Source organism: Chenopodium album, chromosome 24, assembly GCF_948465745.1.
Source record: "Chenopodium album chromosome 24, dcCheAlbu1.1, whole genome shotgun sequence".
Lineage (NCBI taxonomy): Eukaryota > Viridiplantae > Streptophyta > Magnoliopsida > Caryophyllales > Amaranthaceae > Chenopodium > Chenopodium album.
This window is the reverse complement of record NC_137857.1, coordinates 15,878,839-15,950,927: the sequence shown is the minus strand read 5'-3', so window position 1 is coordinate 15,950,927 and position 72,089 is coordinate 15,878,839. Positions and strand designations below refer to the sequence as shown.

The window sequence follows — 72,089 nt, the reverse complement described above, 5'->3', positions numbered from 1 at the left end:
TGAAGACATTACCAATATAACAAGGGATAGAAAAACTACCAGGATCCTTTAATTTAGGGGGAGATTTATTTTGTAACAATGCACTACACTCCTCAGTAAAAGCTACAGTTTCTACTTCATTAAAGGCCCTCTTCCTAGTCAAAATATCTTTCATAAATTTAGTATATGCAGGAACCTGTGTAATAAGTTCAATAAAAGGAACCGTTACCTGCAAATTTTTAACAACCTCCAGAAACTTACCAAACTGCTTGTCCAATTTAGTCTTTAGTTGGCGATTAGGGAATGGTAATTTGATAACTGGTGGTGCTTCCCTACTCTTCCCCTTGGGTGCATCCTTCCCTGAGGTTGTACCCTGCAATGAATCATCAGAAATATTAGTGTCAGGAATTTTACCCTGCAGCCCTGCAGGGGTAATTGGTACAACGGAATCAGGATTAGCAATGTTAGTTAAATCAGGTTCATCCTCTTTGGGCATTTGGGGCCCATCGTAGTGTGAACCACTCCTTAGGGTGATTGCATTAGCATGATCCGTAGGTTGAATTCCCTGCGCTGGTAAAGCTCCCTTGTAACACCCTAGAAATTCCTTTCCTTTAAAATACACTTTACTCTTTTTTAAAATACGATTTAGGAATATCTAAGACATTACCGCCACCGTGAAAACAGCTAAGGCAATTATCAAAGACACACATCGGAAGACTCAACTCAAAACCATTCAAAAACGAGTCAACTTAAAAGTCAACCAAACGAAAGTAAAGATTAAAACCAAAGTCAAACGAAGTCAAATAAAATCAACCTACAACTTGGAACCATTGAAGGCCCTTATCAAAACCAATTAAATTACGAAAAACCTTTGCGTTTGTCTCATAAGCACAACATAATATAATATAATATTTGAATGCAATAAACCACATCTCAACTAATAGAAACTAGCATGATTCGCTCTTCACTCATGCCCCGTCATGAATATGTTTCAACACCTGAAAAGATTATCTCCACTTGCCCCCACTACTCTCCATTAAAATGGATCATCGTAGGGCCAAGATAAAGACATAGCCAGACACAAACAACACACACAATCCGCAAAGCTGAGTACATAAGCGTATTTAAACACACTAACATGCAACTCCTAGCATCACACATACTTACCTCATTGCACCTGTTTACAAGCACACACAACAAACAACAAGACTCTTTAAGTGGACACTAAATAATTTATTTAGCGTTGATTACGCATCGAACGGGTTTCCAACTAAACCAAACCTGCCTCAATAAATTGAGGACTACTGACACGGGAGCTAACCGTGCCAGCATCACCTATGCCACACATTGGTGGCGGAATTCCAGTGCATAATAATAATAATAAAAGGGAATATACAGCGTCCTGTACTCCATTAGAAGTTATGGTTAAATATAAAACCCCATAACTCCCCCCCCATTGTTCATACTCAAGGTATATACGTTCCAAGAGTTTTGGTGCGTAATCTCTTTCACTTTACGTTATTTACAGATTATTAAACTTGGTGATGACTCCCAAAGCATAATAACTCAATCAACAACAATTATTCAATCAAACAAACATACCAATTTAATTCTTGAATAATTAGTGACCACATATAATTTAATGTTGAACCCTTTTTAAAACTACCTCAGTGTCAAAGACACCTTAAACGCATAAAGCGCCAACAATCCTATCCCTCGGTGTTAAAAACACCTTAAGTGCACAAAGGCACCGACATACAATTTATTCCTTGTGTTCATAGACACTTGCATAGCTCCTTCCTCATGCTTAAAGCATCAATAAAAATTATATGAACCATAATAAAATTCCTTTTCAATAATCCAAACATAACCAAACAATTAGTTTGACTAAACATGCTCTCTATCATGCCATAAATAAATATGTAGTCCATATAATCATGCCAAAATATAATTTTCCAATCCATAGATCATCACAAATAATTCATGCTTCACAATTCAATCACCAACACCAAAATTCACAATTCAATACATGAACCTTAGCATGAAACTACTTGTAATTGATTGAAATTAAGCCTAGCATGATTCTACATCATCAAATATGCTAAGTACGCGAACGTACCTCAATTAAGCCCATAAAGTGGCCGAAAATACTACAACAATTCCCGAATTGAGTCTCCTACAATAAGGGACAATAATACTAAATTAATTACTCTTGTATACACAATTTCCAGCAACTTAAACTCACTTTAAACTATTTAGAATAATCTGAAAATTATTTAAAAACCCCTAATAAAACTCCTTTTTAATAGGTTATCACACCCTTTTATTAAAATCACAATTATACTACTTTAAATAAAATTCCAACATTTTAAACTAATCAAAAACCACTTCAAAACCTCATCAAAATACATCTTCATACTTAAATTATCCATAGAAAAATTAAATTATCTCTTACCTTTTAAACTCAAGGATAAAATTTTAAAAAAACTTCGTTAAAAATCAAAAACTGCCCGAAAATCATACTTAGAGGCTGAATTTGGCCACAAAAAGGTGGTGATCACTACCAAGAGTAGTGAGTCTTTTTTAAAACGTTGTTTCCACATGGAAAACACTAATTTTTTGTCAAAATCGGATGAGTTTAGAACCTGATCGGGATTAAAACGGGATTAATATTAACGAACAGGAATCTATAAATTAAAACATGAATTTATGTGTTCAAAATAATCTAGAATTAAGTTAAACTAATTAGTAGTTATAATCACCAAAATTTCCAAAATATCATTACTATAAAAGCCCTAAATTAATTGTTCATAAAACCCTAAAAATCAAGTCTTTAATAATTTTAAAACCCTAACTCATAATACCTTGTAAAATCTGAAATTAAACCTGTTTAATCATTAAAACACAATTATAAAACATATTAATCATATACTAATAATTAAAATCAAAATCCCAAAATATACTACTTAAAAATAAATCAAAACAAGAGGAGAGAGAGAAGTGGAGAACCACCGTGGGTGGTGGCCGGCCAGCTGGGCGGCGGCTGGGTGGCGGCGGCGATGGCAGCTGGTGGTTAGGAATAGTAGCCACTTGGAGTTCATGAAATCCCACGTGAAAGAACAAGCAAAAGAAAGGGGAAAAATAAGAAAATAAAGAAGAGAAGGAAAAAGGAAAAAGAATAAGAAAAGAAAAATAAGAGGAGAAATAATTACCTTGACCAATTGACTTTTTGTGTGGGAAATTTTGGGGATTGAAAGAGTATTTATAGAGTAGAGTAGGTTAGTGTTTAGGCAAATCTCAACAAGGACATATGAGAATCTGCTAGGTTTGAGGGGTAATAACAATCATACTACCAATGGCATATAAAGTAACAATAAAGCAATAATAAAGCGATAGATAAGCAATAAAACAACAATAAATAGACAGAATGAACTCTATTATGAAAAGATTAAGTTTAGAGATACAATACTGAATAAGGACTAGCCTCCTTCTTCAGTAGGGACGAAGCTCCGTAGATAAATGCAGAGTAATTCTATTATATTTTGAGTATATGTGCGTACATGAGTGCTAAAAATGTCTAATTACACTTATTTATACCTAGGGATCTCTAGGGTTTACAAATATCTTCAGAATATATTCAAAATGAAGAAGATCTTCTTGATTTATCTTCTTCCCTGTTCTGTAGGTGTATCTTTGGCAAGTATCCTCTTGATTGATACGTATGATGATGCTTTCCTTGTTTACTCCAATCAAGCCGTTTTGCCTATTTTTGCTGAACCATTGATCTTGGACTGATGCCCTAAATGTTATGGGTCGTATTACAATACGGGCCCAACAATTGCCCCTAATTTTTATTTCCAAGTATTTGGAAGTGAAAATTACCTAAAGAAAATTCTAGAAAATATTTTGAAATTCAGAAATTGTTCCAACGGTTAGCAAAATAGAAAGTGGTGGCGGTTTTAAGGCAACTTCCTCGATAACTGTGAAGGGCGGTTTTATTTCCGTCTTTGGTATTTATTGGGTGTGCAGGCTGTTGTCTAATCACTTCAATTGCTTTGCCCCTAATTTCAATTTCATCAGGTATTTTCTCTCTCCTCTCTGTTTGCTCTGTTTTACTTTGTACTTTTTCTCTTGTTTTTGCGATGGATGATCTTGTGAGAGTGGTGTTTGCTGGGGTGGATGAGGGTGTGAAAAAGCCAAACTTGGTGGCGCAGAACGTCTTTCCTGTCAAAGATACCTATCCTTCCACTGTTACGAAGGAGGAAGTCCAGAATATTGCTGCACTTGCACGTTTTCCTGATGGGGTTGTGGTGAAAATTCCATCAGCCAGGGAGAGGGCTGACTGGATTGCCCCTAGTTGGGTGTGTTTCTTTGAGTACCCTTTTGTAATTGGGCATACGTTTCCTTTTTCTGCTCTTGTTCGTCAATTTCTTTCTAGAGTTAGGGTTTCGCCTTGTCAATTATTGCCCCAAACTTGGAGGGTATTGAGAATTCTGGATTTGCTGAGTGTGAAATTGGGTATAGAACTTGATGTGAGGGATTTGTGTTACCCTTACACTATCAGGACCAGTGGTAAAGGTCGGGTTGGTCTTCGCCTGAAGGATGGTGTTGGTCCTTTGGTGACTGATTTGGAGAAGGCGTTTGACAAGAAGTGGTATCACAAGTTCTTCTTTGTGAGGATTGATTCGTTGGGTGATGATTGTGATTTTTTTATTGACACTGTTGAGGCTGAAGGTATTTTGTTTTCTTATTCTTTTATGTTCTTCTTTCCTTCTTTGTTGATTTGGGGTTATTTGCCTGTTGGTTGCAGTGAGTAAATTGAAGCAACGCTCTCAGTCTCCATCTTTGATAGACAAGTTGTACGAGTTGAGTGCAGACGAGAGGTCTTTCATCAAATTGACGCAGCCTGAAGCAGTTATTCAAATTAAGTCCTTGGACGAATCTGATTCTGAACAGAAACTTGCTCCAACCATGTCTCAAGGTTTGTTTTCTTTCTCCCTTGTGAGTTTCGATGTTTTGTTGCACTTATGCTTTTGTGAATGCGTGGTTGGTTTGCTTGTTTAGTCTGTGTGTTTTTATTTTTGAATTGGCTGTTTCTTTGTTGAACATATTTGCGTGTACTTGTTAGTCTTAGTTGTTTGTTATTAGCGTCCTTGCTGCATATATTTGCTGTGATCCTTGTTGTATACATTTGTTGCGTTCCTAGTTGTACAAGTTTTTGAACCAACTGTATTCCTTGTAGATACATCAAGGTCACTAAGGTCTCATGATCTTCTTAGCTCATCCTCCATCTTGGGCCGTCTTAAGTCTCGTTCGTCCCCCCAGACTTCTGAGGCTGTTCCCATCAAGGTGGTTGCTCCTAGGGGTGCTGCACCTCCGCCTCCGCCTCGTGCTGGTCTTAAGAGGAAGTTGGAGATGCCCATTGATGTTGACGCTGCTGAGTTTTCCTTTGATTCTCTTGCTCCACATGTGGATACCTTGTTGTTTCCTTCCTTCAAGGATCGCCAGTCTTCAATGACTTTTGCTGATCTTTCACAAGAAGCGGCTGTACAGTCCTTCCAGGTATAGTGTACTCCAAAAAATTTTGCATAAAATCGACCTTATTGGAATATGCTTCTTACACTTCATCTTTGCTGTGCAGAGCCTCCAGTCCTGCCTTGGTGTTTTAGGCAAGGTGTCAGAATTTTCTCGGGTGTATGAGGCTATGAAGAAGGAGCGTGATGCTCTGTCTGACAAGTACAAGGCTGCTACTGAGGCTTTGAAGTCTGAACGGGCTAAGCATCGGGACTGCATTTCTGAGCGGGACGGGCTGAAGAGTACCCTGAAGGAAGCTGCTAATGAGGCCATTGATGCTGCTACGTACTATTATGGGAAGGCACGTCTTGAGATGATGGAGGAGTTCCAGCAAGGAAAGCATGAGGCTTGGGATTACGATGGTGACAAGGCTTCTTTTGAGAAGGCGTTTCTTGAAGGGACTGCTGCTCCTGGTTCCCTACTGCTGAGCTTTGCTGATGAGGAAGTGAATTCTCCTCACAATGAAGAAGTTAAGGATGCCCCAGAGGTGATGAAACCTGTAGCTGAAGAAGTAGTCCCTGCTGACAACACGGGAGAGAATTAGTTTAGCTGGTGCTGTGTCACCTTTCTTTTTAATCAAAAATGTACAACTTTGGATGCTGTTTCTGTTTACTGCCTTAGTGCAGTCTGGATAATTTGTTTTTATTTTGTGCTACGCTTCTGTAGCTGGATGTTTTGTTTAATTTTGTTGCAATGCAACTAAGTATTTCTATCTTTCTTGCTGTGTGATTGTCGTTTCTGTATAGTGTGCTGTGAATGCAGTTGTATCACGAATGTATTACAGTTGTATTACAGTTGTATTACAGTTGTATAGTAATGATGTTACTTACGTGTGTTTGTAAGTTTTGTGAGGGTAGTAGGTCTGTTCTTTTCAGGAATGCCTTGTCTTTGTTCTGTAGTGAAGGGACTTGATGTATTCTTGTTCAGTAATGTCAGTCGTGTTCCTTGCAAAACAGAAAAAGGTGAGGGGTGGCCGTGGGTTTCCCCAACGGCCCTCCGATGCCAAAGTCAGTACTCGTAATGATCATAAAGTAAATTGACAAAAGATAAAGATAGATGAGTACCTTTCGTGCTGATTCTGGCTGTTGGAGATTTTTGTGTTTTTCTGTTTTCTGATTTTTTTGTATTTTTGCTTGTTTTCCTGTTTTTTTGTGTTTTCTTTTTTGTAACTTGAAAGACAAAATAGAAATAACAATTGCGTACCTTTCTTCAGAAATGATATAATTTTAAATGTGCTGCGTTCCAGCTTCGCTGCACTTCTTTCCCTTCTGCGTTCCTGAGTCTGTATGCTCCATTACCTACTACCTTGGTGATTTCATAGGGTCCTTCCTAGTTGGGTGCTAGCTTTCCTGCATTGACTTCCTTGGTGTTTTCGTATACCTTTCTGAGGACCCAGTCTCCTAGCTTGAAGGCTTTAACTCTAACGTTCTTGTTGAAGGATCTTGCTACTTTCTATTGGTATGCTGCCATTCTCATTTGTGCATCTTTCCTTAGTTCCTCCACTGTGTCTAAATTGTGAATTAGTTCTGCTTGATTTCTTTCTTCTGTCATCAACTCGTACCTTGCTGTAGGCACTTCTACCTCTGTTGGAATTACTGCTTCACATCCGTACACCAGTGAGAAAGGGGTATGACCTGTAGCGCCTTTAGGAGTTGTTCTATCTGCCCACAATATGTTGGGTAGTTCGTCTGCCCATTTTCCTTTGGCTCCCTCTAGCCTTTTCTTCATGTTGCCTATAAGGACTTTGTTACTTGATTCCGCTTGTCCGTTTGCTTGTGGGTATCTTGGTGTAGATGTGATAAGGGAGATGTTCCATTCCTTAGAGAACTTGGTGGTTTTGTTGCTGATGAATTGAGACCCGTTGTCTGTAATGATCTCTGCTGGTACTCCGAATCTGCTTAGAATGTTCCTCTTTATAAATGAAATGATGTGCTTATCCTTGATCTCCTTGTACGCTTCCGCTTCAATCCATTTGGAAAAGTAGTCTGTCATTGCTAAGAAGTACACTCTCTGTCCTGATGACGGTGGTAGTTTTACTATGTCCATTCCCCACTTCATAAATGGCTACGGTGTCAATGTTGGGTGTAACTCCTCTGATGGCTTGTGCGTCAAGGGCGCATGGTTTTGGCATGCTAAGCATTTCTTGGCGAACTCAACTGCATCCTTTCTCATACTGGGCCAGTAGTATCCCATTCTGAGTGCCCTGTTGGCTAAATTTCTTCCTCCGGAGTGATTTCCGCATTCTCCACTGTGTAAAGATTTTAAGACTTGTTGAGCTTCTTTTCTTTCCAGGCATCTTAAGAAAGGTCCTGCTGCAGATTTCTTGAAGAGTACACTGCTGATTAGGCAGTACTTGGAGGCTTTCTGAGCGAATGCTTGAGCTGTTACTTTCCCTGTTGGTTTCGTGTTGCCTAGGAGGTATTCTTTCAGGGGTGTTATCCAACTGTTGTCTTCCTCTTCTGTAGGGCCTGTTTGAATTTCGTAGACACTCATAGTTGATTCCTTCTCTATGGCTGGTGAAAGTACATGTACAAGTGGGATTGCCCCAAATTCTTCTGGATTGATGTTTGACCCCAAATTTGCCAATGCATCTGCTTCGGTGTTTAGGTTCCGGGGTACTTGTTCTATCTTGAAATCCTTGAATTCCTTGATGAGCTTCTTTGTGACTTCTAGGTAAGCAATCATCCTGGTGTCTTTTGCTGCATACTGTCCGTTGATTTGATTTACCATGAGTAGATAATCAGAAATTACTTCCAGGTGTTGTATCTTCATATCTCTTGCAACGGTTAATCCTGTAATGAGTGCTTCATATTCGGCTTCATTATTGGTAGCCTTGAAGTTGCACCTTATTGCCTGTGCTATCTTGTCTCCTTGGGGTGATGTCAGTACTACTCCTAAGCCCACTCCTCGTATGTTTGCTGCACCATCTGTATGGAGTGTCCATTTTTGTGCAGCTTTTGGTTCCTGTAGGGCTAGTACTTCCTTTTGTGCTTCTTCTTCAAGTGTAGGGCTAAAGTCTGCCACGAAGTCTGCTAAAGGTTGAGATTTGACTGCCGTCCTGGGTTCGTACTGTATGTCGTACCTGCTTAGATGTAGGGCCCATTTCTCCATCCTTCCTGACATTTCTGGTTTTCTCATGATGGCTCTGATGGGGTAGTTGGTCCGTACTTGTATGGGATGACTCTCGAAGTATGGACGTAGCTTTACTGAAGCAGTGAACAAGGCTAAAATGATTTTCTCCAACGAAGCGTATCTAGTTTCCGCACTGAGCAGGGTCTTGCTGACGTAGTAGATTGGAAATTGTTCCTTTTCTTCTTCTCTTGTGAGGACTGTGCTGATCGTCCCTTCAGACACTGCAAGGTACAGCTGGAGTGGTTCTCCTTCTTTGGGTTTGGAGAGAATCAAAGGGTTGGCTAGGTATTCTTTCAGCTTCTGGAATGCTTCATCATGTTCTTGTTCCCATTTAAACTCCTTGTTTTTTTCAGTACCTCGTAGAAGGCTCTGTTCTTTTCTGAAGACTTTGAGATGAACCTGTTCAATGCCGCGATTTTCCCTGTTAAGCTTTGTACATCCTTCTTGGATTTTGGTCGTTCTAGATCTAAGATAGCTTTGACCTGTTCCGGACTGGCTTCTATTCCTCTTTGCGTAACCATGTATCCCAAGAATTTTCCTGACTGTACTCCAAACGTGCACTTTGTAGGGTTCAGCTTCATGCCGTATTGCTTTAGGATGACGAATGCTTCTTTGAGGTCTCTGACGTGATCTTCTGCCTTCTTGGATTTAACTACCATGTCGTCTATGTAGACTTCCATCGTGTTCCCAATTTGTTTTTCAAACATCTTGTTTACCAACCTTTGGTACGTTGCTCCTGCGTTCTTCAATCCGAAAGGCATCACCTTGTAGCAGTATATTCCTTGACTGGTAATGAAGGTTGTCTTCTCTTGGTCATCCTTATGCATGAGGATCTGGTTGTAACCACTGTAGGCGTCCATAAAGGATAACAGTTCGTGTCCTGCTGTGGCGTCTACCATGGCATCAATATGAGGTAAAGGGAATGGGTCTTTCGGGCAAGCCTTGTTGATGTCTGTGAAATATATGCAGATCCGCCATTTCCCATTCTTCTTTCTTACTACCACCACGTTGGCAAGCCACTCTGGGTACTTTACTTCTCTGATTTTTCCTGTCTTCAGTAGGTTTTGAATTTCTTCGTTGATGATCTTGTTCCTTTCTGGCGCGAATTTTCTTTTTTTTTGCTTCACTGGTGTATGCATTGGGTCTACGTTTAGCTTGTGAGTGATAACCTCTGGGGGAATGCCTTTCATGTCCTCGTGGGTCCAAGCAAACACATCTTTCTCTTCTTCTAGAAAGTCGTAAATTTGTTGTTTGAGTTTCGCTTTCAGTTCTGATCCTATTCTGACTTTCTGATCTGGATGTAGGGGGTTCAGCTGGACTTCAGTAGCTTCTTGCTCTTTTGATATACTCAACTTCTCTTGGCCCAGCTGATCCTCTGATTGCTATGCTGAACTCTTTTCTGCAGATGTTGCTTTCAGTGCTATCTTGTAGCATTCTTTGGCTTCCCTAGGATCTCCTCTGATTTCTTGAATTCCCCATCTAGTAGGAAACTTGATGACCTGATGGTACGTAGAAGGGATGGCTTTCATTTCGTGTATCCAGGGTCTTCCCAAAATCATATTGTATGAGGATAGGGTGTCGATTACTAAGAATTTGACTTGCAGGTTGATCCCTTTTGCATATGTTTCCAATGTAATCTCTCCACTTGTCTTCTTGGTTTCCCCACTGAATCCCACTAGCATTGTTGACTTGTTAACGATATTCTTCTCATCTATGTTCATGTGCTTCAGGGTATCCAGCATGATGATATTTGCAGAACTTCCATTGTCAACTAGGATTCGCTTAATCATGAAATTTCCAACTGGGAGTGAGATTACTAGGCCGTCATGATGACCTTCTACTGCGTCGCTTTCTTCAAACATGATAGGGATGTCTATCTTTGATTTCTCCCTCTTGTCTGGTTGCTCTTTGTTACTTTCCTTTGCGTGCCGCTTCGCTGCTGAATATGTTAGGCCGCATACTTCTGATCCTCCTGATATGAAACAGATGGTTTTGACAATTGGAGGTGGGGGTGGAGGACCTCCTTGCTTGGACTCTCTATCCTTCCCTGAAGCTTTAGATCTATCTGACAGGAGTTCTTTGAGGTAGCCCTTCTTTAATAGGTATGCAACTTCCTTTCTGAGCGCGACACATTCGTCAGTAGTGTGACCAATATCTGAATGGAAATCACACCATATGGATGGATCCTTTTTCTCCCCAGGCCTATCACTCCTTCTAGGCCACTGAACAGTATCTCCCATCTTGTTCAAGGTTCTTATTACTCCTGCAGGATTGACATTGAAGTAATACTCGTGCAACTTTGGTGGGAGCTTAGGATCTTCTCTCCAATCAGAAAACTCTCCTTCGACAGCGTTGACTGATCCTTCATCAAAGCGGGAGCGTTGATACGGCTTGAATCGATGATCTCCCCTGGGGAAGTTGTTGTTCCTTCTTGACGGACGATCTTCATCCTTTCTGAGCTCTGGAGTCTTTCTTGCATATGCATCTTCTTCGAATCTAACTTGAGCCATTGCCTTAGCTTGTACATCTTCAAAGGTTGTGCACGGATATTTGGTCAATTCCTTGTAGAGCTCACTGTGATCTAGCAATCCTCTTCTGAACGCTTCAATGGTTGTAGGAGCATCGCACTTGTGTATTCCAATCTTTTCCCTGTTGAACCTATTAAGGTAATCTCTCAAGGATTCACCGTGTCTTTGCACAATACGGTACAAATCCGATGACTGCTTTTCTATTTTCCTGCTGCTGGCGAATTGGATCTTGAATAGGTTTACCATTCCTGCAAAAGATCGAATTGTCCCATTATCTAAATTAATGAACCAAGTTAGGGCTGGACCTGATAATGTGGCTCCAAAGCCTTTGCACATGATGTCCTCCCTGATGTCTCTAGGGATTGAACTGGTCATCATCTTCTGCTTGTAAAGGGACACATGCTCATCAGGGTCTGTTGTTCCATCGTACATGGCCATGCTAGGTGTGCTGAACCTCTTTGGCACTTCTACCATGGTGATCTCTTCTGAGAAAGGAGACTCTATATAGCCATCTGATGTTTCTTCCTCCATGGGCTTTGGCATTCCAGGGATCTTGGCGATCTTGGCTTCGATTGCTTTAAGGTACTCTTTGACTACCCTCTCTATCTTTCCTTCCTCAGATCCTTCTTGACTATTCTGCTTTGGGGTTCCTGCATTCAGACAGTCCAGATCTAGGGTTGTTTCCCTAGAGTTAGATCCTTTTTCCCCGTTAGGGGTATGAAAGACACCTGACATGTCAAGCTGCATGGCTATACTTTCAGTGTTTTTCCTGGTATTAATGGTTTTGGAAGCGACTGATTGTATTTGGCTACGGAGGGCTTCATTTTGCTTGGTGAGGCTGGTAAGCTTGGCTTCAGTTTGGACTTTTTGGGCCAACAGTGTTTCAATTTGGCTTTTTTGTTGGTCTAAGGTTTGACGGAATGCGTTCATTCCCTCATTGATTTCGGCTATGGTAAAGGGTACTTGGTGCCCAGACATGGTGTCTGTATTGATTTTTGGTGAATTGGTAGGTTAATTGATTATCAGCCCCACGGTGGGCGCCAAATTGTTTAGGCAAATCTCAACAAGGACATATGAGAATCTGCTAGGTTTGAGGGGTAATAACAATCATACTACCAATGGCATATAAAGTAACAATAAAGCAATAATAAAGCGATAGATAAGCAATAAAACAACAATAAATAGACAGAATGAACTCTATTATGAAAAGAGTAAGTTTAGAGATACAATACTGAATAAGGACTAGCCTCCTTCTTCAGTAGGGACGAAGCTCCGTAGATAAATGCAGAGTAATTCTATTATATTTTGAGTATATGTGCGTACATGAGTGCTAAAAATGTCTAATTACACTTATTTATACCTAGGGATCTCTAGGGTTTACAAATATCTTCAGAATATATTCAAAATGAAGAAGATCTTCTTGATTTATCTTCTTCCCTGTTCTGTAGGTGTATCTTTGGCAAGTATCCTCTTGATTGATACGTATGATGATGCTTTCCTTGTTTACTCCAATCAAGCCGTTTTGCCTATTTTTGCTGAACCATTGATCTTGGACTGATGCCCTAAATGTTATGGGTCGTATTACAATACGGGCCCAACAGTTAGGGTAAGTTTTGGGCCCCATGAAATAGTAATGTGATGAAAGAATTATTAGCCCAATTATGAAAATAGGATAGATGGGCTTGTTATGAAATTGGCTATATTGGAGTAAGCTAGGTATTGACCCAAAGATTAAACTTTATTACTTAATTTAAATCTGATAATTAAAATAGTTTTACCCAAAATATATTTTATAAATAAATAAATAAAATATAAAATACGTTAAAAATACGGGGTATTACATCCCTGCTGGCGAGATTGAAGGGTAGAGGACAATTGGGCTATTTGGGTGTCCATGACTTTATTATAGGCTATAATAGAGTCAATCTGTTGGTCTCTATTCTCCATATGTTTTTGCATACTGGTCAGCATTGCCCTAATTTCTGATAAAGCAGGGTCAGAAGATGTAGTAGGGGCTTGTGATAGGGGTTTCTGGTTAGCATGAGGGTGATAATATTTCTGCTGTGGAGGGGGTGCTTGTTGTGGTTGTTGTGGAGGTGGAGGATTTTGAACATTGGTGCTACGGTAGGATAGGTAGGGATGGTTCCGGTAGCCAAGATTGTAGGAATTGGAGTATGGGTTATTTTGCTTGTAGGTTTGAAAAGCATTAACTTGCTCCATTGAACTCCTGCAATCTTGTTCATAATGACCTACACTTCCACAATTTTCACAGAAAGCATCATTAGCATTATTAGAAACAGCAGAAACATTAGCAACAGAATTAGGATTGTTAGTAGTAAGGTTACCTAGTTTCTGGCAAATAGAAGTAAGTTGGGCTTGCAATAGAGTTACCGAATCAACATGATGCTTGCCCTTGTTAGCATAACCTCTAGCATTCCCATATTGGGAATTATGGATTGCCATATCTTCAATAACCTGACCTGCATCATCAACATTTAAATTCATAAATCTACCGCTAGCTGCGGAATCTAAAATTGTCCTAGATGCATTTCCTAAACCATTGTAAAAAGCTTGAATCAACTGCCACTTTGCCAAATTGTGGTGGGGACACTCCCTCTGCAGATCCTTGAATCTTTCCCAAGCTTCATATAATGCTTCATCTGTCTCTTGGGCAAAATTCTGGATGGCGCTTCTCAATAAAGCTGTTTTCTCTGCAGGGTAATATTTATTATAAAAATTCAAAGCAAGAGTCTCCCAGTTAGTAATACCAAGTGCAGCTCTATTCAAACCGTTAAACCATAATTTAGCTTTTCCACATAAAGAAAAGGGAAAACGAACCTCCCTGATTTGATCCTGCGTTACCCCATTCTGCCTATTAGTATTGCAGTATTGACAGAAATCTGCAATGTGAAGATTAGGATCTTCACCCTTAGCTCCACTGAATTGCTTTCTTTCTATCATCGTTATAAACTGGGGCTTGATCTCGAACTGGACTCCCTCGAGATCCGGTGTAGGAGAAAGATGTGGAAAATCCGTCAGGGATGGTTGCGAATAATCGCTAAGCTTGCGAGGTGGAGGTGGTGGTGGTGTACCCATCTCTAGTTCTGAATCAGAAGAATGCTCCGAATCACTAGAAGTAGGTAATGGATTTCTAGGAATATTATTACTCCCAGAACCTGCTAGGATCTGCATATAAAAATTCTTCTGTCTATGAAACGAGCGTTCGATCTCAGGATCGAATGGAATGTAACCTGATCTGGAACACCTAGGCATAAACAAAGAACTAAAAAGACAAATATTAGAACTACCTCAAAGAACTTATGTCCTTTGAGGCAAAAGGGAAAAATAATCTAAACTACAAAAACAATTAGAAATAAAAATAAAACCGTTTCCCCGGCAACGGCGCCAAATTTTGACAGGCTAAAGTCGTATCACCTAATCAAAAATAGTTACCTAAGTCCACTAGCTTATGCAGATAGGGAAGTAGGGTCGAATCCACAGGGAAACAAGTCTTTCTACTCCTAATTAATTAATATAGTCTAAATTATTAGAGTAACCAATATTTGTTGTGATTATAAACTATACTACGAAGATTATGAGTAAAGAGAATAATTAAGGAAGAAATCAAATATTAAAAGGCCTAGGGCATAGGTTCACTAATAAACAATATTCCAGGGCAAACACAATAATCAATCATCAATGCATTAATTAATCAGATCATAAAGGGCTTTCGCTACGTATTACAATCACAGAATTAATTTACCGGTATTAAATCTCATCTCTCGAATCTCGACCTAACCATTTATAAATTAATCTGCCTATTGAAACTAAGCCTAAACATCAATTCTCATCTCTCGAATCTCGAATCAATATTGCTAAACTCATACAATTAAACCTGGCCAAATCTAATTGCATAGCATTTAAACAATCAATAGGAAATCAATTAAGCATTAATAATCAACAATCATAAAATTACCCCTTCATATTATTTATTAGATCCCCATAAACCCTAGAAGGAAAACTACTCAGACATAATTAAAACTAAGCAAAACATAATAATTAAACAAGACATGAAGAAATTGAATGAATAAAATACTGAGATTAATTAAGAGAGAAATCGTACCAAGACGGCGGAATTACAACTGAGTTAAGGAACAAGAGAGAATAAAAGTCTAGAGAGAGAAAGTTTAAGTAGAGAGAAGGAGAGAATAAAAAACTAGAGTAAGAGAATAATGAAGAAGTAAGTCATCTTGCCTAATAAAATTACATTAATACTAAGCAAGAATCATTCGCTAAAACAAATTAATCGGAACTAAGATTCCCTAAAAGCCACACGCGCCCGGTCGGGCAAGAGGCCGCCCGACCGGGCCCGCCTTTTTCTTCACTCTGATGGCTTCTCGCGCCCGTCCGGGCGCGTCTCCGGGCACACTGTTGTTTCGCCCCGCCCGGCCGGGCACGCCTTCGGGCGGGGCTCCTGGTCCGGGCACAATGCTTGGGCCACCAAACGAACCTCGATTGGGCCTCTTATCCTTGGCCCAATCCGAGTTCCCTCCTTGGATCTTCATAACCGAGCCCTTAATCACCGATTGGTACCTCCGATCGGTCTTGGGCTATCGAACGTGGTCGCGGTCTTCCAATACTTGTAGATGCTCCTCGAAAAACCCTGGAAAATGCTCCAAGTACGCAAATTCCTACAAAACTGAAGCAAAACTACCAAAGCACTGGAAAACACAAATTAGTAATAAAAGTGGCTCGTAGGAGCCAAAAACACTACTAATTACGACCAAAGGCGGGGATAAATATATATATATAATGAACACATCAGTGGCAAAAACCACTCCTCAAAATCCCGCCTATTTTCTCAACATTTTCCCCACCGGTTTATTAAAACCGGTGGCCTTGGGGCGATGCCAATCTTCTTTTTTCACCTAGTGAAAGGTTGGCAAGATAAATTTTTCTTTATGTTTGTTCCTGATTACTTTCCTATCAGGAGAATATTTTTTCGCCCTCACCCCCAATTTGGTACTATTCCCGAGAGAGATCTAGGTAAACAAGAACTTAGGTCTGTCAGTTATTTTGATATAATAGAATCTGATGACGGAAATGGTAGAACCCGTCTTACTCCAAAGGTGTAGGTGTCAAATGTGGGTCATATTCTCGGCAACGCTCCCTTGTCTTATGTCGGTCTTTGCTGGAATGACAGTTATGGTATTAACTCATCTTTTTTTTTTTTTTTTTTTGGTATGTGCATAGGATTTTTGGTCGATGATTCATGTTTTTCTACTTCTCTATGTTTCAGTTATTGACAAGTTAGACAACAAGTAGCTTTGGCTGTCGCCTGACAGTAAAAGGGTTATAAGGCGTTGCCCTAAAGCCCCCAAGCCTAGCTACACAACCCTTGCTTATTACTACAGTCACGCTTCCCCCATTAACCCCAAAAGAAAAGTTGAAGCAATGGCTGATGAGAATGCCAAGAAGAGGAAGCAGACATCAGTCGCTAATCGGCGTGGAGGTTCCATCAATACCAACAATGTAAGACAAGCCGATGAACGGGATTCAAAGAAAACTCGGGGTGCTGAGAACAAGGAGAAACCTCAGTCTCCAAAACATACTGATGTCCAAGACAAAACGGTTGTTCCTTCAATCGTATCAAGCCTTTTACCCGAAGGAGTGATAATCTAGGATATCACTCATATATCGGAGTCTCATTCTCCACCTCGGACCAATGCGGCCAGGCAACCTGAAACTGAGGCTAGGACCATTGCTGCCGGTGGTTCCGATGTCAGCGCCCCTGGCCTTATATATATATATATATCGGTCCAATCAATGGATTGAACGCACAGATGGGAGGATTCCTGATGAAGTTGCTAAGAGGTTCTCTGTCCCTGAAGGCCATTCAAGGGACCGATGGCAACCTGAGCTTGATGTATGCTGCAATGAGTCATTGTTCACCGACGATCCTATGCAAGGAGGGAATATCAACTATCGGCTCTTGCGCAATCTGGCGCCTCCCATGTACAGGCCTGCTGGAGTTGTTGGCCCTCTTGCTGCTCAACACATACACGATTTGATGAAGGTAATAATTTTTATATTGTATGCTTTTATGCCGTTTTCTTATTATTTGTATTAGATTACTATTTTATTATTATATATTTTTATTTTTTTTAATATCAAATTCACAAAGATAGATGAAATAGGGGTCTTAATCAAAGCCAACACCAAGTAAAGCTAGGATTAAGGTGTAACCACAAAGATTACAAGAGATGCAATCACAAAGAAAGCAAGATAATCACAAAGATTATGGTAGAGAGAGAAAGTCTCTTGATTACAAAGTTCAACAAAAATTAATATGCAAAAACGTCTTAAAACAACTTAAATAGTTCGCACAAACTGACAGAAAAACGGGAAAAGGTTCGGCCCAACTCTGGGTAAGTTCGGTCGAACTTGTGGGTAGGTTCGGTCGAACTTTTGGAGTTTGGCCACTCCTGCGAAGATGCAACAATCAGGTCTGAAACTTCCTGGAAGGTTCGGGCGAACCACAGTGTAGGTTCGGCCGAACTCCCCTGCTCCTGGACAGCTCAACTTCAAACGTTCATAACTTCTTCGTTTCTCGCTTAAATTTGGCATGTGACCAGTCGTTGGAAAGCTCTTGAACTCTACCTTCACCTCCAACTTGAATCACCTAAAAATTCCTTGTAACAAAGGAGATATGGCTGAATGAAGTAGTTGCATCATATATTGATAAGCTTCTTGTCTTCAAGTGTGATGATGGTTAGCCCCGAAAGGTGACCTCCATGGAGCTTGGCCCTACTTCGTGCCATGACACGTGGCATGTCTTCCACTTCTTCCATTAAGTTCCATGCACCCGTGTCAGACCATGTGTGGTGGTGGTGGTGGCCGGCCGTGCTAAAGGGGAAGGGGAAGAGGAAGAGGAAAAAAAAAATTAAGGAGAAAAGGGGGAGAAGTTTACCTTGGGTTTTCTCCACTCTGGGCAAAGTGGATTTGCCTCATAAGTGGGATATTTATACCCCTTCTCTACTAACCCTTTTTCCCTAAACTTTCCTCTTTTAGTTTTTCCTAATCCCTTCCCAAATAAAACTTGTTAAAATTAAACTTTGTTAAACTAAAACCCCAACCTTTATAAATAAAATAATTAAATAAACTTTCTTTTTATAACAATATTAATTAAAATACCATAATTAAAATATTACAATTAATTAAATGCTTTGTAAAATACATACTTTAAATAAAATACGCATAAAAATACGGGGTATTACATCCATGATCTTCAATCCCTTCGCCTTCAGCTCTCTAATTCGTTTGTTGTCGCTCCTCGTCCATTGCATTGGTGGCCCGCTCAAAACGATACTCCCAAATGGAGTAATCGTCTTTGGGAAACAGAGCCTCTCAAGTCATCTTCCTCCAGGTGACGTAGTCGGCCTCATTTTCCTCAATCAACTGCCGCTTCTCCTCTTTGACTCGGGTTCCGTACTTGACTCTGAGCTGCTCCTCCTGGTTGGAAAGTTTTTTCTGTAGATTCTCATTCTGGCGGCGAAGACTATCTGTGTCCCTACCTACATCTTGCAACTTGCCAAGCTCAGTCTGGGTCGTCTTAAGCTTGCCCTCAAGCTCAGTCACCCTCTTCTAGGCCGCCTCCAAATCTATTTTGACTTGCAAATTTGCCGTCGCCTGCGAGTACAGGATATCTTGAGTCAGTGCCTCAGTTTTATTTATATCAAACAACACTTGGTTAAGATTGGAAGCGACCCTTTGGTTGGCAGCCCTTACCTCCTTTTACTTATCATTGAATGGCTTTTTAAGCCCATTCACCCTCAACGTGGCCTACATCCGGCCAAAGAAAGGTTGTTAGTATGCAGACGGCTAGTAAGACTTGAAATTTTTTCTAAAACTTTGAAACAAGTTACCTCAGCAAGCAGCGCCAGTATGGCGTCGAAGCTAAGAGTGTCGACTACCCTAATGAATCCTGTTGCTTAGTAGAGACATCCCTAAGCATGTTCTTGGCCAGTTGCTCGACATCCGTCTGAGCAGCATCTGCACATTTAATACTGGGTGAGCGGTTGACATAGACTCGGCCAATAGGCCGGTTGTCTTCAGAACGGTTGGGCGATTGGGTATAAGTATCAACCCTACAATGGTAAGGTAGTGGGTTAAAGGCGCTGATACTTGAAATTTGAACCACAAAGTCCTGGTGGCATTTGTCCTTCGGCCTGCTAGTAAGACCGCCTTGGTCAAATGAGCCACCATCAGCGGCATATTACTTATTACCCTTGGAGGCTTTGGATTCCTCCACCGGCTTTAGAGCAGCCATGGCAGCTGGTGACTTATCGCCAGTAGAGGAGTGAGAGTCGGACTTGCTTGCAGGTTGTTCTGCGTAGTTGGCTTCTTCTGCCTAGAGGGTGTCAGTTCTTCCCTGACAAATGGTCGTTTGGGAGTCCTCTCACTCAAGGCAGGGAGCACAGGCGGCTTGACCGATCCTTCCTTGGAAAATTGTAAAAGACATAGTATAGAACGGTATAATCCGCTTATATTGGAAGGGCAAGTGCATTGGAACTTATATGAACAAGATGATCCTTTTTAAAGATATGACAATTTTGCCCGATTATCTGGCGGTAGGCGGCAGCTGAGTTGCTGGGTTTTTTGCTTGGTGAGAGTTGAGAAATTGCTTCTTCTACAAAAAAGGCCGAACATATGATTAGCACAATCAAACAATAAACATGCTTTAAATATACTTATCTGGCTAGCTACCTTTTCCTTTCTCTAAACTAAGGCCACAAGCGGGCATGAAGAAGGGATCCCTAAGCCATTTGAACCTAAGGATATAACTGTTGGGGACAATTTCTCTCTCAGTCCCTCCTTAACTGTCTTGACTTCAACTTTGAAAAGCCTAAGCGTCAACACTTGATATCAGCCTTCATCAGGTACAGACGGGAGAATTGCTTTATGGCCTAAGAGATACTAATCTCTGTTCCAAGAATTGAATTTCTTATTGCGGATGGTATCCGGATAGGAGATGACGTAGAACTTGTTTCTCCAATCTTTCCACTTAGACTCTTTTCCAAGAGTCATCATAAATCCTTTATTACTGGTCAGGGTGTACCAACCGGGACTGGCTGACTTTGGAGCTTTACTTAAATAATGCATTGAGGCAAACGCCTCAAAGCCTGGTTCTACTCCTTGATTCCTACAAGTGGCTACATACCTAAGTATGTTCACCCTGTAGGAGTTTATAAGTACTACGTAGCGGAAATAAACATGAATCATATTCATACAATACCTAATCGAAGGTTCTTTGCATAGCACATAAAGAACACATAATTATACCTTTTAATCGTGATTTCACGTGCGATCGAGCAAGAACAATGGGAGATAAAGAACCTCAAGCGTGATTTCTCTACTTAGTCCACGGGCACAGATTAAGACCTCCACTAATGCTAGTTAGTTGCAATTGAAACCTTCAATTGATCTTCTACGGAGAAGAGCAACATATTAACCAAGAACCACCACGAACCACAACACGCGCCACCAAGGGTGGCCGGCCGTGAGTGCAAAGGGGGGAGGAGAGAGACCCGTGAGTTTGTGAGAGGATTAGGGTTTTGGGGTTGGTTGCCTTGATGTCAAAATCTACTATAAGTTGATTATGACTGCTTATATCCAACCCTAGGCATGGATCTTATTTATAGATCTTATCTCTAAATAAGAGCCTATGTCAAAAGCCCAAAACCTAATTCCAATCTAACTGTGCTAGCCCAATCCAATTCATGATTAGTTAATTGCTCATGAGGCCCATTAATGGGCCTCTTAGTTGCTTAACCCAATACCCTTGTTGTGTGACCTCATAGGATCCATTCTAGAGGGCTTTGGACTATTTGACTAGTCCAAAGATCATCTCTCATAGTATAGCAACAGAGGATGACGCCCCAAAAGAACGAACTTAATTATTATCTCCATAATAGTGATCCTTGATATATCTAGTAATTGCACTTATCGAAGACATAACTCCTTCAATCTCCCACTAGTCCAAAGATCATCTCTCATAGTCTAGCAACAGAGGATGACGCCCCAAAAGAACGAACTTATTATCTCCATAATAGTGATCCTTGATATATCTAGTAATTGCACTTATCGAAGACATAACTCCTTCAATCTCCCACTTGTCTGAGACAAGTGCGCAATATTCAAATTCCTTAAGTCAATGTGTGTCGATTTGATAATATGATTGCATTTTATGTCGTGATCATATTAATCTACAAATCATTTCTTGAAATTTGAGTTAGAATTACAAAACAAATGATTACTATGTAATCCATTTGAGCACGGCCATGCATTTTCTGAATTCTCCCTCCTCAAGGGGCCAAGACACATTCGTAATTAAATAGGTAGACTCTATCCAATCTTGTGGCAACCAAAGCTCCCACTCAACTTCTGAAATAACCAGGAAACACCCTTTATAATCTCCAGTTACGGGAAGACGTTTGAATGTACCACATTTATAACATCCATTGAATGAGATCAATGTTCCACTCATGTCAAAGGAATCCACTAATACATCCGGAAGCTCTATATACTTGAACTTCAAAGTAGGTCTGTAGTTCGATCATGCATCATTCATGCATATCTATGTGATTGACCGAGCATCACTACGCTCCTATAGCACATGAAACTGCACTATCCAATCAATCTTACATGCTAGTCTATTAAATGAAATCATTTTTGTCCAGTTTAATGATTCCGAACTAGGAACTTAAATAATGTATGAATTTAGTTCACCTGTGGGGTTTCATTCAAAAGGTCATTAACCTAGTGAGCCCATCAATTTATAATTATTTTGGACATTTTATTTAATCTTGAAACCACGATTAAACAAGATTGAAACTTTGTTTCAAATGATAAACATAATTCTGCAAGCTAATGTATTACTTATGTAATATGCTTTCTCAAAACATACACAACTAAAATTACATAACTTGCTCCAATCCAAGAACCTTAGTATGACTCTCATACCTTGGTCATGGAAGGGGTTTAGTAAGTAGAGTTCATGAGACATTCTCATAAACATGAATTTTTCATTTTCTAAATCTTATAATCATTTTCATCTCCATACACTAAGAATTTTCCTTCTCCCTTTCGCAAGGAACTTTGGAATTTCAAATTTGTATTCCAACGTCACATTGGATTTCGATTGAAATCTATCATCACTTGTTCTTTAAAACACGTGAATCAAATAGACGAGTATAGTCCATGGTATGCATGATGCATCCTTTGCGAATTACATAAGGATCATCACTTAAAGTCTTAATTTCATCAACCTTTCTCAAGGTATTGAATCATTAAGCAACGTGCCATGTTGTATGGGATTGAAAACTCCTTTCAATACAATGTTGAACCTTATAAGAATCTTATCAATATAAGCTTCTTAACCAAAACTCAAACATCCTTCGAGACCTATCTATATAGATCTCGAATCCCAAATGTACTCATCATCCTCTTCAAGGTTTTTCATACAAAATGCATTACCCACCGCTTGACTCTTCAAGAAATGAATAATTGCTCTTTATACTAGACCAAGTAGACTTCATAGCTCCCACTAAACATTTTGTACATACAAGACCTTTTCTTCATTTTACAAGAACATCAAACGATTTGATTAACTTACAAAATTAAGAACATTTACTCTCTGATGCTAACTTCAATCCATTATGGATCTTTTATGCATCCCTAGGATTATTGGATCTCCAAACTTTTGATTGTATCATATACAAATCTTATTTCATGAACAATTTCAAGAAAGCGTTTTGAAATCCATCTACCAAATTTCATAAGGTAAAAATCAGTAAAGTATCTTTAATAGATCTTTGCAACATGACTAATGTAAAGGTTTCATCGTAATCATAGTCATACTATGAATTAGTTGAATCCTTTAAGAAGTCTTTGCTTTAGTTAGAAAACATTTTTCTTTCTTGTCTGCTTTGCTTACAATGGGTTTCACCCAATTTAGGCAAATTATTCAAGTGTCATACATTTGCTTACAGACTTAGAATCTATTTCAGATTTCCTGGTTTTAAACCACTTGGAGTTGTAACTTGTCAAATCATCCTTATTACTTTCATAATCATCATGTTCCAAAATGAATATTTTAGAACTCTTAGTCAATATGAAATCATATTTCTTTGGCTAAGTTTTACATATGCTAGTCATCATTGTGGGTTTTTATGCAACAATTGAAACTCACACAACAACTTTGTTTAGTTTTCAATGAGAAACGACAATAGAGGATGTGCACTTGGAATGTACTATCTTCGACACATGGTTATTAATCCCATTACACATGATGAGATCACGTGTTGTCATTTGTAACATGAGGTGAATCATGCTCATATTGTTGCTTTTATTCGATAACTTCTCAAATTTCTTCGAGATTTTCGAAATCACTTTTCTTGAACTCTTTCAAGGCTCTCGAACTTTTCGAGATTCTTGTACTCCCACTTGCCTTTTGAGGAGGCATATTTAGCATAGGGTGAACCAACTATGGTTTTGAACCATGTTTGTTTGTTGCTGTTCTCGAACTCTTTTGAGATTTACACTACTCCCACTTGACCTTTTGAAACAATTTCTATAAGGATACCTACTTGAGCAACAAACATTTTGTGCTAAGTATGGTTTGTGTAGTAGTACCCCGTGCTCTATATAGGAATCGAACGTGCATCAAACGATTTAATACATCTTTTATTCCTTACTTTGTAGAAAGACTTAATAAGAACTTTTCTTATCCATATTACATATGAAGCCTTTGCTACATTTTGATCTGACCTATGTAGTTTTTGTTTAGTTTTGCAGCTTATCTTAAAAGTATAACCTTGAACAATGGTTGGAAGATAGGTAATTAACATCCATTATCAAAATATATCTCATATAGGTTGATAGCTCCCTTCATAAACACTTCTTAAGGATTTCTTTCGGAGTTTGTTGTAAAACGATTTCACAACTCTTGGACATTTATCAAGGTCTTGGCTTAAATTCTCATTATTACGATCATATCGCAATATTTCGAATGTGTTGCCAAGTACATGTCTTGACTAAAATTTTTACAATTACAATCTTATTGTAGTGTAATCATTATCTTGTCAAGTTGATACTGAACTTCATACTGAACATTTTGAACTTTTCAAAATATTCACCCTTATGCTTCAACTAAGCACAAGTAGTGATCGTATCACAAATGAAGTTTCGTTGTCCGTCTCTAGCCTTTGAATCTTTGGTTTTCTTACATCGATATGTATTCGACCTTGAGTTCGCATCATCATTTCTCTAAATGGTGAGTTGGTGACTTTGTTAAAGTTTCAAATTAGAATGATAATTACATATATCAATAGATTCATAATCAAATGATATTGAAAGTCCATCCCTTTGGATCTTTCGCATGCAATGTTCATTTTCATTCGAATTAATTGACATTTTTTAGAGACAATTTATATATATAGAAATGGTTTAATTATTTCTATCATATAGAATTTTAAACCTATTTAGCAATTCAAAACACATTATGACTCAATCAAGCATAGAATAACATTTATTCCACGTTTTTGAATCTTCGATGTTTAGTCATTACTAACATTGAATAGTATTTCGTTAATGGCAAGAATAAATAACATTTATTTAATTCTAGCCAATAATAAGGTAAGGTGAAATATAGGTTCTACTTGTAAAGTTGCAAATTTTGCTTCCAAACTTGTAGATTCTACTTGTGAAGTAGCAATATTTGCTTCTAAACTTGTAGATTTATTTCTCCTTTAGCCATAACTTCTTCCTTTAGTTCAACCAGATTGTGCAATGAGTGATCTAAACAAGACATCATATGTCCAAGAAGTAGCAATATGCTAAATCAATTTCTATAATATAATTCTTAAATTGGAACATTTCCATTCTTCTACCTTCCAACTATATGAGGTAGTATCTAATCAATTGGAATTGGTCCATTTAATTTGAAACATTTGTTGTTCATAACAACTTTTAGCATGTAAGTAGTTCTAGGTTTGAGAAGTAGCAACTTGTTTGCATTTCTTGGCCTATAACATCTTAATGCAATCCTCATATATTCCTAAACCTTTCCCATTTGAGCCACTTAGAACACTTCTCTTAGGTTCAAAATGATACTTTGCTTAACTTGTTTAAGCACTTTTCAAAATTTTGCTAAGTCTATTCAATCATTTTTCAAATTTGAGTTTAATCAAATATTAAACTCTATATAAAAATAGTGTCTTTGATCAACTTTTGATCATAGATATTTCCAATCACTTTCTTATATTCAATCATATTGAAGATAAGAGATTTTATTGAACTTTTATACTTGTCTTTTGAACTTTTATACTTGTCTTTTAGAGGGTTTATACCTTTCATCTCATTATATCCCTTGAAATACTTTTCAAAATGAAGATGTGTTGGTATTTTACTCAAACATTTTGAATAAAACCAACCTTAGACATGTGACATGAGTTTCTAAAACTTGCTTTTTAGAACCATCTTAGCAAAAATTGGAATATAGGTTTATGGATTATCTTTTAACCTTTTTGAGAACGTTTCTCAACTTTATTTTCAATCGAGGAGATTATATATAATAATAAAATTAGAACGACATGTTACTTATAAGTAAACGCAAAATTCAATTATGTTTAATAAAATTTAAAGTACCATAAGCGAATTAAATTGGTAACTTTAAAACACTCTATTCAATTTAAGTGATCCCAACTTGAATTAAGTGATTCCAAGATCCTTTATTTGTGCAATAATTGACCGGACTGAGGCCCTGCCATCAACCATTACATTTTCAAGGTGAGTAAACTCTTTAATGATTACAACTCTTGTAACTCTTGGTTGAATAATTAACCATCACATGTTTAATTATTACCCTTAGCTTCAAGGTTCTAAACGCTTTAGGTAACCTTGTTGAATATAACCAATTAAAAGTGTAGAATGGGTCCTACCCCCACTTCCCTAAGATATATTATGACACTCTGCTGAGGGCCGACCTATCATAAACGATCGAAGGTTTCGTCGGGTTTTTAATTGGAAAAGCTGCATCAATATTACTGGGATCTAGATTTATTATGTTGTGATTAAATAGTGAACTCTAGCGCATCATCATAAAACATCAATAAAATCTAACATGCATAAAATACTGAATGCATAAATAAGACATAGCATGGCCCCTAATCCTAAGAAAACTAATAAAGTAAATGCTCCCACTTGAATCATCATGGATCGCATCTACCTTGCTCCTTTGGGCCTTCACTTCATGGGCTTCTTGGATTAACTGCAACCTGTAATTTTACTCTATTCTATCTACTACTTAAATAAAATAAAATAAAATTACAAAATACTTTATCGGTTCGTAAACCGTACTAAGATTACAAAAATACATCACGATGCGCAGATCGTATTTAGCAATCTACTGGGTCATACTAGTCATTATATAGCAATAAACAACATCATATATTATAAAATTGCCACATAATAAATCACTCATCATGCTTTCCTAAACTATAACATCGAATGATCATAATTAAGGAAACATGGCATCTAAATATCTCATATTTTAACTAATGTAATTAGATAATATCGTATATTATTCGTGATCATCAATAAAATATAATATATTCTAAATTAGTCATGAGATAGAATCAAATCTTATTTTAATCTTAAAAGATAAATCATATTTATCCTCAAAGATCATCCTTACAAAGTTAGGAAATTCTATCCTAATTACTAGCCAATCACAAAATTTAAAATCAATTATATCCAAAAATAATTATGGGATAATCACATTATTTAAATCAATTATTATCCTTTTGGAATATGCTCAGAATATCCTAACAAATCTTATACAAAATTAACCACTTTAATTATTGATAATTATCAAAATAACAACTTAATATATGGATAATATCAAACTTAACAACTTCTGAAAGATTTGATTTTATCCCGTAATAAACAATATTTATCCAAAATAAAACTGATTTTATCCCAAAATAATTTTGTAATTATCTTGCAATATTTTTAAAAAAACTGGTTTTTTTTTTTTTTTTGAAAAACTTGCGCCAGCCACCGTGGTGTGGCCAGCCGAAGCTAGCAACGGTGGCCGTACACCGTGAGGTTTACGCTGCTATAGGCAGTGACGCACAACAGCAGCAGTGCCGCGCAACTGTTGCACTGTGCTGCTGTTGCTGCACCTTTCTGATCCACCTGCTGCCCCTCCTCGCCCCTCCCTCCGGACCACCTGCAGCGGCGGCTGCCGTGGCTACGCCACCTAGCCACGGTTGCTGCTGCAATAAACCTTTTTTTTTTATTTTATTTCTAATTTAAATAACAACTTTTGTTAAATAAAATTAGTGTGGTCCATGATAAATTAAAACATAACTTTTATGCTAATTCATCAAATTAAAATTAAATTCACAATCTAATTTTAAAATCTAGGTTCTTCAAGAAAATAATCCCCAATTTAATTTAACTTTTAAATCAAATCATTGATCATGCAATATTCACAATTTATAAATGAAATCAACTAGATTAAATTCATGAATCATAAAACAAACGAAATCGAATAAAAAACAAGTACCAAAAATCAGATTTTAGGGCTAATTAGGTTCCAAAATTTCGAAAAATTAGGGTTAGGGTCGAAAAATATTCGAGCATAATAGGGCAAAAATTGGATCTCTTCATGGCTATTTTGAGCATTATTAAATCACATTTAATCAATTCCAAGAGTTAAATCACATTTAATATAATAATTGACCCATAATTAAATATTCTCCCTCCTAATTGAATTAAAATTGTGGATTATCAAAGGATTATTGGCAATATGCGTAAATGCAATAGGCTAACTGATACCACTGTAGGAGTTTATAGGTACTACGTAGCGGAAATAAACATGAATCATATTCATACAGTACCTAATCCAAGGATCTTTGCATAACACATAAAGAACACATAATTATACCTTTGAAGCGTGATTCCACGTGCGATCGAGCAAGAACAATGGGAGATAAAGAACCTCAAGCGTGATTCCTCTACTTGGTCCACGGGCACAGATTAAGACCTCCACTAATGCTAGTTAGTTGCAATTGAAACCTTCAATTGATCTTCTACGGAGAAGAGCAACATACTAACCAAGAACCACCACGAACCACCACACGTGCCACCAAGGGTAGCCGGACGTGAGTCCAAAGGGGGGAGGAGAGAGACCCGTGAGTTTGTGAGAGGATTAGGGTTTTGGGGTTGGTTGCCTTGATGTCAAAATCTACTATAAGTTGATTATGACTGCTTATATCCAACCCTAGGCATGGATCTTATTTAAAGATCTCATCTCTAAATAAGAGTCTATGTCAAAAGCCCAAAACCTAATTCCAATCTAACTGTGCTAGCCCAATCCAATTCATGATTAGTTAATTGCTCATGAGGCCCATTAATGGGCCTCTTAGTTGCTTAACCCAATACCCTTGTTGTGTGACCTCATAGGATCCATTCTAGAGGGCTTTGGACTATTTGATTAGTCCAAAGATCATCTCTCATAGTATAGCAACAGAGGATGACGCCCCAAAAGAACGAACTTAATTATTATCTCCATAATAGTGATCCTTGATATATCTAGTAATTGCACTTATCGAAGACATAACTCCTTCACACCCAAGAGGTTAGGGCTAGCTACCACAACCCTAAGTGATACCCGTCAAAGATCCTTTCAACTACTAGCTAGATCTAAAGGCAACCTCAGGCCTGCCTGTTTGGCTGCCTCATAACACCCAAAGCTAGAATCCTCATAGCTCTAACTAGGCGGCCAAACGACTATGTCATAAAGGAGGGTTGGGACATGTATTTCATATCCGGCCCCCATGGCATAGGTGGACTGGAAGTCTTTGGGTCCCAGCAGAAATATGGGTAACGTAAGGGGTGAACTCCTATTGTACCGATGAGGACACCTCGCCTTGTCCCCTTTCAGCAGATGCGGCCTCTTGCTCAGAGTTAGGATGGGATTCAGAGCCCCTAGACTCTTCATTAACCTCAAACGGCCTCTATTCAGCATTAAAGCCGCCCGAGGGGGCATCCGAATGTGATGACCCTTAATTAAAGCAGGACACTCATTCGCTAGAGCCATCTTCTAACTCGTTCAAGAAGGAGTCACCCGACGTAGTTGGGGTGTAGGGTGAATAGGTGAACATGGTCTGGTTTAGTGCGCTTTGATTCTAAACCAAACCAAACCGCAAAATACGGTTTGGTCAATTTTCCAAACCAAACCAAACCATATTAGTATTGAAACCAAACCAAACCCAACCGTAATAATGCGGTTTGGTGCGGTTTGGTTTACGGTTTATGATGAGACGACGTTTTTTCCTAAAAAATTGTCTAATATTAATAAATTTATAATAAATTTTAAATAATTAGCCCAAAGGGATTAAATTTTACTATAAAGTTTTAATAAAAATAACAACCAACTAATCAAATGCTAAGTGCTAACACAATAAGAGCAATATGAGTTATATGACCTATTGAATTTTAAGTATTGATATTTGAGAATGATTATAGAATATAGTAGTATACTGACCGTATAGTCTTCTAATGATTTTTCATGTTTTTTTTTGTTTTTTTTTTAATTTTTTTATAATATATAATAACTATTTTAATTTATTTAAAAATTATATAAATACTAAAGTGCGGTTTACGGTTTGGTTTGGTTTATAATTTTCGAAAACCAAACCAAACCGCTAACCATATTTCCCCAAAAATCGAAACCAAACCATATTTTTCCAAACCGTAAACCAAACCAAATCGCTAAAATGAGGTTTGGTCTGGTTTGATTACGCTCCAGACCAAACTATGTACAGCCCTAGGGTGAATGGTCAAAGATTTCACTCCGGGGCACCCTAATTGGATCATCGTCATCTTCATCACTAGAAGCCTAGGCTATCCTTTTAGTTTTGGCCTTAGTGTTCTGCACAGACACATAGACGGTCGGATATGGGGATGTTTGCAGAATGGGGCAGGCGACACTCTTAGTCCTAGATTCAACCGTCCCAGGTGAGCGGCCGACAGCTATCCTAGGTCGTGTCGTGTGTGTTTGTGAAATCATTTATGAAAAACAAGGGAAAACAAACACAGGCGGAAAGCAAAAAATCTAACATAGAGAACGGACATGCAATTACCTTGTGCAAAAGGTATTGTCAAAGACTATCTAGGCCGGTAGTAGCAGGTGAATTGAAAGCAAACAACAGAAATCTAATTCTCAGAAAGTCAAAGATTCTTTCAGATATTCTCTCAAATAGTTTTTTGTGAATATGCGAAAATGAGCGGTAAGAGCTATATTTATAAAGGAGTAAATTCAAGGGCAGTCCAGTAATTTCCCCAGATGGTGAACAGTAAAACTGAATCACTAATGCATGAGTGACAAGTGTCACAAATGCCACATGGCACACCTCATCACATCTGTGAGGGGCAAATGTTTTGGGTAAAATTACCCAAGCTATGTGGCTCTATTAGAAGGTGACACGTGTCACCCAAGGAGAGGTCCCAAGTTGACTGATCTCCTACCGACACGTGTCCCTCCCAGCAGTTGGGAAAAAGGCTAACATCATAGCCCAAATCCCGAGAAAGTCGTAAATACGACGTAGCCCACCAAACTTAAGTTAGAATGACCTAAGAAAATGCACATCTTCTAACTACCCTATGAATAGGGAGATTTCCCTTATTTTTGGGATACGTTCATTTTATTACAATATACTTGAATTCTCTTACATCAGAGAAAACACCTAATCTCAAAAGCCGAGAACATATCACTTTTACCTTTTCCGTACCTTTTCATATTCTCCGTACACGTACTTACTAGAATGTCGGAGGTAGAACTACAACCACCCGGAGTCTCCGTTGTTTTACAGATACAGGTACAGGCAGCAGATTCCAGACTTAATGACACTCTCCCAAGGGACCGGAAAAACCACGAAACAATAGATATATTGTTAAGCATTACTAAGATTTGTTCTAATTCAGAAAGACGTCGAAAGCAAATCAACATTGCGATATCCAGGCACAAGTTCACTCAACTTCTGTTGGATAAATTATACAGTATTTCAGATTCCCTTGTTCAGAGAGTTCCAATCAGCTAGCAGATTACCAACCAATAGAAAAATATTTCTATACAGAATTCTAGCTGATAAATGAAGAAAATCAAACATGAAATATATGATTCTATTAACTGTACACTAGTTTATGAAACTGCAGCAAGTTCTCAAAACCCAGCCCCTCAGTTTACCCCAAGTATAGACCATGCCTGTGATGAATACGGATAACATACATAGATGTAACACTAATACATAATTTATAATTAATGTACACAAGAACTTTATGAAGCTGCGGTGACTTGTCAAAATCCCGCTTTCAGCTTATCCAAGTATAGACCATGTCTGCGAAGAATACGGATCTGAACAAAAAGGAAAGAAGTAAGATTTAAAAAAAGAAATGTGTAAACTATACATGTAAAGAAGTTTGCTAGTCTATTGTACAACAAATTGTTATATGACACCACACCATCCCTTAATTGTGTGACGCTTTTAGATGAGGTTATTAATCATGCAAAGTGATAATGATGCACAATGAATTGAGTGTGTGATGAATTGATGATCACATAAAAGAGTTCTGTATAATAGCTTGTCAAAAGTCGAGTTTATATATTGAGCAACTAAATTCACAGCACATTTTCACATGACAAATCAATAAAAGCATGATCAAAATCTCTGCTAGTAAGGCATCCATGAATTATATTCTTTAAATATTTTTACAATAAAAAAATTACATGACTAAATAGAAAATCAGGCATACACTTTCATCTAAGAAGCATCATTTCATGACAGATCCAAAAGAAAAGGTACCTGAGCAAAGGCATAAATAGCTTGCAGAATCCTGATATAATCAGTCCCCAACATTTGAATGACGACGTCCGCCAAAAAAGTTCCCCACATCCTAAGAACAAAGTGATAAATTTATGTGGACTAATTACAAAGACCACGGCAGGGGGAAGAGAATAGTAAACATACATTCTATGTGTTGTTTCAATTGTTCCATATAAAATTTTTACACTATTCATATACTGATTTTTTACTACATTAGTTTACTGCAAAGTAATAGATAAAAACAAAAGCTACGTATAAATTGCACCATCATGTGAATGTGATAATAACTATTATCACTCCGCCTTTTTTCTCTATCATGTGTTAGTATTATATGGGCAAAGTTGACATTTCCCACCGTCTCAATCTTTTTTCTTAAATTTGTACCCATACCAAATGATGCAATCAAAATAAACTGAGGAAGTATTATATTATTGAAATTGTTTAGATGTATGTAATTAAATATCAGCATTTCTTAATTTTACTAAAACACATTAATGGTAAAAGTGCATTGGCAAAATTACACTACATTGATTTCAATTAGTACAGATAGTAACAAAACATAGTTCATTTAGGAAATGTAGGACAATAATCACAAAACGTTTATAATTATGCTGAAAATTTTCATCATGATGATATTCAATAGTATAGAATATGGATCAAGAATTCTTATTGGACCTTAATTAATCTCTAGTGCTTCCCACATGCATGATTTACATATTTCCTATGTATGACGGGACTAATCTTTTTTCTATCATTCATTACACATTTAACTTCAGGTCAAAAGACTCTAGTACTTCTCATCTTCCGAGAGAGTCTTCGGCATGTACAAAAGACTTTCTCGGAAATGATTTCTCTCTCTAACTCTGCAAAGATTTGTTGAGAATGAATTGAAGTGAACAATGAGAAGCTCCTTGTATAGAAAATGAAGGCAGAGAACCACAAAATCAATAGTGAAACTCAAACAAAAATCTAAGGTAGATAGCAATTTACAAAATCACTGCCAAGTGTACAAGCCTAATTGACAAAGATGATTTTGTGAGGACACGTCATCTAGAATACTGAAGTCAAGATAGTCGAAAATCATGCTCAATAATCAACCTTTCACAAAGATGTGACTGTCAAATGCTCTCAAAAAATCTTAAAACTTCAAGTGTTGACAAAAAGAATGAGGCATGGCTCACGCGTGAATGGATGAAGTATGACTTCAAGGGCACATTACCCACCAGCCAAAAGCAATGCAAACCCTATGCCCAAGTCATGCAGTCCTCATAACCTTGTGTGTTACTGACTACGACACAACACCATGTAATGAGATTATGGCCTAATCCAAGCCCTTAAATACATAAGCCTGTGGCAAGGCCTCGCAACTCATCAATTTTTTAGAAACTTGGAATCTTAAAGCATGCAAAAGGCCTTTTTTCGCAATTTCATTGGGCCAATGAGGGTTTGCACCGCATAGGTCTTCAAAAATAATACACGGTTTAAATAAATGTTTTCTTCAATAAGACACCCAACTACACGTCTGCTAGCACATGTTGTGCAGTAGCTGCACGCCTGCCAGCATGCCATGGCCTACATGACCCACATACCCATGCAAGTACAATAACACACTCCTAGCCCCAAACCATACAAATTACATACACAGATACAGATTTAAGAGGGAAAAGAAGAGAAAGAGACATACATTGTATGCTGAAGAAGAAAGAAAACTGACAATGCAATATTATTATGATGTTATCTAGGGGAAAGTAATTACACTAGGTCACTAGAAATACGAGAGGCTAATTTTCCCAAGACAAAAAGGAATGATTACAGACTTTTATGATGGATTTCTCTCTAAAAGTAGCTCTTTTTTTCCACTAAAAAGAATTTTCTCAGCATAACTAACATCCTCATGTATCACTTGCCTCCTAATAAGAAACAGATTGCCTACGACTCTTTTACCCTTTGTTGCACCACCTATAAGTAAAGCAAATGGGTGGGCTTTTAGGTGGATGCAGTACAACCACCTGCCCCAAAATCAAACCAACCACAACCATAAGCCACCAAACAATTGGATCTAAGAGAAAGAAGGAGAGAGAGGGAGTTACCATGAATTAAGGGGAAGGGCCGCGGCGAAAGAGAAGGGAATCTAGGGGGAAGATAGGGGCACCAACAATGGAGGTTGTTGTAGAGTAAATAGAGGGGTAGTGGTGGTGATGGTTGCATGTTAGGTTTCCCATCCTTTGTTTTTAAACAAACATGAGAAATCCGAGGGCTTGTCATTCTATTTTCTCCTTGTATCCGTTTCCTTCTTAGAAAACAAAAGCATGCCCCCTTGATGAAGAAGTAGGACATCTTACACCTATTTCATATGGATGATGACACTTCCACAGGCTAGGCACAAGTTATAGACTCCTAACTAAAAAAATACCTTTAATTTTAAGTTGGGATATTTAAATCTAGGCTACCTAATCAAAACTTCTTGTGAAAAGGTCCAACTATTTTGGGATCTACGAATTGCATGGATTGATTTTGCAGGCAATAAGCAAACTAAATGCATGCTTCACAATCATTTTTGGTTCATGTAGCCGACCCCACTTACGTGATTAAGGCTTTGACTGATTGATTGAATTTGGTCTGGGCAAAAGATTAGGGGAAACATTTAAAATCAATAAGAATGGAGAAGACACTGATAAGGGAAAAGGAAAACTTCATATAGAATAGAAAATAAAGCAATGAACAACTACAAGTAACAAATCCAGAAGTGACCCCTCTTCTATCCAAGGAATCTGGCACACTAACTGTAGCAGATGGCAATCAATGTTAACTCTATTAGACTATTTCACAAATTCATGTCTTCTATCAGAAAGAAAAAAAATGAAAATGAACAAAATTTGTATTGCAATTATAGAGAATGATCAGTAAAATATGTTCAATTGCATCATCCTAAAGGAGGGGTAATGGAGTTAACTGAATAAGTGAACATATCAGACCCTGAGAATTCATCAAAATTAAAATTAAAAAAGAAGAGAAAGTAAAAATAAAAAAAAAGGAAAAGAAAGCTAGGCACAGTCACTTACATTGGACCAATGAATGCAGCTAGACTGCGAAACCCAAGATACTTTGATGCAGCCCCAGTAAACCCCTACAAAAAACCACACAGAGTCTAAGTTTAAATAATGGAATAAAAATTGATAGTTAATTAAGCCTTGCCATTACTTGCAAATACAAAGGGAACAAAGATGGATATATACAGAACTTTTTTTGATAGATAATGAGCGTTTAGTGATTCACAAGTCATTGTGAGAGTGTGTTTAATCACACTTTGAGTGGAGCTAATAAAAAGGAGTTTTTTTTTTTTTTTTCGGGGGGTGGGGGGGTGGGGGTGTACTTGGTTAAAAATCCAGGAGGGGACGTGACAAAACCAAAAAAAAACACTTTTAGGTTCTTTATAAATATTGGTTCCTATAAGCCCTTTAGCAATTAGCACTTACCAGTAACTCTATGACACTTATTGACATGGGTTATTATACTCGTAGTAGATTAGATAATATACCTACCAAGCATTCACACATTTACACCATAAATTGTTCTACCAAAACTGCTATCAACAAAAGAAATATGCGTTCACCTTGACAAATTAACCATTACAATCAGTTCAGTCAGGGCTACAATTTTAGTTCAGATAAATATTGGTCAAAGATTTAGCATTGATGTCATATTTAATAATAAATTTGTGTACACGTCATATTTGGATTATCTAATTTGAGTATATTTCAGTTCTGTTAGTGTTTATGAGTTTTGGATAAAAAAAATTGGGCATCCATGACAGTTTTCCCAGGTGCCTACAGCATAGGTCTACCCAAGCTCTACTTAGGCAGCCTCTTCTCGTCAATTCATATTTATGCAGATTGCTCTAAAAAAATACACATCTAATTGAGCATTTACTGCAACAAATTGACCAAGTTGCAAGACTGGCATTAATTCTAGTTCCACTTTGACTACATATGCCAAGCAAAATAAAACAGCCTGCAATTTCAACCTTGGCCTTCTACCACAAAGAATAATTGTATTTCTACCAGCGTAGAGAAATATTACAGTTATACTTCAGCACCCAAGCATCACAATATTTACTGAGCAAACATGACAGGAGAAGTGACAATGTTGGAAATGATGCTCATCAGTCTCTGCACTACTTAAAAAAAACAGCAGAAATTTGTGTAGAAAATTATTTATAGATAAGGCTATATCCAGTATCCACCATGTACTTGATACTAATGTATGTAATAAAATAATAATGTTAACAAGAACTTAGAGGTGCAATTGAAGCTACAAAGTGAGAACTGAAATAAATCTTTAAACGTGAATATGCAATAAAAAAAAATGAAGACAGAGAGTTAGACTGAAACAGCAAGCGGAGCAAATTCATGGAACCATACAACCTTCCTCAAATCAACTCATCTCATGAATGATAATTCCAAGAGATGTAAATTCCGATAAAGGAATTACCACCATTGATATGGATGCAAAATCTTACTCTTTGCCACATCTAAATTCAAAGCAGTGAGTTCAACATGATTTGGGTCCAAACCGTAAGCAAATTGTTTCCCCGCTGGTAACACACGTATGTCTAAAGATGGGGAGGTAATACAAAGAAACAATCTCATAGTCTCATTTACAAATAGCTAAATAGATCAGTTTAAATATGAATACACACCTTGTTAACAACTTTGCTATCCAGCTTATGTTTAGCTGCTTCAAAGAGCATTTTTCCTGATAGCCTAGTTGTAACCTAGCAAGGGACACACAACTGCAGACTATTAGGAGGAAAGCGAGGAAAATTGCAAGAGAGGATCCAAATTCCCTGATTATCTATATGATTGTACATGTCTTACCAATTCGGAAAGCTTCAACATCGAAATCAATTGACCACCCTAAACACAAAACTAAGGAAAAAATTACACAATCCAATAATAAGTATAAAAGAAATATACAAATTTAGAGAAAGATGTAAAAGACACAATACTTTAAGAAGCACAGAACATAGTTCTGCTGATCCAACTTTTAGAGCAGCGGCAGTATCCCAGTCTCTGAAATAATAATCAAATATGAAAACATTAAAAGATAAATGGCTAAACAACAGGCAAGGTATCAAATGATGCTCATAAAAACCAAATTTTTTATAAGCAGTTGATGACAGCACACAGCATGTCCATATAGTTAAAGTATTGGATTACTAAACAAATACAATCTGAAATCTGACGACATATTTCTAGTTCAATAAACCTGGCCTATACTTAGCACGTAGCTGCACAAAGAAAACACCTTATGCATCAGATAGCTCGCATATTGCTTATTAAATACATGGAGTACTTTAATTAAAAACAATCATTGCCCACAATAAAAGCAAAATGCTTTCTCCTACTGGAAAAGTTTATAAAATCCTATCTTATCTACAAAAGGCTTCCACTTCTAAAATCCTATCTTATCTTATCTACAAAATGCTTCCACTTCTAAAGAGGTTTACAAGATTTCCTAATTTTCTATAGCCTTCGCTTTTTTCCACTCTACTATTGTTCTTGTATTTGAATGTGGTAGGTTCCTTTACAAAAATGAATGGGCAGTTAGTAAAAATCATGTGTTAATATGTTAACTAAACTTTCTTAAATTTATAGAAAATCAAAGTAGACATTCTATGTGGAAACAAGTTAAGTGAATAAGACAGCAATCACTCATACGGCCCCCTAATAAAAGGTTGCAAGTAGGTTGCCTTATGTCTTAAGAACATTAGACTTTGACTTCACAATGGCCTAAGGTAACTCCACTACTGTTTCTTTCTTAGTAGTGATAAGCCTTGTTTAATTAACTTATATTTACTTATTTTGGAAAAAATAAGTTCATTAAGTTCATATCAGATCGTTTGATGTGCGGATTTTATCGATAAATATCTTTAGTTTAATGAAAAAAAATTATATAAATTATAAATAAATAAAGTACACATTATTACAAATCTAACAAGACCCCACATGACATTTTTTCTTTAAAGATTATTATCCACATAAGGTCAAAGTTTGGTCACAATACAATCTCTACAACTCTCTATTTTCAATCTAGCAAAAACTCCAAAGGCCCCAAAGCCCAAATTTAGGAAAATTTTGCATTTGGTATCAGCAAAAGGACCCTGCTTCACATTTACTACCGCTTTAATTTTTTATTTTAAATTGCTACCACCTAACTCAGAGTTTTTTAAAAACACTACCACTTAACGGACACCTTTATATTTCCGTTACCACCACCCAACCACCATCCAGCCACCACTGTTAAACATTAAACCACCGCAACCACTGCCAATCCACCACTGTCCAGCCAACCGTGAGCCTAACAACTCCCAACCGCAACTACTCCCTGCCGGCAACCACTCCCAACCGCAACTCTTGCCCGCGACTCCGACCCGCGACTCCAACCACCCTCGACTCCGATCCGCGACTCCAACCCGCGATTCCAACCACCCTATCGGCGCCGGCGTCGCGTTCCCAACCCCCTCGAAAACCCGATCTCACCCCCCTATCTCCCCTCGAAAACCCCCTCGACCCCAGCCCCTCTCCCCTCGGAAACCCGATCCCAGCTCCTCCTCGTCCCCATTCCCTTTTCTAGCCGCGACGAAGAATTCCCTGCCACCCAAAACCACCCTAAGCGAAACCATAAAACTCATTTAGGGTGGTTTCGGGAAGGGAAATAAGGGTTAGGGTTGTCGGTTTTGGGTGGGGAAGGGGAGGGCGGGGTTCGATTCCGACGCCGGCCACCGCATCTTTGGCCGCCGGCAGGGGGAGGGGGGCTGATGGGGAGGGCTAGGGTTTTTTGGTGGCTGGTTTTTATTTTCTGTTTTTTTATTTAAAAAAAAAAATTAATTTATTTTTTTAATTTTTTAATTTTTTTTTAATAAATTTAACGGAAATCCTAACGGATTCCGTTAAGTGGTAGTAATTTTAACAATTAGTGTGTTTGTGTGGTAGCAATTTAAAATAAAAAATTAAAGCGGTAGTAAATGTGAAGCAGGGTCCTTTTGCTGGTAGCAAATGTGAAATTTTTCCCAAATTTAAACAAGATAATAATTTCTTGAAGTATAATATTGTAGTACTTTCATAGTTGGAGGAATTTCCTCCTGATGTAACCGAAGCAGTGTTGGCTGACTTGAGCCTCTTGGCTTGATTTAATAAAAGTGTTTACTCCCCGTCAAAAAAAAAAAAAAAAAAAAAAAAAAAAAAGATAGTAGCTTCGTATTATTTGTATGAAATAACGTCATTTACCTTGAACATTCCCCAAGTATATGAATAAAGATCTCCACCTCCAAGTCCTCAGTCGATAATTTTGTAGAGCATGGAATTTTCAATTCATTTCTCACATCAAGCAAGACATTTCTATATGAAGGCCTCCACCCTCTGTTCACATATACAAGATAATGAGTCACATGTATTGAGTAACTATAATGTTCAAAGACTTAAGGAGACAACTCCACTCAGCATTTATTTATGTTTCATCATATCATTTAGTGTAACCAAAATAAACAAACATTTACGCCTTTTCAGCGAATGAACAATAACAAACTTCATGGCAAACCTTTATTTCAAAATGACAGCAAATTTACTGGAGCAATGACAGGATAAATAAATAAATAAATAAATAAACTCCGTTATCACCAATATTGTTCTTATCATATCACATAACTTAGATGCATGTTTTTCTAAGCACAAGAGCACACCACTTGGCATCTTATAGATTAAAAAAAAGTATTATGCTACCTTCTATATATCAAAATGATGTCACCTAAGCTATCATCTAAACCAATAAATAATTTTATTAATAAGAGATTGTAATAGAGTTTAAGTTTTATTAAATTACTAGCATTTGATTTACATCAAACAATCAAACAACCAATCAATCAAAGCCTTAGTCCCATCAGTATAACTTTTGATTTACATAAAACAATTTATAACTTCTATAACAAGTATATTTAATATCATCAAAATCATATAGAAATTTACTTAAAAACAAGATTCATTTTTTATATTGTTTAATGTCAAACAAAATATTGTTTAATGTCAAACAAAATATTGCTTACATCAATATTAATACAATATTATGTTTGAAAAATGTCATTAAAGTGTGAAAGTATAAACTACTAACACATGATGTAGTAACAATAAGCCACTATTGGCACTAAGTGTGGATATAGTTTCATCTTTTCCCTAAAACGGAAACATCATAATTGTTACACCATGTCCTTACTTAGTATGGATTCTTTTTTTTTTCCCCTACAGAATGGCTACTATGCTCTTATTTTTCACATGGGAACAAAGTCCACTTGCCTTAATCCATGTAATTTTCTTTGCTTCATATTCCCCTACTTTTTCATTTGAATCTATAACCTTTAAAGAGCCACAAGTTGGCAATTGGAAAACATTATGAATACCTTTTACCCCTTAAAATGCATATTTTACTTTTTCTCCTTTACATGCTTTAATAGCTTAATTTGGATAGCCCGGCTTGAATTAATTCACTCTCATAGCGATCTCTTCTCTCTTACACTCTTTCTCTTTCACCATTGAAGTGGCTTATAAGGTAAAATTTTTGGGGAAAAGGAAACTAGGGACCACACTCTTTCTTTCTCCTAATTGCATTTTAAACAAAGCTTTCAAACAAAATTCCTTCAATTCATTATGTTTCACTTTTCCTCCAAGCTAGCTATCATATGTATTGAAGATTAATCCTCCAATCCATTACATCCCCCGTCAACTATTTGGGTTTCATATACTATATATGTGTTTTATATCTTTAGGGCATTCGAGCCTTTCCAACATATTATAATGGCTAGCTTAATTGTCATATATGTTCTCGTGTTGAGTGTCATTTATGACACTCATAGGAGCAGATTTTAGGTTAACTTTGTAATCATTTTAATTTATTTTACATTGTTTTCTACACTTTTACTTTCTTTTATTTCATTTAGATAAAGTAATCAAATGCTTGTAGGATTTTTAATTCTTTAAGTCAGCCTATTCACTATTCACTTCATTTGAGATTTTTACTGAAGTGAAATTATTATTTCTAAACTTAATTATTTTTATTAAAATGAATTTTTTTTTTACTAATACTCAATTATATTTCTTATTTAAAGTTACTAATTTTTACTTAACTAAACTTAAATCTTCTTAATTGAATTGTTTTACTAAACTAAAGTTATTTTTACATTGTTTTTACGAAATATTATTTTTTTAAGGTGAAGTGAATAGGGTCTTACTTTGTATATAGAGAAACGAGAAAATTTCCTTCACAAGTCACAACCCACTCCTTATTGTAAACCACAAAAGCCTCAATTTTCATTCCCATCACCAAACATCTAACAAGTAACGTACTCCACAAGACACCTTATCATACACCACCCTAGCCAGCGGTACCTCACTGTTGTGTGACTGATTAAAAATAGTTATGCCCTTATGCCTAATTATTAGGAGTAGTAGTTACGTGTACTTGGTGATGAATAAAGGCTTTAGGAGTATGTTATTAGTGGGTCGATTTGTTTATTAGTCAACTGCATGTTTATTATGTTTATTATAGTTGAGAAATAGAGACAGTGGGTTTGTTTTCTTCAAAGCATATTTTGTTAGTGGAGTCATGCTCCTATTATTAAGTAATTAGTTGACATATTTTTAGCTTTGTTTTGTCCGCGATATTGGCCTATATAAGGCAAGGCAGTGACGTTTGTTTAAGGAAAAATGTAATTAATGAAATAGATATTAAAATTCTTCTCTTTCTCTTTATGTTAAAAAAACCAACATGGCGTCAAAGACAATCCAGGTTCGGTCTTAAGCCAAAAACACATTAAAAAAGAGTCGTGAGTGTTTCATTAGTGTTTGTCGTGGTATTTTTACGAGTAAGTTTTATGAGTGAGAAAGTATGACAAATGGTGGCATAAACTCGTCGTCGCAGCCCTTAATTCCCATGTTTAAATGTGAGAATTATCACTTATGGAGTCTCAAAATGAAGACCTTGTTCAAGTCTCAAGAGTTATGGTGGAGTATGGTTATGATGAGCCAAACCCGACACCGGCTATTCCCGATCAATATTTACGGGAAAATCGTAAGAAAGATTTGAGGCTCTATTGTTTATCCAATCAGCATTGAAAGATGAGATTTTTTCACGAATTTCCGCTGCGTCAACATCCAAGCAGGCATATGGGATATTTGAAGAAAAAATTCTTTGGAGATAAGAAGGTAATAGCAGTCAAATTACAAACACTTCGTAGTAGCTTTGAAAGTTTGGCAATGCAAGATAAAGAATAAGTTTAAAAATTTTAATCTAGAGTAAAATTTATGGTGATACTATCACAAATGAAACAATCGTGAGTAAGGTGTTGAGAGCTCTTAACAAAGTAAAGAATTATAAGCATGTTGTCATTGCAATATTGGAATCTAAGGACTTGTCAACTTATACATTTGATGAGTTCTTTGTTGGCTCATGAAAAAAGAACTGATAAGAGTGATGAAGAAGGAGAAGAAAAATTCCAAGTGCACGGGGCAACCTTCACAGGGGAGCATATGATGGTGGTGAAGGTAAGAGTGGCTTTGGTGGTCACAATCGTGGTCGTGGTGGTGTTCTACAAGGCCATGGTCAAGAAGAAAGTGGAGGACATGGTCAATCCACAAGAAATATGAGCAATGTTCAATGTTACTATTGCAAAAGGTATGGTCACAAAGAGGACTTTTGTTTGGATAAACAAAGAGATGAGCAAGGTGATTATTCTTTTTTTTTTTTTTTTTTCTCAAAAGGGCAAAGAGGAAAAGACTAAGCTCTTCTAAATCTAGTGTCGTGGTTGTGTCGTGAAAGTAGGGGTTGAGGTACCTTGAGTGTCGAGATTGTTAAAGTGTATCGAGTTCAAGTCGAAGTCCGTCGCCACAATATAGTCGTTGAAGTGTCGAGTTCCATTGTCCCAAGTTGTTGAAGTTAGTAGCAAGCTAGTTTATTAATTATTTATGGATTTGAATCAAAGGGGAGTGTTGTGTGATTGATTAAAAAAAGTTATTCCTAATTATTCGAAGTAGTAGTTACGTGTACTTGGTCATGAATAAAGGCTTTAGGAGTATGTTATTAGTAGGTTAGTTTGTTTTTTAGATAACTGCATAGTTATTATAGTTGAGAAATATTATGAGATAGTGGGTTTTTTTTCTTTTTAGCATATTTTGTTAGTGGAGTCGTGCTCCTATTATTAAGTAATTAGTTGGCATATTTATATCTTTGTTTTGTTCGTGATATTGGCCTATATAAGGCAAGGCAGTGATTTTGTTAAAGGATGAATGTAATTAATGAAACACTTGTATATATTCAAATTCTTCTCTTTCTCTTGTCTTTCTCTTTATATAAAAATAACCAACACTCACATAACCAACTGATAAGTGACATTTATGTCACTCCTAGGGGTAGTGTTTAGGTTATTTTCGTGTTTATTTTTCCCTTATTTTACCTTTTATTCTCTTGTTTTCTTTTTAATAAAGTTTCTTGTTTATTTCTTAGTTTTAGTATGTTTTATTTAATTTCTTTATTTAATTGGTTTCTAGTTTATTTTCGTATTTTATGTGTTTTTGTTTTATTTTATTTGGTTCCTTTCCTTTGTTACTTTTATAGTTTTATTTAGTTTTAAGTTTATTTTATTTACTTGTATAGTTTTATGTCTTTATTAGTTTTAGTTTTATTTCTCTCATTTCTATTTTTTCTTTTATTTATTTTTATTAGTTTAGTGTTACTTCTCTTTTTCTATTTTATTTTATTTATTTCCTTTTTATTTATTTTATTTTATTTGTCTCGGTTTCACACTTTTATCCTCGGGTTTGTTTGTGTGTAGGCTCGAGTTCAAGGTCCAAGTCAAGGCTTTTCAATTGCTGCCCTGCTACTTGCTGCTGCCCCTTATCCTTCACCCCACCATCTCCTATCTTCCACCACACCAACTAAACACCAATTCCCTTGCTCCATCTCCCCTGTTCTAAACACCTAGCAGCCTCAACAACAACAACAATCACATCACCACTCAGCAACACCACCAAGACCGCCACTAACAACCCACAATCAACCACCAATCACCACCAGCCACGAAAACCCACAGCACCACTGCTCTCACCAACACGCAACCCCACAACCAACAACAACAGCAACAGCAACGAACACAACACCAACAATAAACACCTCACGCAACCACCAGCTCTACCAATTTACAGCAGCTCCAACATCTCCGCGCCACAATTGCAGGACCAGAACCACCGTCAGCCACCTCCAATCAGAGCAGCCCGCATCTGCAATTCACCCCTCAATTTCGACTCAATTCGCAATACCCTTCAGAGCGGACATTCACTCAACCGAAGCGGCCGCTCCATTTTTGGTTCAATTTCACCAATTCAAGGCAGAAGCTTAGAGCGGACGCTCTAATGGGTATGAGCGACCGCTCCATCTTTATCGAGCTTAATTGTACGGATTAATGAGCCTCAACGGTCATGATTGCTTCGATTAATCCAAAGGCCACGATTGAAGGTGATCGATGGTGATGATTTGGAGGTTCATGCGTGAATGGTGAGGATGAGAATTCAGAGCAGCTAAAGAATACGAAGAAGAAGAGGGTCTGCTGTTTTTTGGGGGATTTGGGTTTTAATTATTTTCTTTTCTTTTTATTTTATTTCCTTTTTCCTTTCTCTTTTCTTTTTTCTTTTTATTTTCTTTATTTATTTTTCTTATTTTTTTAGCTTAGTATATATACCCATATTTGGGGTAATTAGAAGGAACTTTTCAATCATCCATCTATTATTCTACTCTCTAATTAGTTTTTAGGAGAGCTTCTCTCTCTAGGTTTAGCTTAGGGTTAGGGTAGTTTAGAGAGAGAAAGTGAGGGTTTCACCATTGTTGAACTTGGATTTTGAAGAAGAAATTGATCATCTTTTCTATTGATTTACATCTTCAATCAATGAGAATCTCTAACTCTCTCTCCTCTATTTTTATTGCTTTATTTTGATTATTATTTTTGTTGTTGGTATTGCTTGTTAATCATGTTGATTTTTGGTTATTTGTTAATTAATCTTGTTATTATCATGATTAGTGAGTAATTTCCCCATTAAGGGGATGGTTGTAGTGTAGTTGAATCTTGAGCATGTTCTAGGTTTAGAGTTGATTTATTTGTGATTAAAGTCTTTATATGCTTGATATTCTTTAATCTTCTTGCAAGTGCACATTGTTGGTTGATTAAAGGTGAATCTTTGCTAACAAGGAACGGAAGTTGACTTAGTTAAGGTTCATTAGGATCGATTGTTATTTAATAGTACCTCCTAGTATATGGTTCTAATGTGGAAACATACAGGCTATGTTAGGAGAAGCCAATTGACCCCGGAAGGCGGCTAGATTGGATCCTTTATTTCGATATTTGAGCATGTTTAGTTCATAATTAATTCAACTTCTATGCTTTTGTTTATGTTCAAGTGAATGCTATACCTAAACCATTTCCCTTAATGTTTTATTTCTTGTTTTAGCATCTTTAGACTTTAGTTCATTTATCTCCTATTCCGGACTAGCTTAATTGTCGATAACATTTGGTGGTGTTTAACCGTTCTCTGTGGCTCGACCCCTATGCTTGCCTTATACTCGTATTAGGTTTGTTTAGGTTGTATAAATTGTATTTGATCTAGGGATAGACAAGTGACGACGCGTTTATTACCTTGTCACAAACACTCATAAAAATACTAACATCTCTATACTTCCACACAAACACATAGCAAAGCAAGTAGGACATTCCACCATCTAAAACCAACCTTTACATCCTCAAGTCCTCATAGCCTTGCCTAACAACATCAACTCGAAACCTTCACTTTCTTGCCACACCCCTACATTCCATGTACAAAATTCCATACACCCAGCAATTCACCTATGCTGCTGTTCACCCTCATTACTAGCCCTTGCTCACTTAAGCAATACCACAATAGCAGCACCTCACCTCACCTCACCACCAAGGCAGACAATCAACAACCAACACCAGCCCCACCAAATCATCACACATCCCATCTCGCCCTGCAGCAACTGGCTTACAGTGGCCTCAACTGCCACTAATAGATCAATCTGAAGGGGTAGTATAGGTATTCTAGTTTATACTAGTTTGTTAGGGTTAATAGTCCTTAGTTTATATAGGTAGAGAGGAATAGAATGAAGGCAGGCAGAAATTGATTAGGAAAACCTAGAGAGAGTCATGGCCTAAAGCCATTTTGGATAGTTATGAGCTAATTTCACAATTGAATATTGATAGCCTTAAGCTATTATCCTATCTTTTGTAACTATTCAAACATTATCAATCAAAATCCAAGCTTTAATCTTTATTTACTTGCATTATTAAATCAGATTATAATCCCCGAAAATCAGTCCATTACACTTGGTATCAGAGCTCCGGTGTCGGAAACCACCACTACGAATTTTTAAAAAAAAAATGGTGTTTGTTATTGCTGGAAGAGAGGAATCACAACTTATGCAAAATTAGATACAGGAGGGATTCACATACATTTAGAGAGCGTTGAATTTCAAATCTGAATGACCAACGAAGAGTTAGATGTGAGCTTCAATTATCTGAGTTTAATGGAAGGAATCTAGATAATCGGGTACTTCAACTAGAGGATACTTTCCAATTTTTCCAGTTTAATGAGGTGAAATTGAAGGCTGCCATCATTGGGCTTAGCGGCAAGGCGTTGGAGTGGTTTGAATGTGAACACAGGTGGCTACCAATACGTGAGTGGCGGGTTTTGAAGAGAATGTTGGCGAGTCGTTTTAGCTCGTCATCTACAACGCCTTGGCATGTTCTGCCACAATTAATCAAAGTGGAAACGAAGGTGTCACCTCAAATATTCTCAAAAGAGATAGAGGAAAGCACGAAGAGAATCATAAAAAATGTTCAAAGAAATTTGGACAAAATCGCTAACAAAGCTTCTTCTCCTATGAAGAGGAAGGAAGGAGATTCTCAAGCAAAATTGGAAGATGAAATTGAAAACGTAGATAATGAAGTGGAGGAGCAAATACACCCTAGATTAGAGGATGATAAGGGAAATTTTGTAGGGGGTGTTACTGTTGGTAGTTCGGTAAACCTTGGCGGTGAGTTGAATTGCGTAGATAGTCGGTTAACGGAGCCGGAGTTGTCGCAAGGAAATTTAAATATGGCGGAAGGCAGGGAGATTTCGGTAGTGGTTATACCGGCGGAGGTGGTGTTGTTGGTGGGCCTGAATAACCCAACTAGAGTTTTCGGGTGTGGTGGTACTGGTAGTTGCGGCTCCGGTAGCGAAATTGGTGGTGGAACTCATGAAATTGGGGGTGTTCTCGATAGTATACGAGGGAACAAGGCTGGTATCATTTGTGGTGGTTGGTTAGGATCAGTTTTTGAGAAAGGTGGAGCCGATGGTAGTGGGTCCAGCGGTGGTCCAGGCCGGAAAAGGTGAACATGGTTGTAAGACCAACACAAGCGGTGGCCTGAATAGGGATATAGGCGGCTTTGTGAAAGGAGGGTCTGGTGCGTGTGGATTTGGTGGTGGTCCAAGTTGGTGGTTCGACGGAGAAAAAGGTGATGAAAGGTGCAGGAGCAGGGATGGCGGAAGCGGCATGGGCATGGCAAAGGCGAGATCAACGGTAAAATTGAGTCGTCACTGTGGATGGTTGCGAGAAAGGGCAATGACTTTACCGACGGTGGTTTCTTAGCAGAAGAGTTTTGAATTATGGTGCCGGAGGTGGTGGGGATCTTGTAGGGTGGGGACCACGGTGGGAATTACACCTACTTTCAGAAGGTGGGTACAAAAAAAGGACAACTAAGCTACGAAATGGCTCGGAGAGGAAGCCAAGTGTGGAAGGTGCTAGAAGGGGTGGAATTATAAATGTGATAGCTGATGACGTGGCAAGTGACGATAATAGTGATGAGATTGGTGATCTTGTTGATGAAGGAGTAATTGGATCACGTGAGATCTATGAAGTTGGGCCAACTACAACATGGCCCAATTTTCTATTCCATGCTCCAAAGCCTAACATCTCTACCCCACAATCATTTTTATCATCCAACACTCTTCATAAACTAAACCCATATGTTCAGGCACAATGGGCCCAAGATTTATGACTATACTTCTAAGTCCAATCTTCCTGCCATATTCTTTAACCCCCAGTATTCCACCCTTCAACTCCGAACTTCATCCATTCAAACAAACATTGATCTCATCCAAGCCTTCATACCAAACTATCTCTCATTTTCCCTCACCTAAAGTGACTGTCATATCAATGCATACATCCCTTACTTCACCCAAAATTCAATTGTTTCCCATGACAAGTTGCTGCAATTTTCTGCTACTACGTTAAGGCTCATGAAGAGAGTAATATCTTACCGCAATGAACAACAACCCTCTATGCAGCCCACTCTTATTTTTGGCCGATTCAAGAGCTGGAACAATGATCATAGTTGTCGAGGCCGGAACTCGAATGCCGATTGTTATCCACCTTGAAGACAAGGTGGAAGTTTGGGGGGGGGGGGGGGGGGGGGGGGGCGGTATTGTAATAGATCAATCTGAAGGGGTAGTGTAGGTATTCTAGTTTATACTAGTTTATTAGGGTTAATAGTCCTTAGTATATATAGGTGGAGAGGAGTAGAATGAAGGCAAGCAGAAATTGATTAGGGAAACCTAGAGAGACTCGTGGCCTATAGCCATTTTGGAGATTTGTGAGCTAAACTCACTTTTGAAGATTGATAGCATTAAGCTATTATCCTATCGTTTGTAACCTTTCAAACATTATCTATCAAAATCCAAGCTTTAATCTTTATTTACTTGCATTATTAAATCAAATAATCAAATTATAATCCCCAAAAGTCAGTCCATTACACTGCAGCTCAAGCATGCAGCAGCAACAAGTTGCGCCCAGAGTTTGTTAGTTTCGACTAGTTTGTGCCTTGAATATCTGCTTCCGCGCCCATAGTTCCGCGCCCTCTTTCCCAGGATTGATTCCATGTTGGGCTGGATTTCATTCAAAAAGATCATATAGTCTTTTTTATTGATCAATAATACTGGCAGTTGATGATGATTTGCAGATGATGACCATTGATTGCTATTGATGTTGACGATGGCGAATGATCAGATGATGACTGATGATTGTGAATTAAGCAGCCACGAAAAGAAAATGGAAGAAGGTGCTAATTTTCCTTCTTCATTTTTCTTTTCTTTTTTTACTTTAATTTCTTTACTTCTTTATTTCTTTTTTCCTTTTCTTTTCTTTTCATTTCATTTATCATTATATTACTTAGTCTAATTCCTTAAATACCCAATTGGGGTATTAAGAGACTTTAATTCACTTTTCATTTTTAGTTTTGGCGAGAAAATATTAGAGTAGATTAGGCTAGTTTAGGAGTGTATTTTTTAGGGTTTGTTCTAGCCCTTTAGAAAGAGAATAGCTGAGGTTTAGAGAAAAAAGTAGTAATTCTCACAATAATGCTAGGAATATGAAGAATCTCACGGATAAATGAGGGTTTTAAGACTCTACTTATCAAAGGACATTAGATGGCGAGAGTTTATTTCAGTTGGTGCTTGCATGTTGTTTGATGTTAGGAGGTATGTTTAACGGCACAAAATTTCCTTCATCATCAACACATCAAGCTTTGAGCAATAACCAAAATTGTCTACAAACAAAACTAACTCTCCATAGACATAGATCTTTCAGTCAATGCAGAATTAAGAATAATATACATGCTTGATTATTCTGTAAAAACATACTTGAACAAAATATTAGTGCAAACATACTTTTATGAAGATGCTGTATACATCCAATTCACACATAGGCAGCATACTTTCTCCATTACAACAGGTTATATCAATTGTGAATTCCTTATGTATTTCACTGTCAGCATGCAATACTCAAAATGAATCCTTCGGTTTATCAACTCCACTTCCCAACCACTTATACCCCAGGAAAAGGACAAAAAAAAAAAAAAAAAAAAAAAAAAAAACACCTTAAGAGCAAGTGAACAAAAATTAAATTTAGAATAAAGGGAAATAGAAGGTTTTTTTTTTTTTCTTTTGAAAGGGAAATAGAAGTTTTGTAAATTTGTAATAGAAGAAATCTCACACACACACAGCAGAAAGTATAGTGGTGCAACTATTACTGAAAAAAGTAAGCTTGTAAGGTCGCTATTCAAAGTTTGACATAAACCACAACAGACATATAAATGAAAGGCACCAATAAAGTTATTTAAGAGCAAACACTGAGACAAACAAAGTAGAACAGGAACGAAAAAAATGATCAGTTCTAAAGAGGACTAACCTCAATGTAGAACGAGCATCAGCCGCAAGATATAAAAATCGAGACTCAAGAACTTCAATGAAATGTTCTCGCTGTTCAAAGTCCTCCTCAATCATGAATCGATCCAATTCAATCCCATTACTTAATGATTTTAGCAGGGGACTAAGGTAGCTGCGACACCACAGCAAAGGGAAATATATTTTTAAAAAATCAGAGAATTACACACCTAAATTATCATGAAATTCCTAAAATAAATAATATGCTCCCTCTATTCTAATTATTATATATCAAGACCATCTTCAATGCCCACCCTTTTGAGTAAGCAAATTTTCAAAGTATCATTATAAGAGTCTTGTTATAACTTTCGAGTAAGCAAATTTTCAAAGTACCATTATAATAGTCTTCTTATGAATGATCTCTAACCAAATGTGACATATTAAAGTCAAATGGAGTATATGATTTATACATACTACTAATAACATTTTCACATCAAAAATTCATATACTACTAAATCCCTGAAAATTATAATACCTGGGTCCAAAGAGGATTTTTTCAATCTCCAATAGTTCAGAGTTTGTAGCAAGTTCAAGAACTGCCCTCAACTCAGAATCACTAGCACCTGCACCACAGAAGAAAAAAAAAAAAAAAAAACAAACTAAATAAATAATTTAATAAAAAATCAGTAAAATTGAATTGAAAGAGAGACTAAAAAAGAAAAATTAACTAAAACAATGAGAGCGAGACAAGGAAAACCCACCAGTGGAATTGCGCGGAATTAAGGGAAAAGTGGTTGAATTTGTCGAATTGCGAGAGTAATGTTGGGCTTGGTGGTAGTTGGGATTGTTGTTAATTTGGATGGAATTGTAAGCTTTGAAAAGATGGAGCCTGGGAGAGGAGAAGGTGGTTGTTGTAATGGCGGAAGAGGAGAGAGAATAGCCATGGTTGAAGGAAACATGGTGATGGTTGATGCACGGCTGTGCAATTGCTGCTGTGCTTGTCATCCTAAACTCTTCCGTTTGCTCTCTGCTCAACGCTGAACTGGCACTGGTTAGGAATCCACCGCTAAAGCCATAGAGGACTAGTACCAATCCAAGTTTATGTATAGTTCGTAACTTTGGGCTCGTTCTCTTCATCTTATTTTCAGTTCAGTTCTAATCAATTCACTTTAGTTTCTAATTTTTCTTCTCTCATAAAATATTTAGTTTAGTTCAGTTCGGTTTTGTTCAGTTCAGATCAGTTCAGCTCTGTTCATTTCAGTTCAATTTTTAATTTCCTTCTCTCATATTAGTTCAGTTCGGTTTCGTTCAAATTAGTTCAGTTCATTTTAGCTCTAATCAATTCAGTTTAGTTCAATTCAATTTAGCTCAGCACGGTAAATCTGAACAGGCCCTTTGTATACTCTCTTGTACTCCGTATTAAGTCTGCTCTCATTCATCTTAAAATAATACGGAGTAATAATAATATAGGATCAAAATTTAGTATCTACATAATGCCCCTTATTGATTGACTTTGAATAAAACGATAATTAATGTTCGAGAAAAGACACAAAATTTTGATTTATGAAATACAATTAGTTTATTAACGTCAAAGATATAAACAGAGTTTAATGAAAATTCTATTTGATTTTTAATTAATTGAAACTTATCGTCGGTTTAGGTGCAGTTGAAAAACTAGCTCTCAAAAATGAAAATCCCACTTGATTTTCGATGAATTGCAACTTAGCCGTCGGCTTTGGTGGAGTTGAAAAACTAGCTTTGAAAAATGAAAATCACATATATATCACTACAAGAAATATTTTTTTTTTTTGCAACTTGATGAGTGTCATTTATAGCACTCATTTGGTTCTCTTTAGGGTGAAATTCATGCTATTTTATAGCACTTTTCTTTAGTTTTACCCTTTATTTCTTTAATTTGCACTTTTCTTAATTGGTTTTCTATTTTTGTGCATTTCTTGGTTTATTTTGTTATTTTCCCTTTTATTTGCTTGTTTTTGTTCATTTTTCAGGTTATGACCGTTATCCATGGATTCCCGAGCCTCCTTCCCAAGTTTTACGTCATTAAAGATGCCTTGTGCCCACCATTTGAAGCTCAAGAGTGAAGGAGTTCAAGTGCCAAGTCTTCTAGCTCGTGCATGCAAGCGGTGGGGGCACCATTTTCGGTACTGTTGAACCCACCGTGGGAGCTCCTTGAATACTGCCACCTTCAGTGTTCATCAACATCATCAAGTGGAGCGCACGAGGAAGAGCAAAGTTGAGAGTGAAGGAAGCTGCCCTGCTCCCAGGCGCGGGCGCGCCCTTCTAGATGGGTCTCTTTTCCGTACCCATTTCTCCATGGCCGCGCTTCCCTTTGGTCGCGACCGCGCCTGTACGAGTTTCTTTTGGACGATCTAACTAACTTCCTTTTGTAGTTTTCCTATATATAGTCTTTCCTTCTATTTTTAGAGAGAGAATTATTAGAGAATCATTCTAGAGATTAGATTAGACATTATTAGAAAGGTTTTTAGAGAGAGAAACACTAGTTTTAGAGAGATAAATTCATGGTTGATGATTGAAGATTGATGATTCTAAGCATTTTTATATTGATTTGAAGCAAGTTTGTAAGGATTTCTTTTACCTTAACGCAATCTTTAGCTTTTGATTTCAATTGTTTTGTTGATTGTTCAAGTTCGATTGATTTGTGATTGATTTTAGTGTGATTAATATGATGATGATGAATTTGTTGTTTAGCTTTGTTTTGATCTTGATTTCCATGGATTGTGAGTAGTTTACTTGCTAGGGTGATGGTGAAGCATATATGAGTAATGGATTGATGCTAATTGGGGGAAATTGATGGAGTTGATGATTTGATTAAATTGGTTGATTGATTATGTGCATGTGTGTGATTGATTAAAGAGTAGCTAACTTTGATTGTTGCACTAAATTGCATTGTAAGTTCACATTGTTGGGGTTTGGTGAGTCCGACTCACCGTTAAAAAAACCCGAGCCAAGGATCTCGCTCGCAATAATTAAAATCACAAAAGCATAACAAATAAACACAAAGGGTAAAATAGGAAATTTACCTTTGTTGCGTGCTTCGCCCGACCGATTGGGCTCTTACTTGAAAGCTAGCCCCAAAATTACGACGGCCTCCAACGGAGATCCACCCGCAAAATGACTACCGACTTTAAGGCCTGCTACCTCGGGGTTAGCGAGGCCCAACCAAGCCCGAGTATTATGTGAGTTCAAGGGTTTTTGCAATGCCAATGCCCTATTAAACTCCTACTCAAGCATCATTCCCAAAACTCCAAGTTGGGTATTTATACGGAATGATGAGAGTATGAAATTCTCTCCTATTAATGTGGGACTATGAGAATTTCACATTTTATTTTAAGGCTAAAATAAAATAAATAAGCAAACTAGTAATAAAAATCAACAAGTGTCATCAATACATGTGAAGGGAAGTGAGGACCACTTGGAGAGGGAGGGGGGAGCAAATTTGCTCCGATCCCCACTCTCTTTCTCTCCTTGAGCCACATGTCCCTCACCATTTAAAGCCCTCACTTGCTTCCCCTTTGCTCACGGCCCAGCTAGCACCGCACTGAAATGCGGGCTGTTGCTGCTAGCTCTCTCGGCCAGCACGCCCACGCATATACGTGCGGGCTGCTACTGCCGAGGGCTACTGCTAGCGCGCCACACACCTAGTGCGGGCTGCTAGTTGCAACGCGTCAGCACTCCACGCACTAAGTGTGGGCTGCTGGCCGCAGCTTGCTAGCAAGCCTCGCACTTGGTGCGGACTGCAAGCTTGGCTAACCCCCTAGCACTCGGGGTTCCGATGCTAGGGGTATTTTGGTCATTGTTGATTTATTACGATTTTGCCGTCTCGTCTTTTATTATTTTTGACTCAACTTCCGACGCTCGGTTTCGACGCTCTAAGCTCAAATTTCCGACGTCTAAATATTTATCACTCGGGCGACTCATTAATTCCTTCCGAATTAATTAATTCGTCGTGTCGATTCGTTAATTGCTTGGGTGTAACCCGAAGGGTTAAGTCAAGATTAAGCTGTAAAATTAATTATGCATTAATATTACTAATCGGAAGCGGCCTCCACCCAGGCATTCCGATCACTTGACCTTACTGAATATATTAGCTTTCTAATAATTCTGAACCCACTATCAGAATAGTACACTTGTTCGAAGGACACCATTCCTTTCAATCTCCCACTCGGACAAGTGAGCTTTAAGTGTATAGCCTCCTTTCCTACATCTCTTCATGTCTCTTCATGAACTATAGGGTAAGATTATTCGTCATCCCTATTACGTCCAGAAGTGTTTCTCGAAATCCGAGTTTGACTGTCAATAAGCAGAGGATTTCTAAAATCCATCTGAGCACGGCCATGCATTTTCACAGTCTCGCTCTTCGATAGGCCTTGTAAACAACAAGACATGTTCCCTATTGTTAGTAGGGGGACATTCCCAGTCTTGTAATGTAGCATCTCTTACTAAGAGGACCTACCCGTCTGATTGCCTTCGTTATAATCCCCATTTACGGTAGACGTTTAACCGACACCAAAACAGACTAGTAATCAAACAAGAGACCTCACAATACTCATGGTTAAGGAAAGAGTTCCGATAGCAATAATGAGAAATATACTTATGTCGATTATGAATCTCTTAAAGTATTCTCATAGGTCGATCTAGTATAGTTCTAAACCAATACCTGTGCAAATGATTTATGTCCTCGTAGCACAAGAAATAGTGCTATAAATCATACTACACACTAATCTCTATTGATCATTAATCGTCCACCATTTAAATGACCTTTATCAGGGATAATTTTCGATTAAGATATTCAACGTTCACTTAATAGGTGTTTCTTTATCCAAGATATTGTCTTGATACCCTATTTTGAATATTCTTTAAAATCAAAGGGACTCAATATTTAATTCTAAACCACAATTAAATAGTGTTGTGGAATATTTAAAAGTATTTTATTCCACTATGAAACCTCACAATGTTTCATCTTACGATAAATGGTTTTCCCAATTGTTTTAAGAGTAATACTCTTCATAAAACATTCATAGAAATCACACCCATACCTAATATGCTTGATTTCTTTCACGCAATTTGTGAATGTTGTCGTTCACTTATTGCATAGGTTTAGTCACAATTATTTTGTAAATCTTAGCATCTTCATTATCCACCATTTCCATAATAAGATGATAAAATTTTGAGAGTGTTAATGGATTACATGTGATTTAGGATTTATTGTCCAAGCAATGGCTCCCACTCATCTTCATGATTTGTGACCTTTAACTTGACAACCTACAATCATCAACGTTCAACAACGAATTTTCCATTTTACAGCTTTCTTATTATTGCCTTTAAGGCAACAATATTCTCAACATATATTTTAGTAGACTTCTTGACGACGCTTTGTTTGGGTTTTACTCCAAACGACTCACAATGATTTGGGATACCCTAATCACTTGTGATCTTGGAAATTCACCTTAAATTTCCGCACATTTTACATGGATGCATATCCATGTTACCATTCTCAAGCCACAACGCTTCTTGCCTCGTGCTTACAAATGGCTTCCTTGTTAAGGTTTCGATCCTTGTTAAGGTTTGTGCTTGCAACATCAAAATTCAAATATATTTGTTTCAATGCGTCAAGAACTCATCCTCTAGCTCATCCAAGTGCTTTGGATGTTCTTGACTATGATCTAATACTTAGATTCATGTTGATTGGTATTACATACGTACTTCACATGCTCTAAGCAAGTAAGTCGTGCGACGATTCCATATCGTAGCGTACATGATGGTTTTAATTCTAGAATGATTCTCAATCTTATTCCATCCATGTGACATTTAGCTCATTCAGTTACACTGAGTCTTGCCAAATTGTTCGCTATGTGATAAGGTTGAAAGTCTCTTACTAGAGTCTTTCTTGTTTGACTTAGTATTTAGCCTATCTTATACTTAGTACAAACATTTACTTAGTTTTATACATATGGGTCGAAAGCCTTTCAAAGTCCTTCATGTTTAACATGGTAAATTCCTTTACTCATTTAAACCTTTAATTAAGTCTATACCATAGAACTTGATTTCCAATATGTACTAAGTATCGCCTTTAGCTTGGTCCATTGTCAAAAATACTTTCAAATCTAATCAATTATCATTTGACAGTTGTAGGCGTCGTTCGAAGCACGCCTACGTTAAAGGATGTTGTGAATATGCTTGGCACTCATAGGAAGTGGGAATTGACATATACGATAAGGGACAACGATTAGGGACAAAGCAAAGTAAGGAGCCGCCAACAAGTTTATAAGGAACTTGTAAACCGTTCACGGATCATTATAAGCAAACCACGAAAAGGGACAACGAAAGGCAACAACGATTGACCCTTGAAGGTTACACCCCATTCATAATCCATGAGATTACTAACTCCATATGGTTCGGAACCACGAAAGAAGAATCGGGGATGATGGTACAAAATGAGTCATGGAGTCACGTTCGCCCGTATTGGCCTCTACTCGATTCTTATTGTGAAAAGTATTCCTGCGATCTTAAAGGTATGCAAATAAAATATTCAATTTGCTCTAAACTATTATTATGCTAAATTGGTTTAATATTACTGCACACATAATTCTAAAATATTGGTGATCACTTGATTAGACAACAAGATATAAAAGGAACCTAAACCGGTTGTCCAAATTATCTTATTAAGCGTGATTTTCAATTACATATTCCCTTTAAACATGCAATATCGTGATCATAAGTAATAATAAAATAAACATTAATATTGGAAGCAATTTATCAATAATAGCGTTAGTCAAATCAAATAATAATAAACCCTAATCATGATAATAGCAACAAGAAATAAAAATAAGTATGGTAATTAATTAAATTAATTAATTACTCACTGTAACACCCTAGAAATTCCTTTCCTTTAAAATACACTTTCCCCTCTTGAAAATACGTTTTAGGAATATCTAAGACATTACCGCCACCGTGAAAACGGCTAAGGCAACAATCAAAGATACACAGCGGAAGACTTGAAAGTCAAAACTAAGAAATATCACAATTTAAAAACCGAACTAACAAAAGTAAAGTTGCAAATCAACAAAACCAAGTTAAATAAAATCCACTACAACTTGGAACCACTTAAGGCCCTTATTCAAAAACCGATCAAATAAATAATAGTGTTAGTCCAACAATCAATAAAAACAAAACATCCAAAACATAATTATTACACATCCTAGTGGAAACTAGCATAATTCTCTCTTCACTCATGCCCCATCATGAACATGCGTCAATACCTGAAATGAGTATCTCTACTTGCCCCCACTACTCTCCATTAAAATGGATCATCGTAGGGCCAAGATAAAGACATAGCCAGACACAAACAACACACACAATCAGCAAAGCTGAGTACATAAGCGTATTTAAACACACTAACATGCAACGCCTAGCATCACACATACTTACCTCATTGCACCTGTTTACAAGCACACACAACAAACAACAAGACACTTTAACTAGACACTAAATAATTCATTTAGCGTTGATTACGCATCGAACGGGTTTCCAACTAAACCTACCTCAATAAATTGAGGCCCACTGACACGGGAGCTAACCGTGCCAGCATCACCTATGCCACACATTGGTGGCGGAATTCCAGCGCATAATAATAATAAAAGGAATATACAGCGTCCTGTACTCCATTAGAAGTTATGATCAAATATAAAGTCACATAACTCCCTCCATATGTTCATACTCAAGGTATATACGTTCCAAGAGTTTTGGTGCGTAATCTCTTTCACTTTACGTTATTTACAGATTATTAAACTTGGTGATGACTCCCACAGCATAATAATTCAATCCACAACAATCATTCAATCAAACAAACATACCAATTTAATTCTTGAATAATTAGTGACCACATATAATTTAATGTTGAACCCTTTTTAAAACTACCTCAGTGTCAAAGACACCTTAAACGCATAAAGCGCCACAATCCTATCCCTTGGTGTTAAAAACACCTTAAGTGCACAAAGGCACCAACATACTATTTATTCCTTGTGTACATAGACACTTATATAGCTCCTTCCTCATGCTTAATGCATCAATAAAAATTATATGAACCATAATAAAATTCCTTTTCAATAATCCAAACATAATTAAAATATTAGTTTGATTAAACATACTCACTATCATGCCATAAATAAATATGTAGTCCATATAATCATGCCAAAATATAATTTTCTAATCCATAGATCATCACAAATAATTCATGCTTCACAATTCAATCACCAACACCAATAATTCACAATTCAATACATGAACCTTAGCATGATACTACTTGTAATTGATTGAAATTAAGCCTAGCATGATTCTACATCATCAAAATATGCTAAGTACGCGAACGTACCTTGAATATGATCTTAAAATCGCCACGACTAGTAAAAATTGCTTACTTCAAAGTCTCCTACACATTAAAATTATAATAGTGTATCAAAGTCCACTCTAAACAAATTTCCAGCAATATATACTATTTTAAAACCCTTCATAAATTAATTAGAATAAGCTGAAATTATATTTAGAACACCATAATTAAGTCCCCTTTAATGGGTAATTTAAATTTCCTTTAAAAACATAATATTTAGGGTTCTACATAAAATTCCTGCACTATTTTTCTAATTAAAACTTGCTGAAAATTAGTCTTAAAGCACTTAAATTGAAGATCTAAATATTAATACATCATATACTTTCATAATTTCATAGATCAAGGACCTAGGGTTTCAAAAATTGGGGCTTTTTAATTAAAACCAAATCTGAAAATTAATTAACATGATTACTACATTCAAACATCAAAATTTAATCCCAAAACTCATAATTTATAATTAGATCTAAGCATAGATTAAATTAAAGCAAGAAAGATTAAATTTTTTTTTTCTCGAGAGCCAAACACGGCAGCAGCAGCCACCGTGGCAAGGCTGGGCTGCTGTCGCCTGCCGCCGCAGCTGCTGGCCGTGCGCTGGTGGCTGTGGTGGTGTGCGGTGGTGGTCCGGCCACGTGTGTGGCTGTGGTGGTGGCCGGCCGTGAGAAAGGGGAAGGGGAAGAGGAAGAAAAAAAAGAAAGAAAAGTAAGGAGAAAAGGGGAGAAGCTTACCTTGGGTTTTCTCCACTCTGGGCAAAGTTGATTTGCCTCATAAGTGGGATATTTATACCCCTTCTCTACCAACCCTTTTACCCTAAACTTTCCTCTTTTAATTTTCCTAATCCCTTCCCAAATAAAACTTGTTAAAAATTAAACTTTCTTAAATTAAAACCCCATCTTTTAAAATAAAAAATAATTAAATAAACTTTCCTTTTATAATAATATTAATTAAAATGCTTTAATTAAAATGATTATAACTAATTAAATATTTTATAAAATACATATTTTAAATAAAATACGTATAAAAATACGGGGTATTACACTCACATTCCGCGCGTTCCTTTAAATTGCTACATCATGAATAAATCGTTAGTAACTTCAATAAAAATAAATCAAATTGAAATTAAATTAAATAAAAAGTAGAGTTGATTTGGTCCAAACCCTCAGTTAATTATACCTTTCACACCTTGGTTTAAGTATAGAACTTCGAGTTAAGTATGGACTCCCAGTGCTTAGGGGAAGAATGGTGTAATTAGAAATATAGGTTTAAGGCTTAGAATATGAGAGAGAGAAGAGAATGATTTTTGGTGTAGAAGAGAGGAAGAGAAAATGATTTGGTGATCAAGCTTGTTGATGATTGAAAAAGGGGTGATATGACCTCTATTTACAGGGAAAAAAGAGGGGTCGAATCAAGAAAAGATAAGAATTCGAATTGGATAAAACTCTTGCGATAGACAGCAGTTTTTGCGGTTTTTGTTTTTATCATATCTTTAGATCTAGAAATGGGAAAAAGATAAATAAGATATCTTTGGAAAGCTCTTGAAGCCTAATTTCTAACCTAATTAGAATCAGATTAATATATTTTGTAGAATAAAAGATATGGCCGAAATAGTGGGACGGTGTCAGTTTTTGATAGAGTTTCGTATTTCGCTCATATCTTTTTCATTATAGTTCGGAATTAATATTATAATATATCATTGGAAAGATAATTTCAAGAGCTATCCAACCATATAAGAATTAGATAAAAAATATGAAGCAAGAAAATAATATCTGACAATCTTTGAACGTCTTTCAATTCGAATAGAATTAGGACTTTCAAAAAGAAAAGTTTTATTCAATTTCAAATACTTTAATCTTATCTTTTCAAAAAGAATAATTAAGATATTTTTGAAACTTATAGAAGCTTCTAATTAATACTAATTGGATTAGTAGTGGGATTAAATCCTTTGGGCCCTCCACATGATCATTGGGTCGTAGGTAAGGTGGGCTTAGGTTCGGTTTGGACTCAGTTTAGTATTTTGGCCATAACTTATTCGTTATAACTCCGATTTGGGCTTATAATATATCGTTGGAAAGATCTTTTAAATCCCCATCCAAATATTCAATAATTGGACCCATATTATGGACCAAAATAAACTGGTCTAAACGTTTTATAAAAAGGACACGAAATGAATGATTTTAATGGACACGAAATAGATTTTTTTGGGTTTAAAGGCACGAAATAAGTTATGGTTTGGTGAAAATGGGATATGAATTTGATTGGTTTATGAAATGTATTGAGATTGAACATGGATTTAAGCACTCCAAAGATTACATACTCAACCCGACCAATAATGGCGGTGAAAGGTTGTTCATCATCGGGTTTGGTTTTGGGGAGACATTTTTAGGTGTCTACAACAGTAACTTCACAATAGAGTTCATAAACTTCTCGTTGGACCTTTACTTTTGCTCCCAATAAACTTCTTATTCATCAGAATTTCTATGTTTCTCCATAAGCCAACCCTCTTATTAACTTTATGAGAAAACACGTTCCAATTCCTTTATGCAATGCTTCCTTTAATCCCATGACGGATTCCTTGAGATTGCTTTTAAATCTAGCGTTATTTAGATTTTCAAAAACCCTTAGACTATTTTATAGTCACTTCCAAAATCCCATATTAGGAAGGCGGTTTTTGTATCTATTTTTCCATATTTTATATATGCAAGTTTGCTAGATCAATCACGAAAAGAATTAAGCATTCCGATTGGTGAATTTTATTAAAATTAGCTCTGTGAATTTAATTATATCCTTTTCAACCAATCTAGCTATGTATGCATATACATTTTTACATTTAATTTGTTAGTTTTCTCCTTGAAAACTTATTTGCAATCGATGGGTCTTTCACCCTTCATGCAAATTAATCAAGTTTCAAACATGATTTTCAAACATGGAGTCTATTTCGGATTTTCATGGCCTCTAACCATTATTCGGAATTTGGATTTGTCGTAGCTATCTTACAAGATATTATTCTTTTACTATCTAATAGTAAATAGTATGCGTATAAGTCTTAGGTGTATTTCTAACTTAATAGAAATTATAGGATTCAATCCAATCCTTTGGTGAATTCTATACCTATACGCGGTAATTGCATCAAACAATGAGTTTTAAGGCGCTTCCAAAGCCCTTTTATTATGTTGATCTTACTCCAACATTTCTAATGTTTTGTGAGTAATGAATTCTCTTTTAAGGCACTTGTAAAGTCCTTTTGAGTATTCTTGATCAAGTATTCTCATGAAGTCCTTTTAAGGTCTTCCGAGATTCTCAGTTCTAGTTTGTTGGTAAGCTCGATGGTCATCGAGTTCATTTTCCTCCCACTTGTCGTTTTGGAAATGTGTTACTTTCCAGAAAAACACCATTTAGAGCAACAAACATTATGTTCTCAATTAGGTTGTGGAGGTAATGCCCATAGTCTCACTTGAATGCTTACAAGAGACATGTAGATTGTCTTTGGGTAAAAGTTCGTTGTTGAAACATACAGTTATTTCCCACTTGAGCTATCTTAGCTTATATTGAGCCATTCAGCTCCCACTGAGCCACCTAGCTTTCACTAAGCCGGTAAACTCCCACTGAGCCACTTAGCTCTCACTGAGCCAGTGAACTCCCACTGAGACTAAGAGCCTTAAACAAATACTTGAAAAGACATTTAGAAGTTATTTCTATCCATAACTGAATACGGCGTCCTTTTTTAGCTTTGACATTTTGTTCAGTGTAACATTAGTCATTTGTGCAAATCTTTAAGAACTTTATAGGAAGGGATGTGAACCATCATTGTTCGAGTCATTTTCAAATGACATCAAGGTCTCCGTGAAGAAATGCTATGTTCTTTGTGGATTTGGTTATGAAAAATTTCCATTCATAACTTTGAGATGGTCACGCTTGGCTCAAGCAAACATGGCTCGATCTAATCTAGACGTTTTGATATCTTGCCAAGTCGATTATGTACTTCACTGGACTCTTGAGCTACTCAGGCCAAGTTTGTTCACATTTGATGAATATAGCCATATCCTTTTAAATATTTTTTGTGAAACGTTGAAGTAATTGAGTCCTCTTTAGCTTTCGAACAATAGCTCTTTGCTTTGTCGGTTTCAACAAGTAAGACTTGCTTGTCTTAGAACGATTCCAAATCGATCAACTATCAAGAGCCTATCTAATAGAGCCTTGAGTATTTTCTTGTTGATGTGACATTACTAAAGATGTTCGGAACGCAAATCATTCCCATGACTTGAGCTTAGTGAGTTTATCATGTTAGATAGATGTTTGTTTATAATCAAGCATTCTTGACTCAAAGCTTGGATAACCATGCCATTCAAATAAATTTGCAACTATTGCTCTTTTACTTTGAACTCGAGTCTTTCCGTGTGTGAACGGATTATTTGCTGATTATGGAACATAATAATAACCATTATTCGTTCTAGCCTTTTGCTTAAAAGGTCTTTAAATAAAGAATACGACCTTACAATTTATGTAGCACTTCTTGCTTCATTCTAAGCTTGTAAGTCGATAACTTAGCTTAACTTCAATAGTTTGTGGTCACTTTCAAAGTGGGACACTCAAGCAGTATCCGATACTTGTGAAGATAATGAGTTGCTTCTTTCCTATAATAATATGAACTCATGGATTGAAATGGAATCTTATTCCTTTTCTTCGTTCCTTCTTTCCTAGATTTCTTATCATACAATATCTCATAATCTTACTTTAAGAACCATTTCTTAAGTGTCTTGACTTTTACACTTTGTTAGGCATTATCAAGCACCTAGTGCGCCGTAAAACAAAGTTCCATCTTTTCCTTTAATTCATGCTTGAATTACTACATCAATGAGTCCTACTCATTTATGTATGAAGCGAAAAGATACGTTGGTTGTCAAATATTGACAATTTGAGTTTCCAACTCTATACTTCATGTTTTATCTAAACTACCTAGTAATTTGAATACATGATGTCTAACCGTCCTTTCAGACTTTGTTATAAAAGTCATTTATGAGAATTGTATTTTAGAAATGCTTTTCCTTTCTTTGAGAACTATCCTCAAAGATTTCCTTTACCAAACATGGAAACAATATTATTTGATTTAGAATACTATAAATATAAGTGCAAAGTATAACCATTTATCAAGAACATAATAAGTTTGAAATTTAAGAGCATTCATGCAAACTTCAATCTTATTAAATGTCTTATTTACGCATAAAAAATTGTCCCTATTTGGCAAAAATAAGGCGATTCCAAGATCCAAGGGATCAACGAGTAGTTTAGGCATGCTTTGGCTTGTCCAAACACTTGTTATCCCAACATAAGCATTGCCTTGCTAATGGCTCCAAGCCATTCTTGGTTAGATAATCGTCGCATCCAATGCACCTTGACGATGTATCTCTTTTTCCACGGCATGTGAGGACTCCTCACTCATACCGATGAGTTAAACCAAAACCATCATGCACACCCGATGTGCCTTACCAACCTCAAAGTAGTAATGGTGCCTCGTTTTGGCGTAGCCCACCATCACACTCATTCGGTTTGTAAGTGTTGTTTTGGAAAGACAAGTTTTACTCAATATTATTAGGGACCTAGGATTTCTATGTTGGTTTATTTAAGTGAACTTTATTAATCATCGCAACATAATGAAAACCTAAACATGCATCTAACATATCATTCATATATAAGCACAAGCATGAATATATAAAGCATAAGTATAAGATGCATATTGGCAACTAGCATGACCCCTTGAATTCTTCAAGTCTTCAAAAGGTCTTCTCTTGCAGCTTCATAGCTTCGTCTTCCAAGAACCTCTGTCTTCAAGACTTTAACCAAAACTATGCAACTACTACTATCTACGATTAGGACTTATCTAAATATTAAGGTACAAAAAACTCAACGGCACGTAGACTGTATTTAGATTTACAAAAATATATCACGGCACGTAGTCCGTATTTTCTATCCTAATCGGGTCCCACTAGTTGCCATTTCATAAAACCTGTTAGAGAATATACATTCCATTCATCCATTCACTAAATGTGAATAACCCATGAATTTTACAACTGTAAACAAGTAACAATGCATAAAACACACGCGCGCACTAGTAACTAATCTAGTTGGTTAATCCGATTAACACGCCTAATTAAAACTAGTCAAAGTTGTTTAACTGATTATGTAATTGACGTAATTAATAATTGAAGCTCCTAATAAATTCTGCATCCATCTTAATTAATCCAATTAATTAATAAGCTGGTAGAACCAAAAATTTGCCAAAATTAAATTTTACCAATGCCGCTCAAACCGAGGCCTAGCCTCCAAAATTTTTTAATTAAAATAAACAAGATTAATTAAAATAAATGAAACGGCAAAATAAGCAAAATATTATTGCCTTATAATGTGGTATATGTGCTAATCAAGGGGAGTTGCGCATAAGCTTGCTAGCTATGCGCACCATGCTGCAAGCCTCGCAGCACACCCCCGCACACCATTGTTGCACCATCCCACACACGAGCAGCAAGCCCGCACCAAGAAGTGGTTAGCGCGCACAGATATGCTGTTGCGGCACGCTGCTGCTTGGCAGTGGTACTTGCTGCCTCGGGCGCACCAGCCACATACCATTAGTGGCGTGCACCAAGCATCAGCCCTCGGTAGTCACATGTGGGCTGCACAGCAGCCCGGCTAGCCGAAGGATGTTGTCTTGGTTTGCATGAGTTAATAATTAATTCAAAATTACTTTTAGAACTAATGTAATGTGCAAAATCATAATTAATTCTAAATTACTTTTAGAACTAATGTATTGTGCAAAATGAAAATTAAACAAGTCTAACTTCTTTAAGTAGATTGGTTTAATATTGGTGCAACAAAATAAATAAGGCAATTTCTCATTATTAATTTAATCAATTTAAATTAATCTTGAGATTTTGACAAAGTAAGAGGGAGTTGGAAAAATATGAACTTTAATGTTCAAAATAAAAAATCCAACTTCTAACACTTGTGAATCCTTGAAAAATTATACCTTCCAATATGAAGATAAACAAATTTCTATGACAAGATTGAAACTTTATGTTTTCAATCAACCAAAAATGATTAAAACAACAAAGTTCAACATAAAAATTCATGGAATTTAATAACTTTAAAGTTTCAATCACTTAACATAATTAAAGATTGAATATTTAGCACTTTAGAAGCCTCAAAAAACAAAGATTTCACACTACAATGCAATTAGTTTGCAATTAGGTGAAAAGTAATTAATCTTTTAAGGCCAAAATACTACCAAGTAAATATGCTTTAAAAAGATCAACATTGCAGAAAAATAATGCAAATAAATCAATACATAATCACCATATTATGCCATCAAATTCAAGGTAAGAAAGACTTAAATTTTTTTCGTCAAAACGAAAAACCCCTCGAAAAAGGCATTTCTGGTTCGAATTTGGCTAAAATAACAGGTCCCAGAATTCTTGGTTCAAACTCTTCGCTACTGGTTGAAAGATGCCACCCAAAATTCAATATTTTTAGGCGAAAATATGGGTTTTGGGCCAAAATTTGCATTAAAAACGGGATTAAAATAATAAAACCGAGCCACTAATCTAATTAGCAACTTAAAACCAGAAAAATAAGCCATAAATAACCTTGAAAAATCATGATAATAAAAATAAACAAGCGGGGCTCTGATACCACTATTGGGGTTTGGTGAGTCCGACTCACGGCGGAAAAAACCCGAGCCAAGGATCTCGCTCGCAATAATTAAAATCACAAAAGCATAACAAATAAACACAAAGGGTAAAATAGGAAATATACCTCTGTTACGTGCTTCGCCCGACCGATTGGGCTCTTACTTGAAAGCTAGCCCCCAAATTACGACGGCCTCTGACGGAGATTCACCCGCAAAACGAGTACCGACTTTAAGGTCCGTTGCCTCGGGGTTAGCGAGGCCCGACCAAGCCCGAGTATTATGTGAGTTCAAGGGTTTTTGCAATTGCAATGCCATATTAAACTCCTACTCAAGCATCATTCGTAAAACCCAAGTTGGGTATTTATAGGGAATGATGAGAGTATGAAATTCTCTCCCATCAATGTGGGACTATGAGAATTTCACATTTTATTTTAAAGCTAAAATAAAATAAATAAACAAACTAGTAATAAATCAACAAGTGTCATCAATACATGTGAAGGGAAGTGAGGACCACTTGGAGAGGGGGGGACCAAATTTGCTCCCCACTCTCTTCCTCTCCTTGTGCCACATGTCCCTCACCATTTAAAGCCCTCACTTGCTTCCCCTTTGCTCACGGCCCAGCTAGCAGCGCACTGAAATGCGGGCTGTTGCTGCTAGCTCTCTCGGCCAGCACGCCCACGCACATACGTGCGAGCTGCTGTTGCCGAGGGCTGCTGCTAGCTGCATCGCGCCAGCACGCCACGCACTAAGTGCGGGCTGCTGGCCGCAGCTTGCTAGCAAGCCTCGCACTTAGTGCGGGGTGCTAGCTTGGCTAACCACTTAGCACTCGGGGTTCCGATGCTAGGGGTATTTTGGTCATTGTTGATTTATTATGATTTTTCTGTCTCGTCTTTTATTATTTTCGACTTGACCTCCGATGCTCGGTTTAGACACTCTTAGCTCGAATTTTCGACGTCTAAATATTTATTACTCGGGTTAGTCATTTATTTCTTCCGAATTAATTAATTCGTCATGTCGGTTCGTTAATTGCTTGGGTGTGACCCGAAGGGTTCAGTCAAGATTAAGCTGTAATATTAATTATGCATTAATATTACTGATCGCATGCGGCCTCCAGCCTGGCATTCCGATCGCTTAACCTTACTGAATATATTAGTTTTCTAATAATTCTAAACCCATTATTAGAATAACACACTTGTTTGAAGGACACCATTCCTTTCACACATTTATACGGACAATTGATTTGTGGCTTGCAATCGTCGATTGAGTTGTTTTGTGACGTTCCTAGCTAGAGTCTCTCATAGTTGACGCTAGTTTGACCTCTAGGAGATTAGCTTGACATACTCTTTTGATTGCATAATTGATTTTCCCTCGCATCACTCGACTTAGTCAATCCCAATCTCGATTAGTTGAATCCATTGCAAGTATATATGGATCCTAAACCCTAGTGCTTGATATATTTGATTTTAATCTCGTTTGTTTAGTTGTCTTAACATATACACACCTCTTTTTCGCCTCTTCGGAATAGCTTAACTCTAGCAATAGTGTCCGCCCCCCATTCCTTAGTGGTTCGACCCTCGACTTGCTACTATACTAGTATAAGGGTGCGAGTGATATAAATTTTGTTTGGCCTAGGGAAGGATTAGTTTCAACGACCTACTCTTCGCCCCTTGTCAAAATGGCGACATTGCCGAGAAATGGCGTAGTGATTTTCTATTATTGTTGAGTGTATTCCACTTAATTCAAAAATGCAAATAGATTTTTCACTTTTAGGCTACATTTGTAGCCGTGCTACTAATAATTCCGTTTGAGATTGTGTGTGCAAGTGAACATGGGAGAAGCTTCAAGGGTAAAATTGAAGGAGTTGGGCAGTCCGGGTGCATACAAGTATGAGAGCGGGATTGCTCCATTATTGCTCCCGAATAGTGATTTTGAAATCAAGCCAGCAATGATCACCTTGATCGAGAGGCGACAATATAGTGGTACAACAAATGAAAGTCCTCTCAACCACCTTAAGAAATTCGGGAAATATTGCAACACAATTAAGGTGAGTGGGGTTGCACAAGAGTTCATAAGGCTCAAATTATTCCCCTTTTCTCTCATAGGGCGAGCCTTGGAATGGTTGGACAAAGAAGTCAAGCCGAATCCTCTAAGGACATGGGATGAAGTTACCAAGGAATTTTTATCCCACTTCTACCCACAAAAGAAAACGGCAGAGATGAGAGCTTTAATCCAAAGTTTCAAGCAAATGCCTAGAGAGAGCCTCAATAAAGCATGGGAAAGATATAAGGATTATCAAAGAGAATGTCCTCACCATGGAATTCCGACTAACCAAATTATTCAAATTTTTTATGGTGGTTTGAGCCCTCAAGGGAGGTCAAGTCTTGATGCCGGAGCCGAAGGCCCAATTATTAACAAGACGGTGGAAGAGGTTGTGGATGTAACAGATGATGTAGTGAGGAATTACATGAATTGGCAAGAAGTTGAGAAAGAATCAACAAGCGAGGGTGGCTCGATTGATCAACTCAATGCCGTCAACAATTTGTCCACACTACTTTCGGAGTCAGGGAAGGAGGTGATTTCTATCAAGGCTAAGCTTGAGAATGCTTCTTCACAAGCACAAAATCTTCCCTCCCAATTGAAGGGGAGAGTTACATCTTCTTAATCTAACCCTCTTTTTTCTTCTTGTTGCATGATTAGAGAATGTTTGGTTTGTGATTTATGGGGAAAGAATGATCATGATACTTGTATTTGCCCTAATGTTCCTTGTGATGGAAATGATGGATTTGAGAATGCACATGTGAATTGTGTTGATAATAATGATTTTGGACCTAGATTTAACGCTCAAAAGAGTGTTCGGAATAGGAATTATCACAACCAAGGTAGCTATGATAATTATAACCAAAATAATGGTTATAGAAATCATAGAGTTCAAGGGTTTCGTGGTTACCATAACAAACTTTGGTTGTAATTAATGATCAAAGTCACAGCCAGGAATATGGGGATCATAACCAAGGTTATGGTAACCATAATCAAAATTTCGGCCAAAATCATGGTAGGGGTAATTGGAGTAACCAAAGTAGGGGAAATTTACAAAACGATGCTCAAAGGGGTTCCCCACCCGAATTTACTCCAAAGACCCAATGCCAAGGTGATGATTCCTATGATCAACAATTTCAATCTATGAGTAGGCTAGAGAATTTCATGGTAGATCAAGCCAAGAAGTTGAACGATTACATATCGTCTTGTAACAAATGTTTCATGACATATTAACTCATGGAAAGATGCTTGAGACCCAAATCATTCAACTAGCCAACTCTTTGAAAGATTGTGCTAGTCCTTCTTCTTTACCCTCACAAGGAATTAATCCTAGGGAACCGGTTTGTTTAATCACCATTAGGAGTGGTAAGGTCCTTGAAGAGAGTGTTCCTAGGAAGAGTAAGAAGGGTGAAAAGAAGAGTGATTCGAGTAAAGTGAATAAGCATGAAGAGTCTATGAGTGAGAGTTTTAATGCATGAGAAGCTTAAGGAGAAAGAGAGGAAGCAAGATGAGGTTTACAAACCCAAACTTCCATACCCCCAAAAGTTCAATAAGCACAAATTAGATGAACAATTTGGACAATTAATCGAGATGCTTAAGAAAATTCATCTTTCTATTCCTTTCACCGAATTTATGGTACAAATGCCAAACTATGCTAAGTTTCTTAAGGAAATTTTGAGCGGCAACAGAGATTGCAATATTGTGGAACCGGTGAGTTTAGGGGAGTATTGTAGCGCCTTTATCCATAATGACTTACCCCAAAAGTTGAAAGACCCTGGGAATTTCTCCATACCTTGCAAAATTAAAGGAAAATTATTCCAAAATGCCCTTTGTGATCTTGGTGCTAGTGTTAGCATCATGCCTTATTCCGTCTTCAAGAAGGTTAAGTTAGGTGAGCTCCTTCCATCGAACATTACCCTTTAATTGGCCGATTGATCTATTAAGTTCCCAAAGGGTATAGTTGAGGACGTTCCCCTCGAGATAGGAGAATTCACTATCCCCGTTGACTTCATTGTGCTAGAGATTGCGGAAGATGACCACATTTCTATCATTTTAGGGAGACCTTTCTTAGCTATTGCGAGGGCTTTGATAGATGTTAAGGGAGGCCGTATTACTTTGAGAGTTAGTAACAATGAGGAAAGTTTTGAGCTAAAACCGATGCATGAGTCTTTGTCTCTTGTGAAAGGAATCATTTGTGTTAATTCCCCTCGCCCCATTGAAAATGTATGCATGATTGATTCTTCAACTAACAATGTTCTTGAGAATTGTGATGATGTGCTTTTGAGTTTTGATTGCAAGAAGGTTAGTGAAGAGAAAATGAAGTTTCCCAAGCTCATGGACGAGGAGGAAATTGACATTCCTCATTGGTTTGAGCTCTATCCCCAAGAGGAGGATGATGATCCTAAGATTGTGGATGGTGTGAAACTGTCTACAAAGAGGAACAAGGCAAAGAAAAAAGAAAGAGCTTCTAGGAAAAAGAGAATGGGAATGAAGTTAAAGAAAGAGCGACTTGCTTTTGAGGAGTCATCGAATGAAGTCTCATCAAGCAACAACGAGGACTTGTTAAAAATTGAAGAAGAATTTGTACTTTCCGCCACTTTGAAGAAGGTGGTGTTCTTTGACCTTCCATGATTTGGAGGAAGGGTCGAGCTTAGGACCATAAGCAAGCGCTTCATGGGAGGCAACACGGAGATTTCTAACTTTTTCTTTTGATTTCCATTTTTCTTAATTTTCTTTCTTTTGTTTTCTTTTCTTTCACTTTTCTACTTGTTTGGATTTATATGTTAAATTCATGGAGTTGGATTACTTCAAGTGAGAATGAGTAATGGAAAGGTGTTTCGCGGTTTTTTGACGGGATTAGATTCGATTTTATCGAATTTTGAGGTTAAAGGGTAAGAATTTTAGTGAGGTAAGTTAGGAAAAGTTGTTTTATAATTTGAAGAAATTTGAGCTTGGTGGGTTCATTGTGGTGCTATCATTATTTTAGGATGTTGAACCCACTGTCATCATGTTTTGAAACTGCCATATTTGGTGGGTTCAATAGCCCCGAGATGATATTGAATGAAGAGCCCACATATGAACACACCTAAGAAGCAAGAGAAAGTAGAGCTGGGTGGCCCCTTGCAACAGCCGTGCCTCTTATTCTCTTCTTTCCCTTTTCTTTTCCTCATTTCTCCTTCTTTCCTATCATTATTCGAACGCACCTCTCTCATCCTCACCATAACCGCACAAACCCTTACTCCTTGCTCATCAAATTCGTCACAAAATCATCAAATTTCATCCAAAAATCATCAAATCTTTCTACAAATTCATCATTTTCAACAAATTTCACACTACTTTCCTCTATTTCAATCTCCATTCTCTCTCTTCCATTGTTGAAGCAAATTGGGGATTTTCGTTCTTGTGGGAATTGGTGGCCATAACTTGTTCAATCTTGCTCTTTGTATGGTATAATCATCTTCTTTTACTCTTAAT

The 72,089-nt window shown here is 37.1% G+C and overlaps 3 protein-coding genes and 1 pseudogene across 4 annotated transcripts; all 4 read right to left on the bottom strand.

The window, feature by feature from the left end:
* Nucleotides 1-7,617: 7,617 nt before the first annotated feature.
* LOC145610609 (uncharacterized) lies at nucleotides 7,618-9,365 on the bottom strand. Its single transcript, XM_081665918.1, has 3 exons — nucleotides 9,168-9,365; nucleotides 8,407-9,084; nucleotides 7,618-8,259 (listed from the first exon to the last, which is right to left on the bottom strand). Exons 1-3 carry the CDS (start codon nucleotides 9,363-9,365, stop codon nucleotides 7,618-7,620), a joined length of 1,518 nt encoding a protein of 505 aa, XP_081522044.1.
* A 702-nt stretch (nucleotides 9,366-10,067) lies between these two features.
* On the bottom strand, nucleotides 10,068-11,459 carry LOC145610607 (uncharacterized). Its single transcript, XM_081665917.1, has one exon. The coding sequence runs from the start codon at nucleotides 11,457-11,459 to the stop codon at nucleotides 10,068-10,070; it is 1,392 nt and encodes a 463-aa protein (XP_081522043.1).
* Nucleotides 11,460-31,297: 19,838 nt separating this feature from the next.
* Nucleotides 31,298-51,545, bottom strand: LOC145611138 (uncharacterized). Of its 2 annotated transcripts, XM_081666383.1 has the most exons (10): nucleotides 51,237-51,545; nucleotides 51,011-51,098; nucleotides 50,501-50,650; nucleotides 39,454-39,585; nucleotides 37,173-37,236; nucleotides 37,042-37,080; nucleotides 36,864-36,938; nucleotides 35,227-35,291; nucleotides 32,144-32,234; nucleotides 31,298-31,695 (listed from the first exon to the last, which is right to left on the bottom strand). In XM_081666383.1, the coding sequence occupies exons 1-10, from the start codon at nucleotides 51,478-51,480 to the stop codon at nucleotides 31,639-31,641; spliced, it is 1,005 nt and encodes a 334-aa protein (XP_081522509.1). In that variant the 5' UTR covers nucleotides 51,481-51,545; the 3' UTR covers nucleotides 31,298-31,638. The 2 variants fall into 2 exon arrangements, with proteins under 2 accessions (XP_081522509.1, XP_081522510.1); XM_081666384.1 differs by lacking the exon at nucleotides 37,042-37,080.
* Nucleotides 51,546-68,783: 17,238 nt separating this feature from the next.
* Nucleotides 68,784-68,897, bottom strand: LOC145612837 (small nucleolar RNA R71; annotated as a pseudogene).
* Between the last annotated feature and the right edge of the window lie 3,192 nt (nucleotides 68,898-72,089).

Bases quoted from the DNA above. Each gene is read 5' to 3' on its own strand.
- LOC145610609 (XM_081665918.1), bottom strand. From the start codon at position 9,365: ATGGAAGTCTACATAGACGACATGGTAGTTAAATCCAAGAAGGCAGAA. The intron at 9,085-9,167 runs GTCAAAGCTATC...GGCATTGAACAG, and splicing joins TAGAAGCCAGTCCGGAACAG to GTTCATCTCAAAGTCTTCAG. The intron at 8,260-8,406 runs GCAATAAGGTGC...ATCAACGGACAG, and splicing joins AAGGAGACAAGATAGCACAG to TATGCAGCAAAAGACACCAG.
- LOC145610607 (XM_081665917.1), bottom strand. From the start codon at position 11,459: ATGGTAAACCTATTCAAGATCCAATTCGCCAGCAGCAGGAAAATAGAA.
- LOC145611138 (XM_081666383.1), bottom strand. From the start codon at position 51,480: ATGACAAGCACAGCAGCAATTGCACAGCCGTGCATCAACCATCACCAT. The intron at 39,586-50,500 runs GTTAGTCCTCTT...ATATGTGAACAG, and splicing joins GATGCTCGTTCTACATTGAG to AGGGTGGAGGCCTTCATATA. The intron at 35,292-36,863 runs GTGTGTATTCAT...GGTTTTTTGTAG, and splicing joins ATAGCAAAGTTGTTAACAAG to GGGTTTACTGGGGCTGCATC.